Source organism: Arachis hypogaea, chromosome 6 (assembly GCF_003086295.3).
Source record: "Arachis hypogaea cultivar Tifrunner chromosome 6, arahy.Tifrunner.gnm2.J5K5, whole genome shotgun sequence".
NCBI lineage: Eukaryota > Viridiplantae > Streptophyta > Magnoliopsida > Fabales > Fabaceae > Arachis > Arachis hypogaea.
This window is the reverse complement of record NC_092041.1, coordinates 39,338,903-39,407,784: the sequence shown is the minus strand read 5'-3', so window position 1 is coordinate 39,407,784 and position 68,882 is coordinate 39,338,903. Positions and strand designations below refer to the sequence as shown.

Below are 68,882 nucleotides of genomic sequence, written 5' to 3'. Positions count from 1 at the left end.
TGACAACCAAAACGTTTGTACGAAGGGATTTTTGTCGGTTTAGAGACTATTTCTACAACGCGACTGTTTTTATGAAATTCTTTACTGGCAAATAAATTAATTTGAACAGAGAGTTGTGCAGGCGCGAGGCTGCACTCGCGCCAGAAGCATCACATGGGTCACGCGAATGCGTGCCCCACGCGTCCGCGTCGCCTGCGCCGCACAACATATCCCAATTTGCCAAATATCTTATCTCTTCTTCCCCAATCCTAATTTTTCCCTCCCTTCTTTCTTCCTTACTTCTTCTTCCCTTCTTTCCCTTCTAATTCTTCTTATTTTTCTTTTTATTTTTTTTAATTCATTTGCATACTTTCATTCACTGCATTATTTTCATTGGTGTTAGAAATTTATTTGGGTAATTATTTACCATATTTTGCTTGTGGATTATTAAGGGAATTGTTTGACAATTATATTAATTTTTAAAGGGTTGCTTGCATGTTCAATTTAATACTTTCAAATAGATTATTTCCCGTGCATGCTATGTGTTTGTGAAAACGCCCGTATGGCATTGTGCACTATTTTTAAGATTTCTTTTAATCTACTACTATAAATGCCTGCTTTTCACAAATTCCCTTTACTATTTTATTAATTAAATATAATTGTTAATACAAACGTTATTGTTAGTTTCTCACGACTAACAATACATTAAAAGCTTTTGATGCTTGATCTATGCTACTCATGCCCTTGCCGGCATGCTAATAAACATCTTGCATCCAATACTCCCCATGCCTTGCTATATTTCCATTAATGAACTGATCACATGGAATCGCGACCATGTCTTTCATTCACTATTTCTTTTGCTTGGCATGATTATCACTCGTACCGCCCTCCTCTTTGCTCCACCCCTTTGACTTCATGTGCCTTTCTCTTCTCTCTTTTTCAGGCTGGCCACCAAAACGGGTAAAGAGAAAGCCTCTACAAGAGAGCACCAGCTGAGGAACCACAACACCCGCCCACCTGTACTTCTCAGCATGCACTGAGGACGGTGCAATCTTTAAGTGTGGGGAGGTCAATACCGATCTCCACGGGTTAGTTAGCCCCTTCTCAACACCAAATTTTTGTTTTTCATTGTTGCATTTGCATGCTTGTTTCTTTTTGTGCATATTTTACCACTTGGTTAAAGTAATATTCTTCTTTTTCAAGAAATTTTTATAGTATTTCACTAATTTGAATAAAACTTTTTGTTACACTTGTTTGAAGAAATATTATTTTGGAACATAGTTTAAAGCTTGAACACACAAAACCAGTGAGATTTTGAGCCTATTTGATTGGTTGCATTTTATCAACCAATATTTTATTTTTGGTGTGTGTTTTTCTCTCTAAAATTGTGATCTTTGTCTTGCTTGATTCTATATTTCCATTGTTTAATGTATGCATACACTTATATGATTGAGGCCTTATTTCACTGAGCTTACATACCCATATGGCCTTAACCTTTTCATTATCTATCGCAAACCAATTTTGAGCCTATTTTACCCCTTTGTTCTTTATTTTAGCACATCATTAACTCTAAGCGAAAAATAATAATGTCCTTAATTTGAATCCTTGGTTAGCTTAGACTAGTGAGAATGCTTATGAATTAAGTGTGGGGAAGAGTGGGTTTGGAAACATCTGGTTTGAGAATTGAGTATGTTAGAATTTTCTGAAAATGTGAAAGAAATGTTTAGGACATGTTCGTGCATTCAATAAATTAATCATATGCATTGAGAAAAACAAAAGAAAAAAAAATATATATATATATATAAAAAAGAGCAAAATAAGTGAAAGGGGACAAAATGCCCCAAAGTAAGTGAAAGTAATGCATATGAGTTATACTTGAAATTAGAATGCATGAATATGTGGAAAACATGGTTAATGGATGGTTAGATGTTGTATTATGATTACATGGATTGTTTAAGTTAGGTGGGAAATTTTAAGTTAATTAAGGATTCAGATTTTAGTCCACTTGGCCAAATACAATCCTACCTTGACCCTAACCCCATTACAACCCTTAAAAGACCTCTTGACATGTGTATTTATGCATTAAATTTATGTTGATTGTTAGATGAAGAGCAAGCCTTAGAAAGCAAGGTTAGTAGAGAATTGAGAGAATCGAACCTAAAACACTTGAGTGATTAGAGTGATATACACTACTAAGTGAGGGTTCGATGCTCGATTCTTTGTTCCCGGCTTTCATGAGCTATTTTCTTCTACAAGTCTATTTGTACTTCATTTTTATGATTTGAATTAGTGAAATTCAGTTCATATTTATTCTTGTGGATTTATTTCCTTTTAACCAAGTAAGTAGAAACATTTTTTATTTAGTTGCATTCATAGGTTGCATTTCATGCATTCTACCATTCCTCTTCATTCCTTTATAGTTTCTCTTGAGCTTAGCATGAGGACATGCTTTTGTTTAAGTGTGGGGAGGTTGATAAACCACTATTTTATGGTTTATCTTGTGCTCAATTGAGTGGATTTTATCAACTCTTTACCCACTTATTCATACTATTTGCATGTTTTACATTCCCCTTCCTAATTATGTGCTTTGATTGAAAACATGCTTCTTTGATCTTATATTTGCTTATTATCAATCCTCTCTTATTACCATTAGATGCCTTGATATGTGTGTTAAGTTTTTTCAGAGATTATAAGGCAGGAATGGCTCAGAGGATGGAAAGGAAGCATGCAAAAATGGAATGAATACAATAAGTTGGAGAAATTGCTAAGCTGTCCAGCCTGACCTCTTCACACTCAAACGGCTACAACTTTAGCTACAGAGGTCCAAACGACACGGTTCCAGTTGCGTTGGAAAGCTAACGTCCGGGGCTTCGATTTGATATATAATTTGCTATATCTGTCTCGACGCCAGGTGACGCTAACGCTTGGGTCACGCGGACGCGTGACCTGGCAGGAACGGAACCCGCGCGGCCGCGTGAGCCATGCAACCGCGTCACTTTTCCGCGACCTGTACGGACCAGAAAGCGCTGGAAGTGATTTCTGGACTGTTTCTGACCCAGTTTTCGGCCCAGAGGACACAGATTAGAGGCTATAAAGTGGGGGAATGCATCCATTCATAATCATGCACTCATAATTCACTTCTCATGATTTAGATTAGTTTTAAGAGAGGTTCTCTCCTCTCTCCCTTAGGATTAGAAATTAGGATTTTTAGAAACTAGGATTTAGGACTTCTCTTGGTTTTTAAGAGTGACTCTCGATTCAGGTTCAATGTTCCTTTTTATTTATTTTTCCAATTAAATTTATGAACTCTTCCATGTTACAGATTACTCTTTTAAATTGATGCTATTTGAGATATTTCAGATCTATGATTGCTTTCTTTAATTTATGTTGTCGGTACTTATCCAAATTATTTTCATTCGAGTAGATAGTTTTCCTTTTGGCTCTGGTTAAATAACTGGCGACTCTTGAGTTATCAAACTCATTGTTAATTGAAAATTGGAATTCATCCACTTAACTTACCTTCATAGTTAGAGGTTAACAAAGTGGGAGAAAAATCCAATTCTCATTACAATTGATAAGGATAACCAGGATAGGACCTCCAGTTCCCATACCTTGCCAAGAGTTTATTTTACAGTCATTCATTTACTTTTATTGCTTTGAAAATATACCTGTGTCCATTGCCCAACTAACCTTTTACCTTGATCCAAAAACCCCAAACACACTTTTTCATAACCAATAATAAGAACATACCTCCCTGCAATTCCTTGAGAAGACGACCCGAGGTTTGAATACTTCGGTTATCAATTTTAAAGGGGTTTGTTACTTGTGACAACCAAAACGTTTGTACGAAGGGATTTTTGTCGGTTTAGAGACTATATCTACAACGCGACTGTTTTTATGAAATTCTTTACTGGCAAAAATCCTAACATCAGGCACCTTGTGGTGCGTGATTGCAGCATGTTTGATAAGGAATTTTGGGCCTTCCCTGCCTGTGTGGAGACTTTCAAGCATTGCAAGCAGTTTGTCTTCGTCAATAGCACGCATCTGTGTGGCAAATATGGTGGTGTTTTGTTTATTGCAGTGGCATAAGATGGTAACAGCAATATCCTTTCTGTAGTATTTGCAATTGTCGAGTTTGAGACCACCGAGTCCTGGTCTTTCTTTTACCAATCTCAGGCGATACGTGACCCCATAGGAAGGCTTGTTAATTATTTCTAATAGATTCTAGGTGATCAAGGATGCACAGAGAGCTAATGATAGTAGTTGGCAGCCACCTAGATCATTTCATGCTTACTGTGTCCGACACATGGGGGCGAACTTTATGTCTCATTTCAAGTCTGTCAAGGGAAAGCAGTAACTCATAAATGCTGCTTATAGTCCAAGCAACGCTAGATATGAGTGGTACATGGATGCACTTAGGGGATTGTCGCGGGATATGGAGAACTGGGCTGGTAGGTTCAACAAAGAGATTTGGCTACAACACTGCGACGGCGGTTGCCGATTTGGGCACACGACGATGAACTACTATGAGTGCATGAATATTGTGCTTAAGGGTACACGCTACCTACCAATTTCCGCCATCATGCGATGCATGATAAACCACAATTTTATTGTTTATTTTGTATTGAAATGAGTGAATTTTATCAACTTAGGTTGCACTTATTCACTAAAATAGCATGGTTTTGTGATTTCTTCATAAATTGCGCTTAAGAGTAAAAAATGCTTTTTTAAGCTCTTAAAATGCTAAATTTAATTTACTTTAATTCCATTCAATGCCTTGATGTGTTTGTTGAGTGATTTCAGGCTTACAAGCTAAGGATGGATTGAAGAAGTGAAGGAAAAGCATGCAAAAGTGAACAATTCATGAAGAAATGAAGTTTGGAGCATTTCATGGTCATACGTACACATGCCTTGCGTGTATGCATGCTTTGGGAATTCGCCATGTTGCGCGTACGCATGCATCATGTGTACACATGATTGACTGCACGTGGTTCTCTTAAGAAAACACGTGGTTCTCATTTATGGAGTATTACAGGCCAAACTCAAGGAAGAGAAAGGGGGATCAATTAAGATAGATTTTTACCATGTTTTAGGTTAGATTTCTAGAGAGAGAAGCTCTTTCTTCTCTCTAGAATTATGGTCTTAGATTTATGTTTCACTTATTGTTTTAATTTGGTTTTCTTCACAATTTATTGTTATTGCATCTTTGTTCTCTTAGTTTTACTTGTTAATTTACTCTATTTTGCGCCTTTATGTTCATGAACTCTCTTGTTAATTTTGATTTTCTTTGATGCAATTTATGTTTTCATGATTATTGTGGCTTCTTTTAATTGTTGTTATTTTCTCTTGAATTTGGTAGCTTTAGATTTTATTATTGTATCAATTCTATCATACTTTACTTTTATGCCTTTCAAGTATTTGTGAAAATGCTTCTATTAGTTATAGAGTAGATTTTTACACTATTGGCTTGGAATTGAGTAATTGAGGTGCCCTTGATGTCAATAATATCTGAATTAATTGATAATTTAGATTTTAATTAATATCGTTTTCATTAATGAGAAAGACCTATAGATTGAGGTTGATTAAGCCTGGTTGACTTATCTCATAATTTGAGGTTAACTTAGTGGGTTTGCTCTTATAATTGTCAAGTCGTGGTTAGTGAAACAAGAGTCATTGATGTCCAATACTGATTAGTGATTTAAGGTTGTTAGTTGTTTTTGTTTTCATTGACGAGTAAGACCTATGGATTAAGATTGACTATGCCTATTTGACTTTCTCCCGATGTGGAGATGACAAAATAGGATTAACTTTAGACAATCGCCGTGTTTGTGGTCAATGACTTGATTAAGAAGTTTTGATTCTCAATCCTTGCTAGGAGTGCCCTTTAGCATTTATATTTCGTCAATTATCGGCTTTACTTTCTTGTTATTTAAATTCCTGCTTGTTTATCTGCAAACCCCTTATACTCATAACCAATAATATGCACACCTCACTACAGTTCTTTTGAGAGATGGCTCAAGATCTAATACTCTCAGTATTTTTATTGGTTTGCACTTGTGAAAAACAAAATAAACTCTGATTGTAAGTCGTTTGTTGGTTTGGGACTATGCTTGCAACAAAATTCTATTGAGAAAATTCCGCACCAACGTTTGACCCATCATTAATGCACCTACGAGAGGCTACAGTAGTTGTTTGTCAGGAAGTGATGGGAGGTACATGCACAGCTAGTGGCAGGTAATCAATTTCTTCAATGGCTAATAGTTGCCATTGAGAAGAATAGAGAAGGAATCTCGAAGATGCACATCACTCACTACGACAAACGGGCTTCACAGTGTTCCTAGATAAGAAGTTAGATCCTTTCGAGGGTTGGTCACAGTGGTCGTACCGTGTTCGCTTGACGGAGGGCACATGTGACTGTGGCCTTTTTCAATCACTATATTTCCCATGTCGTCATGCGCTAGCTGTCTATACCACCGCGAGTGTCGAATAGGGTTCACACGTCCATCAGGTGCACATGCAACTAGTTGTGTTTAAGGTGTTTGAGGCGGAGTTTCTCCCGATACTAGACAAGAAGCTTTGGCCAGAGTGGTATGGGACACGACTTTGTCCTAATCCTGCCATGCGCAGGAAGTCTACTGGTAAACCTGTTTCAACTAGGTTTTGTAATGAGATGGATGAGGGCGAGCACCAAGAGAAGAGGTGTGGTCTCTACAAGCAAACTGGTTATACTCGAAAAGGCTATCCAAACCAGTCCATGGATGAGGCTTAGTTTAGAGTCCCTACTTTGCATGTGTTAGTTGAGGTTGTTGTTTGTGTAGTTCATGTCACTGTTCACTTTGTTATATTCTTACTTAGCATATTTTGTACTCGAATTTTATGTGATTTAAGTCATCTATGTTGACGGCATTTATGTTGTATTTGAATTCTAAAGCTTAAACTTCAACATATAACTACATTTATATAAAACATCTAAAGAAAAAAACCCAAACTAAATACCATAGATATAAAAAAAATAAAAACAGTGTACCAAAATATAAGTAAAATAATGTACCAAAATATAACATAAATAATGTTTCAAAATACATCAATAGTAACATGTGGAACAACAAAATACAACACCAATAACGATATCATCGGTGGTAATCACCCGGGTAATGCAGCCGATGTCCGGTGCCACATGGCGAAAGGTGTGCCTGTCGCTGAGGTCTACTAAGACGTGGGTCCAGAAGAGGCTGTGGGTGACGAGAGGGATCCTATGGCTGGTGAGGCAAGTGTGATGGCAGTAGATGATGTGGGACAATATAACTCTCCAAGTAGGTCAAACGCTGATACTAAGGCTGGTAAGGTGGAGGAACCGGTGGTGCATGTATTGGCTGGGATGCCATCATCAATAGGCCGTAGTCCACCAAAGGCGGTATCACATACAGAGCACCGGGTCGAACATGTGTGTCGTATGCTCTGCCAGAACCCAGAGAAATGTATGGAATCCAAAGAGTAGTGGGCATAGGGGCAAATGAATGCTGCTGTGGCTGTCCCATGCTTTGCTCCCTACCTGTGCTGAACTACTCTGCGATGCACTACATGGTGGGCTGGTCGGTAGTATGAATATGGATGCCTCTTTGATCTCTATGTCATCGACCATCGATGCCTCCTGATGACTGCTGGAAGCCTGGAGGTCATGCCAACCATCGGGGCAACATCTCAATCGTCTCGAAATGCCTATGAGATTGACCTTGAAGGCGGATGTGGTGGTAGAGGAGGAGGAAGAGGTGGTGGTGGTGGTGGAGGCAGTGAGTCATCCTGGTCATCTGGGATATCACCGTGATCCTCCTGTTAGTGATACTCAGACTTTTTCTCCGACTCCAGATCCAAGCACTCCCTGTGAGGCTTGACCCTGTCCCTCGGTATCCCTCCGCGCTCTCTGGCACCCTTCTTTCTCCTGGTTGGCCTTTGGGGGTTCTCCCGAACCTCCCTGGAATGCTGAGGATGATCAGGCACATCCTGGGGAAGGTGAAGAACGTCCCCCATCTGGCTGGCAGTAGGCTGGACGTCACTTGATAAGTCCAATAGCCTGGGGTCATCAAGAACATGCTGGGCGGATAGGTGTCTAACGCGGCAGGCCTTCTGGTACCAATCCCAATACTCCTGTATAGGCTGATAGTTTGTGAACGGATGAATGGAGACTAATGTCCCTTCTCAAACCAATCCCTAAATTGATCATACCACTCCCGGAGCTTTGTAGGCCACCAAAAGTCCTCGCCCCGTCTTGTGGAGGTTAGAAACCTGTCAACATTGACCGGGACCTCTGGCACTGGCTGCTCATTTCCAAACTACTGTTTCACCCGGTCTTCATGGTGAAACTCAATGATATTAAGGCATACGAGGGGGACAATAGACATCCATGCCCCCCACTCTACCTCATCCTTCAACCACAGCAGGCAAAGGTCCTGCAATACAAGGTCGTCATACGATGTCCACAAGAACTACAACGTAATATGTATGATAATCATCAGTAGCAGGTAGTAACACAGGATACTTAATTCAAAATTTGGTAACTGGACAAAAAAAAAGCTCGCTTGCCTCATCTAACTGTAATTGATCCAACTTCAGACGCCATCAGAAGACTCTTTTCTCGTGTTGGTTCTGACACTGCTGCACCATACCTGTCAACCTATGGACACTCGCAAGAATAAGAAAGACTCAATTTATTTCATATCATATCGAATTACATAAACGAAGATGAAGAAAACTATAAATCACATTTACCTCGCAGGCATGGGATACGTATAAATCTATCGCTTGGGTGGATACCACTGAGGAAATCTTTGGTATATCCAAGAAACTAGCAGCCGAGTGCATCCTGCAATGTCTGTCCTGGCTCGATGTGCTGTAAAGCATAGAAAGTGGTACGTGCATACAAGCACTGCAGAACCTCAAGACAGAAAATGACACCTCTAAAAGTCATCACAGAATGGCAGCCAATAGAGATGGACCTGATTGTTTGACTTGTCAGTCATCAAGTAACCCCCAATCAACAACATAATGTAGCACCTCGTATACTGTTGAAGGGTTTCTGGATCATCAGCAAAGGGCATCTACTAGAGTCGCTTCCGAAGCCATGTCAACTTAAAAAAGGAGAAAGACTTCTTCCTCTGCGCACCCTGCCGCTGAATTACAGGAGGCCTATTACCGGGTAGCCGCTCCACCAACTTCCAGATCTCAATCCCATACCATGTGGGAAATCACAGAAGCACCTACCTATTGGCTCTCCATATGCTCATGACTCGAAGTAGTATGCAGCGTCCTGCAGGATGATGATGCACTCACCCCATGTCTGAAAAGAATACAATACTTGCCTGAGTTAAAATATATGTGAAGGTTGTAGAAGGCTTAGAGAAGGGGGGTTGAATCTATTACCTTCTTTTACTTTAATAAACTTAACCATTTAAAACAAACTTGCAATCTGAATCTGTTTGAACTCAGCAGCGAAAAATTTATGACACAATTTTATTTTGTCTCATGAATATCAGAAAATGGAACAGAGCAGAGAAGAGAAAAGCTGACACCATCATATATCCTGGTTCGGTTGCCTTGTACTATGCAACCTATGTCCAGTCTCCACCACAACAATGGTGGAATTTCCACTACAGTTAAAGTATTACATACACCAATTCCACAGGATTGTCACAATTCTTTTACACTCAAGTTCTAGCCTTACTTGACTTTGGCTATGTTAATACTTAACTCTTCACCCTTAGTGCTAACCCAACTAAGAAAGGGATACCTCACAGGTACAAGATACAAGAGACAGACTTACCAAAAGAAATCTGAAATAACTCTAGGCTTTTCTCTCAAGTGTATCACTCTGCCTCTTTCCATTCATTGGCTTTTACTTGAGCTCTCTCATTATGCATTTTCACTCTAGAAATTACAGAAAGATAAACATTAAAAAGAAAATTACAATATGTAAAACATGAAGGAGATTGACTCTTCAACAACCTCTTTGCTATGTGATAAACTAGATTTGCTAGCCTCTGATTCAGTTCTTCATTCAGCAAAATGTTCCTTTGACTAGGAAACACTGTCCAGTTAGATGAACTTCTTCAAAGAGCTCTTCTCAGAACATACACATCAATAACATTGGTTATCTCTCCTTGGTTTCTGAATAGTGTGAGATCTTCTTTTGTATCTCCTTGCATGTTGCTGAGTTGCTCTCTCCTAGGTCAAATCTCGAGCTTTGTTCTTCACCAACCCACCATCTCACTTTTTCCCATTAATCCTCAAAATAGGAACTTTGGTTCTGACCTTCTCTTGTCGACCGAAAGCCACATATCAGTAGAAACAGACATCTTCAATGGTAAACTCATATCTTGGCCATCAAAAAATAACTTGGTCTCCAAGACATAATTTTAACCGTAGATACACAATAGTGAAGAACAGAAATCATATTTCCTATATATCCCATTTTGGATTGCAGAGAATTGGGAAGAGGAGAAGAAAGCAATATGCATGTAATAGGAAATGTATTACCTTTGACCTTTGCCTTAGCTTGATTTGGTTTGATTTTGCAGATTTGACCTCAGCCTTTCTTTCCTAACCTTCTCTTTCTTTCTTCTTCTTTGAATAGCTTAGGAACTAAGCACTCTCTCTCACTTCTGTGATTTCTGACTGAGACAGGAAAAAGTGAACATTGCTTTATGGTGGACGAAATTGTGATCATTAACAATGGCTCCAAGGACTTGGTGCTCTCAAACGTGAATCACACTTTGTCACAACTCCGCACAACTAACCAGCAAGTGTACTGGGTCGTCCAACTTGCTGTGTTCCTTCTGAATCTCTGCTTTCCTACTGCTTCCTTCCAGTTTTTTTATCACTCCTTTCTATGGCAAGCTGTATGTAGGGCATCACTATTGTCAATGGCTACATCCCATCCTCTCAGTGAAAAAGGTCCAAATGCTCTGTCACGGCACGGCTAATCATCTGTCGGTTCTCGATCATGTTGGAATAGAATCCCTTAATTCTTTTGTGTTTGTCATCACGCCCAGCAGTCACGAGTTTGAAGCTCGTTACAGTCATTCAATCCCAGAATCCTACTCGGAATACCACAGACAAGGTTTAGACTTTCCGGATTCTCATGAATGCCACCATCAATTCTATCTTATACCACGAAGACTCTGATCTCATGGAATGGAAGGCTCGGTTGTCAGGCGAGGGGCAACCATGCATCGTGTATCAAAAATCCAAGAGATACGCACTCTAGCTTTCACTTGTAGAACGGAAGTGGTTGTCAGGCACGCGTTCATAGGGATGAATGATGATGAGTGTCATGGATCATCACATCCATCAGGTTGAAGTACGAATGGTATCTTAGAACAGGAATGAATTGAATTGAATAGAAAATAGTAGTAATTGCATTAAAACTTGAGGTGCAGCAGAGCTCCACACCCTTAATCTATGGTGTGCAGAAACTCCACCGTTGAAAATACATAAGTGATGAAGGTCCAGGTATGGCCGAATGGCCAGCCCCTAAAATGTGACCACAGTATCAAAATACAATTCAGGATCCAGGATGTCTAATATGATAGTAAAAAGTCCTATTTATACTAGACTAGCTACTAGGGTTTACAGAAGTAAGTAATTGATGCATAAGTCCACTTCCGGGGCCCACTTGGTGTATGTTTGGGCTGAGCTTGATCTATCCACGAGCTGAGGCTTCTTTTGGAGTTGAACACCAAGTTGTAACGTGTTTTGGGCGTTCAACTCTAGTTCATGACGTGTTTCTGGCGTTTGACTCCAGAATGCAGCATGGAACTGGCGTTGAGCGCCAGTTTACGTCGTCAAATCCCAAATAAAGTATAGACTATTATATATTGCTGGAAAGCTCTGGATGTCTAATTTCCAACGCCATTGAGAGTGCGCCATTTGGAGTTCTGTAGCTCCAGAAACTTTATTTTGAGTGCAGGGAGGTCAGATTCCAACAGCATCAGTAGTCCTTTGTCAGCCTCCTATCAGAGTTTTGCTCAAGTCCCTCAATTTTAGCCAGAAAATACCTGAAATTACAGAAAAACACACAAACTCATAGTAAAGTCCAGAAATGTGAATTTAGCATAAAAACTAATGAAAACATCCCTAAAAGTAACTAGATCATACTAAAAACTACCTAAAAATAATGCCAAAAAGCGTATAAATTATCCGCTCATCACTTTAGAAGCAAGATGGAGGGATTAGCTTTCTGAAATCAAATCGGGCTTGGGTTGGTTCTAATCAAGTTCATCCCGTTTGATTTCTTTGGCTCAGCTAGTTTCATTACTTTGAATCCTTTTGGGCTGATTTATTTATATGTAGCTGATAATGGGAATTTATCGTCGATCTAGAATGTTCTCTAAATAGAAGAGTTCATTCGTTGTAAGTATAGTCTAGATCAACAACTAACTCCCAATCAAATGTTGATTTAAAAGGGTAATCACAATCAATACACAATTATAACTGAGAGTATTTAGACTCCCTAGTCATTTTTCCTAGGAGTTGCAATTAGATGATCAATTATTGGCTATGGGGGAATGGGAGTTTGATGGCATGAGACAAGGAATGTAAATAGCAAGGAATTAAAAGTCAAAGCAATAAAAGTCAAAGCAAGGAAAATTCAAATGCAAGAAACCTCTTGGCAAGTAATTGAAAGCTAAGGTTACCTATCCTAGCCATTGACCACAAACACATGATGATTATGAAGAGTTAATTCTACTTAGTCCACCTTACATCGAATATAAGTCAAATAGGCATAGTTGATTCCAATCCCTAAGTCTGAGCCAACTCTATTAATGGGAGGCTTAGAGTCAAGGGAAACCAAATCAACTAACTACTCTAATGTATCAAAAAAGAATTGACATCAATGACTCAAGGATTACCAAGTCATCAATTCCAAGCCAAGAGTGAGAAAAAACTAAGTAAAGACTAAGCCAAGCATTTTATCAAACACTTGGTGTGCATAAAAATAAAATAATATTAAATTGCATTAAAAATAAGATCTAACTACCAAAAGCAAGAAAATGAAAATAACAATTAAAGAAAGCAATAATAACATGGAAACATAAATTTGCTTTAATTGAAATTAAATTCAACAAAAGTGTTCATAACATGAAAGTGACAAAATAAAGGAAATAACAAAAGAAATAAAGAAGATCAAGATGAGGGAACATGAAAACATAAAGGAAACTACACTAAAACAAGAATTAAAGACTGAAATTAAAAGGAAATTAACTAAGAAAACCCTAATTCTAGAGAGAGAGGGGGAGCTTCTCTCTCTAGAAACTAAGAGAAAACATGTAAAAGCTAAACCTAATTGTCCCCCCTCTCACATGGAAAGAGGGACCCTTTGATATAGCAAGAATCAGCTTCAGAAAATCCTAAATTTGGGCCTTGGAAGCCCAGAAATCAACCTCAGTGATTTGCATTAAGTGAGTCACGCGCTGGGACTTGCGTACGCACATATGCTGATTTTCTTCTTGTGCGTACGCACAGGATATTGTGCGCACTCACACATGGCTGAGTGGTTCTTGTGCGTATGCATAGTAGGCTGTGCGTACACACAGACCAGTGTGTGCTTCTCCTTTGATTTCTTCATGTTTTTTCCCAATTCCATGCTTTGCTTCCACTCTTATCAAGTCATTCCAACCTATTACACCTAAAATCACTCATCAAAATCATCAAGGCATTGAATGGGATAAAAGTGGGATAAAAGTGATTATATTAAGCACAAAATAGCATGTTTTCACAATTAAGCTCAATTTAGGGAGAAAATACAAAAGCATGCTATTTACATGAATAAATATAGGTTTATATGATGAAATCCACTCAAATCACTCCAAAATATTTCGTCAAATATGGATTCATCAATTCTCCCACACTTAAACAATAGCATGTCCTCATGCTAATCACAATCAAAGGAGAATGATCAAAGGGTAAGCAATTTATTCAATGCAACTATATACATGCAAGAAACAATGCTAAATGATATATATATATATATATATATATATATATATATATATATTTCCTATTGAGTTTGGCTAAAACAAACAAAAGAACTCCAATCAATTCAAAGTAAATCCTTACGGCTAAGGTAAGAAAATATAGCAATATGTCTAATGTCCAAAAATTTGATTTGAACTTTTCAAAAACTAACAAGCAACTTGCAAGAAGATACAGGATAAGAGATGGGAACATAAAATTGAGCAATTGATCCCCTCATCGGATGTGTTTACACTCTAGTCGCTCAGTATTTAGGGCTTAATTACTCAATGCTCCTTTAATCATGTTTCTCAAAGATTTGCAAGTCATCTAACAATCAACTAATATTTTATGTATGAATGCAAATATCATGAGGACTTTTGAGGATTGTAATGGGGCTAGGGTAATGTTAGGATTAATATGGTTAAGTGGGGTAATAGATTGGATCTTTGATTAGCTCAAGTATCCCACCTAATGCTATATCATCCTATATACATAACAAAATAACCTATATACCCATTTATCCTCTTTTTCTCATTCACTCATGCATCCTCTTTCCAATTCATACACATATGCATCCTTTATTTACATTTTTATTTTTATTTTTATTTTTATTTATTTATTTTTTTTAGAAACAAAGTATGTACACCAAAACTTTCTGTTATTATGAAAGAGAGATGCATATGTTTTAAGTAGTAGATGCATGAGTGTTTAGCTATTTTCCAAAATTTCACAATGAAAACCCAAAACACTTCCTACCAATGTTTCCCACAAATTTTCCCCACACTTAAGTAACACACACTCCTCAACCCAAGCTAATCAAAGATACAATTAATAGACATTCATGGTTTCTCGCTTAGGGCAAAAGATATGCTTAAAATTAGAACAAAGGGATATTAAAGCAAATCTAATATCACAATCATAAAAGGAGCATAACACACAAGAACAAAGTGTGGTTAAAAATGTGCAACCACACAATTAAGGCTCAAATCTCACTTGGTATTTGTTCAAGCTCTTTTCTATGTTTCATAAAAAGATACTTCAAGCAAGTTCAAAATAAGTTTTCAAATCCAATCAATGGAACGTCCTAAAAGAGATTTCTTGAAAATTCTTTGTTGTTTTAACCAAACTTATTTACTCTACCATGCAAATACAAATGCAAATATCTATCATAAATAAACTATAAACAAGCTAAGATATATATAAGAAAATCAAGCAAAGTATAATTCAATAAAATAATAAACAAATATTCACAAAAAAGCATAACTACTAAAAACTAGAAAAAAATAGTGCAAAGTGTTGAGATAAGGGAATTTACGCCCCAAATTTGCGGATCTTCCCCCACACTTAAACGTTGCACGGTCCTCCGAGCACGAACACGATCCGGGGAGAATGAAGCTCTAAGTTCCTCCACCTTCAGCTGGTGGATGCAGGGGCTCGGGTTGTATGGAGATTGCTAAGTCCAAAGCATTTTTGGCATCTCCATCCTCGGCGTCCTTCTCCTCTCCCGGCTCTTTGCCTTTATGTCTCATCCTCAAAAAGAATGAATAAGGTATAATTAGGAATAATAGGGCAAGTAGCACAAAAAGGGTAAAGGAGGGAGCAAATACATTGTATGCTTAGAGCAAAAGGAAAACAAACAAACATTTAATTGAGGAAGTTTGTATAGTGGTGTGGCATCATAAAAATTAGCCATGTGTGTATTCTAATTATGCGCGCGGTTAGAACACACACCACGACCGGTTAAAAAGGCATCCACACAATCAAAAAGTAAGCATGAGTTCCTCAATTAAATGGCCTAAGATGCAAGTAATAGATGTGCATCAATTAAGGACAAGCAAACTTAGGTAACTACCACAACTAAAGTGAATTGAGTATTTGACATATTGGATATTGAAATTATGCAAGTGAAAGCTCAAAATTAATAGAAAATGGCACAATTAACAATAACTAATTCAATGATGAAAGAGACTACTTATTTATCCTTAGGAATAATGAAATAATCACATGTATAAGGTGCTTGTTACAAAAAGTGCCAAGTCTTGATAAGAATCAAGTCAAGTCGACTCAAAAAAATGCAAAGCATTAACAAGGAACAAATACCTTGTTATGTGATTATATCCACTTAGAAACCATGATGAATAAGTAGTTCAATTCAATTCACTAAATTAAAAGTGCACAATTCATAACCAAGTTACCAAATAAGGATATAGTTTAACACATATGGTCGCAAGAACATATGCATCAAACTCACAATTCAATTAGGCAATCACACAAGGACTTAATACTCAGTGCACATATTCACCTGGAATGAAACACAAAAGCAGGCAAGAAGCAACCCAACAATCATCAAGCAAACACTTGCAACTTATTAACAAATAACTAACCCAAAACTAATATAGTTACTAAAATCAAAATGAAATGCAAACCAAACTAAGTAAAACAAGGACAGAAGAGGGCAAAAGAAAGAGAAGGGAGGGGTGGAGGGGATGGAAGTATGTTAAGGCTTAATTCAAAGTGCAATAATAAAAAAATTGCCCAAAACAGCACGCGTGTGTACGCACAGGTATGTGTGCGTACGCACACTAGGTGAAACAGGGGAGGTGTGCGCTTGCACAAGGTGTGCGAACACTTTGAACAGAGAGGGGATTAAGAAGTGTGCATGCGCACGCTGATGAGCGGATAATTTATACGCTTTTTGGCATTGTTTTTAGGTAGTTTTTAGTAGGATCTAGCTACTTTTAGGGATGTTTTCATTAGTTTTTATGCTAAATTCACATTTATGGACTTTTGCTGAAGTCTACAGGCTCATGCTTTTCCCTTTTGCTGTAAGAGACAGAGCTAGAACATGGTTGGACTCTCAACCTAAAGATAGTCTGGACTCCTAGGATAAGCTGGTCACGGCCTTCTTGGCTAAGTTCTTTCCTCCTCAAAAGCTGAGCAAGCTTAGAGTGGATGTTCAGACCTTCAAACAAAAAGATGGTGAATCCCTCTATGAAGCTTGGGAAAGATACAAGCAGATGACCAAAAGATGTCCTTCTGACATATTTTCAGAATGGACCATGATAGATATATTATATTATGGTCTATCTGAGTTCTCTAAGATGTCATTGGACCATTCTGCAGGTGGATCCATTCACCTAAAGAAAATGCCTGCAGAAGCTCAATAACTTATTGACATGGTTGCAAATAACCAGTTCATGTACACTTCTGTGAGAAATTCCGTGAATAATGGGACGCCTCAAAGGAAGGGAGTTCTTGAAATTGATGCTCTGAATTCCATATTGGCTCAGAACAAAGTGTTGACTCAGCAAGTCAACATGATTTCTCAAAGTCTGAATGGATGGCAAAATGCATCCAACAGTACTAAAGAGGCATCTTCTGAAGAAGAAGCTTATGATCCTGAGAACCCTGCAATAGCAGAGGTAAATTACATGGGTGAACCTTATGAAAACACCTATAATTCATCATGGAGAAATCATCCAAATTTCTCATGGAAGGATCAACAAAAACCTCAACAAGGCTTTAATAATGGTGGAAGAAATAGGCTCAGCAATATCAAGCCTTATCCATCATCTTCTCAGCAACAGACAGAGAATTATGAACAGAATACCTCTAACTTAGCAAATTTAGTCTCTGATCTGTCTAAAGCCACTTTAAGTTTCATGAATGAAACAAGGTAGTTCATCAGAAATCTTAAGGCACAAGTGGCCAGGTGAGTAAGAAAATCACTGAAATCCCTCCTAGTACTCTCCCAAGCAATACTGAAGAAAATCCAAAAAGAGAGTGCAAGGCCATTGATATAATCAATATGGCTGAACCTAGAGAGGAAGGAGAGGACGTGAATCCTAATGAGGAAGACCTCATGGGACGTCTCTCAAGCAAAAAGGAGTTCCCCATATTACTTGGATGACCCAGTACACTTGCTAGTTAAGTTGAACGGAGTTATGATCACACCAGGGATTATTAAGATCCCAATTTATCACACCATGATCTCTTTGGGGTATTTTTGATTTCATACAAATACAAAGAGACCAACTTTGAGGATCACAATTTCGTCCACCATCTACAACAATGAACTGATCACCTGTGTGGCTCCATGAGAGCCTACTGTCAAGCTATTGACATTAAAGAAGCGATTATTGGGAGGCAACCCAATTTTTATTTATCTAATTTTATTTTTTATTTTATTGTTCTTTTATGTTTAATTAGGTTCATGGTCATGTGGAGTCACAAAATAAATACAAAAATTAAAAACAGAATCAAAAACAGCAGAAGAAAAATCACACCCTGGAGGAAGGACTTACTGGCGTTTAAACGCCAGTAACGAGCATCTGGCTGGCGTTCAACGCTAGAATAGAGCATGGACCTGGCGTTGAACGCCAAAAACAAGCAACACTCTGGCGTTCAAACGCCAGGAATGCACCCTGAGGAGAGCTGGCACTGAACGCCAGAAACAAGCATGGAACTGGCGTTCAACACCAGAAACATGCTGCACATGGGCGTTGAACTCCCAGAACATGCATCACTTCGGCGTTGAAACACCAGAATTGCATGCAAAGGCATTTTACATGCCTAATTGGCACAGGGATGTAAATCCTTGACACCTCAGGATCTGTGGACCCCACAGGATCATCTCAGGATCTGTGGACCCCACAGGATCCCCACCTACCATATTCTCCCCTCTTCTCAACATTCATCCTCTCTTTCCAATAAACACTCTTCCCCAAAACCCTTCACCAATCACCTCAATCTCTCTTCCCAATTACCCCTTCACCACTCACATCCATCCACTCTTCCCCATAAACCCCACCTACCTTCAAAATTCAAATTTCTTTCTCACCCAAACCCACCCTAAATGGCCGAACCTACTCCCTCTCCTCTCCCTATAACAACCCCTCCATTCTCCTTAATTTTCACACAACACAACCCCCTCTTCTACACCTTTGCCAAATACACCTCCCCTACTCTCCTCCATATTTTCTCTTCTTCTTCTTCTTCTTTTCTTTCTTCTCTTGCTTGAGGGCGAGCAATATTTTAATTTGGTGTGGTAAAAGCATAAGCTTTTTGTTTTTCCATTACCATTAATGGCACCTAAGGCCGGAGAAACCTCTAGAAAAGGGAAAGGGAAGACAAAAGCTTCCACCTCCGAGTCATGGGAGATGGAAAGATTCATCTCCAAAGCCCATCAAGACCACTTCTATGATGTTGTGGCCAAGAAGAAGGTGATCCCCGAGGTCCCTTTCAAGCTCAAGAAAAATGAGTATTCGGAGATCCGACATGAGATCCAAAGAAGAGGTTGGGAAGTTCTAACCAACCCCATCCAACAAGTCGAAATCTTAATGGTTCAAGAGTTCTATGTCAATGCATGGATCACTAGGAACCATGATCAAAAAGTAAGAACCCGAACCCAAAGAATTATCTTACAATGGTTCGGGGGAAATACTTAGATTTTAGTCTGGAAAATGTGAGGTTGGCATTCAACTTGCCCATGATGCAAGGAGATGCACGCCCCTACACTAGAAGGGTCAACTTTAATCAAAAGTTGGACCAAGTCCTTATGGACATATGTGTGGAAGGAGCTCAATGGAAAAGAAACTCCAAAGGCAAGCCGGTTCAACTAAGAAGACTGGACCTCAAGCCTGTGGCTAGAGGATGGTTGGAATTCATCCAACGTTCCATCATCCCTACTAGCAACCGATCCAAAGTTACTGTGGATTGGGCCATCATGATCCATAGCATCATGATTGGAGAGGAAGTAGAAATTCATGAAGTTATCTCACTTGAATTCTACAAAATAGCCGATAAGCCCTCTACTTTGGCAAGGCTAGCTTTTTCTCATCTTATTTGCCATCTATGTTACTCAGCTGGAGTTATCATAGAAGGAGACATCCCCATTGAGGAGGACAAGCCCATCACTAAGAAAAGGATGGATCAAACAAGAGAGCTCACTCATGGAACCCAAGAGACGCATGTGGAAGCTAATCACCAAGAAATCCTGGAAATGCCTCAAGGGATGCACTTTCCTATGAGTTTCTGTGTTTTTCTGTTATTTCAGGTATTTTCTGGCTGAAATTGAGAGACCTGAGCAAAACTTTAATAAGAAGGCTGACAAAGGACTGCTGATGCTGTTGGATTCTGACCTCCCTGCACTTGAAATAGATTTTCTGGAGCTACAGAACTTCAAATGGCGCGTTCTTAAGGCATTGGAAAGTAGACATCCAGAGTTTTCTAGCAATATATAATAGTTCATACTTTATTCGAGATTTTACGACGTAAACTGGCGCTCAACGCCAGATCTATGATGCATTCTGGAGTCAAACGCCAGAAACACGTCACAAACCAGAGTTGAACACCAAAAACACGTTACAACTTGGCGTTCAACTCCAAGATAAGCCTCAGCTCGTGTAAAGATCAAGCTCAGCCCAAAAATACACCAAATGGGCCCCGAAAGTGGATTTATGAATCAATTACTTACTTCTGTAAACTCTAGTAGCTAGTTTAGTATAAATAGAACTTTTTACCTTTGTATTAGACGTCTTTGGATTGGTCTTTGATTGTATTATTTGGTCTTCTGACCATGTTTGGGGGCTGGCCATTCGGCCATGCCTGAACCTTCATCACTTTTGTATTTTCAACGGTGGAGTTTCTACACACCATAGATTAAGGGTGTAGAGCTCTGCCGTACCTCAAGTTTCAATGCAATTACTACCATTTTCTATTCAATTCCGCTTGTTCTTATTCTAAGATATTCATTGCACTTCAACATGATGAATGTGATGATCCGTGACACTTACCATCATTCTCACCTATGAACGCATGACTGACAACAACTTCCGTTCTACCTTAGACCGGGCGCATATCTCTTGGATTCCTTAAACAGAATCTTTGTGGTATAAGCTAGAATTGATGGCGGCATTCATGGGAATCCGTAAAGTCTAACATTGTCTGGGGTATTCCGAGTAGGATTCCGGATTGAATGACTGTGACGAGCTTCAAACTCGCGATTGTTGGGCGTGATGACAAACGCAAAAGAATCAAGGGATTCTATTCCAACATGATCGAGAACCGACAGATGATTAGTCGTGCTGTGACAGAGCATTTTGACCATTTTCACTGAGAGGATGGGATGTAGCCATTGACAACGGTGATGCCCTACATACAGCTTACCATGGAAAGGATTAAGAAGGATTGAGGGAAGGCAGTAGGAAAGCAGAGATCCAACAGGGACAATTCATCTCCATACACTTATCCGAAATTTTCACCATTGAATTACATGAGTAACTCTATCTTTATTTTCTGCTTTATTTATTATTCGAAAACTCCATAACATTTATTATCCGCCTAACTGAGATTTACAAGATGACCATAGCTTGCTTCATACCAACAATCTCCATGGGATCGACCCTTACTCACGTAAGGTATTACTTGGACGACCCAGTGCACTTGTTGGTTAGTTATGCGGAGTTTTGACTAAGTGTGATTCACGTTTGAGAGCGCTACCAAGCTTTTTTGGCGCCATTGTTGATGATCACAATTTCGTGCACCAAGTTTTTGGCGCCGTTGCCGGGGATTGTTTGAATCACAATTACGTGCAATAACAGTGCCAAGTTTTTCTGATCCAGCAACAGCACCATATTTTTAGCGCCGTTGACGAGGATTGTTCGAGTTTGGACAACTGACGGTTCATCTTGTTGCTTAGATTAGGTAATTTTCTTTTTATTTTCTTTTCAAAAAGTTTTCAAAAATATTTTTCAAAATTTCTCACCTGTTTTCGAAAATTTTCAGAGTTTTCAAGAATGAATCCTAGAGTTTCATATAACATGTTTTAGCTTGGCTAGCTATTAAGCCATGTCTAACTCATAGGATTTTGATTGAAGACTATGAGTTCATTACTTCCTTTTTCCAAAATATGTTTTCGAAAAATTTAGTAAGAAAATACAAAAGAAATCATAAAATCATAAAAAACCAAAAATATTTTGTGTTTCTTGTTTGAGTCTTGAGTCAATTTTTAAGTTTGGTGTCAATTGCATGTTTTTAAAAATTTATGCATTATTTTTCGAAAATTCATGCATTCATGGTGTTCTTCATGATCTTCAAGTTGTTCTTGGTAAGTCTTCTTGTTTGATCTTGATGTTTTCTTATTTTGTGTCTTTTATTGTTTTTCATATGCATTTTTGCATTCATAGTGTCCATACATTAAAGATTTCTAAGTTTGGTGTCTTGCATGTTTTCTTTGCATAAAAAATTTTTCAAAAGTATGTTCTTGATGTTCATCATGATCTTCAAAGTGTTCTTGGTGTTCATCTTGACATTCATAGTGTTTTTGCATGCATCATTGGTTTTGATCCAAAATTTTCATGTTTTGGGTCATATTTGTGTTTTTCTCTCTCATCATTAAAAATTCAAAAATCAAAAAAGTATCGTTTCCTTTTTTCTCTCAAAATTTCAAAAATTTGAGTTGACTTAGTCAAAAATTTTTAAAATTAGTTGTTTCTTGTAAGTCAAGTCAAATTTTCAAATTTTAAAAATCTTATATTTTCAAAACTTTTTCAAAAATCAAATCTTTTTCATTTTATTTGATTTTCGAAATTTATTTTTTTAAATTATTTTTCAAAAAATCTTTTTCTTAATTTTATCTTTATTTTCGAAAATTATGCTAACAATTAATATGATTGATTCAAAAATTTGAAGTTTGTTACTTTCTTGTTAAAAAAGGTTCAATCTTTAAATTCTAGAATCATATCTTTTAGTTTCTTATTAGTCAAGTAATTAATTTTAATTTTAAAAAATTAAATCTATCTTATCTTATCTTTTATATCATATCTTTTTCAAAATTTGATTTTAAAATATCTTTTCTAACTTCTTATCTTCTCATCTTTTCAAATTTGATTTTCAAATCTTTTTCAACTAACTATTTGACTTTTTGTTTGTTTCTTATCTTTTTTTAAAACCACCTAACAACTTTTCTTTCTTTTATTTTCGAAAATACCTCCCTCTTTTTCAAAAATTCTTTTTAATTAATTAATTATTTTAAATTTTAATTTTAATTTTATTTCTTATCTTAATTTTCGAAAATCATTTAACTCCTTTTCAAAATTTATTTTCGAAAATTTCTCTCTCTCTCTCTCATCTTATTCTATTTATTTATTCATTTACTAACACCTCTCTTCACCTCTCTTCATCTCAAATCACTGCCTCTACCTTTATCCTTTATTTAGACTATTCATTCTTCTTCACTCTTATTCCCTTTCTTCTTCTACTAACAATAAGGAACCTCTTTACTGTGACATAGAGTATTCCTCTTCTTTTTCTGTTCTCTTCTCTTTCATATGAGCAGGAACAAAGAAAAAGGCATTCTTGTTGAAGCTGATCCAGAACCTGAAAGGACTCTGAAGAGGAAACTAAGAGAAGCTAAATTACAACAATCCAGAGACAACCTTGCCGAAATTTTCGAACAAGAAAAATAGATGGCAGCCGAACCCAACAACAATAATGCAAGGAGGATGCTTGGTGATTACACTATACCTACTTCCAAGTTTGACGGAAGAAGCATCTCAATTCCTGCCATTGGAGCCAACAATTTTGAGCTGAAACCTCAATTAGTTGCTCTAATGCAACAGAACTGCAAGTTTCATGGACTTCCATCAGAAGATCCTTACCAGTTCTTAACTGAGTTCTTGAAGATCTATGAGACTGTAAAGACGAATGGAATAGATCCTGAAGTCTACAGGCTCATGCTTTTCCCTTTTGCTGTAAGAGACAGAGCTAGAACATGGTTGGACTCTCAACCTAAAGATAGTCTGGACTCCTGGGATATGCTGGTCATGGCCTTCTTGGCTAAGTTTTTTCCTCCTCAAAAGCTGAGCAAGCTTAGAGTGGATGTTCAGACCTTCAAACAAAAAGATGGTGAATCCCTCTATGAAGCTTGGGAAAGATACAAGCAGATGACCAAAAGATGTCCTTCTGACATATTTTCAGAATGGACCATAATAGATATATTATATTATGGTCTATCTGAATTCTCTAAGATGTCATTGGACAATTCTGCAGGTGGATCCATTCACCTAAAGAAATCGCCTGCAGAAGCTCAAGAACTTATTGACATGGTTGCAAATAACCAGTTCATGTACACTTCTGTGAGGAATTCCGTGAATAATGGGACGCCTCAAAGGAAGGGAGTTCTTGAAATTGATGCTCTGAATTCCATATTGGCTCAGAACAAAGTGTTGACTCAGCAAGTCAACATGATTTCTCAAAGTCTGAATGGATGGCAAAATGCATCCAACAGTACCAAAGAGGCATCTTTTGAAGAAGAAGCTTATGATCCTGAGAACCCTGCAATAGCAGAGGTAAATTACATGGGTGAACCTTATGGAAACACCTATAATTCATCATGGAGAAATCATCCAAATTTCTCATGGAAGGATCAACAAAAACCTCAACGAGGCTTTAATAATGGTAGAAGAAATAGGCTCAGCAATATCAAGCCTTATCCATCATCTTCTCAGCAACAGACAGAGAATTATGAACAGAATACCTCTAACTTAGCAAATTTAGTCTCTGATCTGTCTAAAGCCACTTTAAGTTTCATGAATGAAACAAGGTCCTCCATCAGAAATCTGGAGGCACAAGTGGGCCAGGTGAGTAAGAAAATCACTGAAATCTCTCCTAGAACTCTCCCAAGCAATACTGAAGAAAATCCAAAAAGAGAGTGCAAGGCCATTGATATAATCAATATGGCCGAACCTAGAGAGGAAGGAGAGGACGTGAATCCTAATGAGGAAGACCTCATGGGACGTCTCTCAAGCAAGAAGGAGTTCCCTATTGAGGACCTAAGGGAATCTGAGGCTCATATAGAAACCATAGAGATCCCATTAAACCTCCTTCTGCCATTCATGAGCTCTGAAGACTATTCTTCCTCTGAAGAGGATGAAGATGTAACTAGAGAGCAAGTTGCTCAATATCTAGGAGCTATCATGAAGCTGAATGTCAAATTGTTTGGTAATGAGACTTGGGAAGGTGAACCTCCCTTGCTCATTAGTGAACTTGATACATAGGTTCAGCAAACCTTACCTCAAAAGAGACAAGATCCTGGCAAATTCTTAATACCCTGTACCATAGGCACCATGACCTTTGAAAAGGCTCTGTGTGACCTGGGGTCAAGCATAAATCATATGCCACTCTCTGTAATGGAGAAGCTGGGGATCATTGAGGTACAGCCTGCCTTATTCTCATTACAAATGGCAGACAAGTCAGTAAGACAAGCTTATGGATTGGTAGAGGACGTGTTGGTAAAGTTTAAAGGCCTTTACATCCCTGCTGATTTCATAATCTTAGACACTAGGAAGGAGGAGGATGAATGCATCATCCTTGGAGGACCTTTCCTAGCCACAGCAGGAACAGTGATTGATGTTAACAGAGGAGAATTAGTCCTTCAATTGAATGGGGACGACCTTGTGTTTAAGGAACACGGCCATCCCTCTGTAACAATAGAGAGAAAGCATGAAAAGCTTCTCTCAGTACAGAGTCAAACAGAGCCCCCACAGTCAAACTCTAAGTTTGATGTTGGAAGGCAACAGCCAAACTCTAAGTTTGGTGTTAAAACCCCATATCCAAACTCTAAGTTTGGTGTTGGGAGTTTACAACATTGACCTGATCACCTGTGTGGCTCCATGAGAGCCCACTGTCAAGCTATTGACATTAAAGAATCGATTATTGGGAGGCAACCCAATTTTTATTTATCTAATTTTATTTTTTATTTTATTGTTCTTTTATGTTTTATTAGGTTCATGATCATGTGGTGTCACAAAATAAATACAAAAATTAAAAACAGAATCAAAAACAGCAAAAGAAAAATCACACCCTGGAGGAAAGACTTACTGGCGTTTAAACGCCAGTAAGGAGCATCTGGCTGGTGTTCAACGCTAGAACAGAGCATGGATCTGGCGTTGAACACCAGAAACAAGCAACACTCTAGCGTTCAAATGCCAGGAATGCACCCTGAGGAGAGCTGGCGCTGAACGCCCAAAATAAGCTTGGAACTGGCGTTCAACGCTAGAAACATGCTGCACATGGGCGTTGAATGCCCAGAACATGCATCACTTCGGCATTGAAACACCAGAATTGCATGCAAAGGCATTTTACATGCCTAATTGGCGCAGGGATGTAAATCCTTGACACCTCAGGATCTGTGGACTCCACAAGATCATCTCAGGATCTGTGGACCCTACAAGATCCCCACCTACCATATTCTCCCCTCTTCTCAACATTCATCCTCTCTTTCCAATAAACACTCTTCCCTAAAACCCTTCACCAATCACCTCAATCTCTCTTCCCAATTACGCCTTCACCACTCACATCCATCCACTCTTCCCCATAAACCCCACCTACCTTCAAAATTCAAATTTCTTTCCCACCCAAACCCACCCTAAATGGCCGAACCTACTCCCTCTCCTCTCCCTATAACAACCCATCCATTCTCCTTAATTTTCACACAACACAACCCCCTCTTCTACACCTTTGCCAAATACACCTCCCCTACTCTCCTCCATATTTTCTCTTCTTCTTCTTCTTTTCTTTCTTCTCTTGCTCGAGGGCGAGCAATATTTTAAGTTTGGTGTGGTAAAAGCATAAGCTTTTTGTTTTTCCATTACCATTAATGGCACCTAAGGCCGGAGAAACCTCTAGAAAAGTGAAAGGGAAGACAAAAGCTTCCACCTCTGAGTCATAGGAGATGGAAAGATTCATCTCTAAAGCCCATCAAGACCACTTCTATGATGTTGTGGCCAAGAAGAAGGTGATCCCCGAGGTCCCTTTCAAGCTCAAGAAAAATGAGTATCCGGAGATCCAACATGAGATCCAAAGAAGAGGTTGGGAAGTTCTAACCAACCCCATCCAACAAGTCGGAATCTTAATGGTTCAAGAGTTCTATGTCAATGCATTGATCACTAGGAACCATGATCAAAGTAAGAACCCGAACCCAAAGAATTATCTTACAATGGTTCGGGGGAAATACTTAGATTTTAGACTGGAAAATGTGAGGTTGGCATTCAACTTGCCCATGATGCAAGGAGATGCACGCCCCTACACTAGAAGGGTCAACTTTAATCAAAAGTTGGACCAAGTCCTTATGGACATATGTGTGGAAGGAGCTCAATGGAAAAGAAACTCCAAAGGCAAGCCAGTTCAACTAAGAAGACTGGACCTCAAGCCTGTGGCTAGAGGATGGTTGGAATTCATCCAACGCTCCATCATCCCTACTAGCAACCGATCCAAAGTTACTGTGGATCGGGCCATCATGATCCATAGCATCATGATTGGAGAGAAAGTAGAAATTCATGAAGTTATTGATGAGCGGATAATTTATACACTTTTTGGCATTGTTTTTAGTATGTTTTTGGTATGATATAGTTAGTTTTTAGTATATTTTTATTAGTTTTTAGTTAAAATTCACTTTTCTGGACTTTACTATGAGTTTGTGTGTTTTTTTGTGATTTCAGGTATTTTCTGGCTGAAATTGAGGGACCTGAGCAAAAATCTGATTCAGAGACCAAAAAGGTCTGCAGATGCTGTTGGATTCTGACCTCCCTGCACTCGAAGTGGATTTTCTGGAGCTACAGAAGCCCAATTGGCGCGCTCTCAACGGCGTTGGAAAGTAGACATCCTGGGCTTTCCAGCAATATATGATAGTCCATACTTTGCCCAAGATTTGATGGCCCAAACCGGTGTTCAAAGTTACCCTCAGGAATCCCAGCGTTAAACGCTGGAACTGGCACCCAAATGGGAGTTAAACGCCCAAACTGGCACTAAAGCTGGCGTTTAACTCCAAGAAGAGTCTCTGCACGAAAAATGCTTCATTGCTCAGCCCAAGCACACACCAAGTGGGCCCGGAAGTGGATTTTTATGTCATTTACTCGTGTCTGTACACCTTAGGCTACTAGTTTTTCTATAAGTAGGACCTTTGACTATTGTATTAGAAATCTTTGGATTGTTTTGAGATCCTTTGATCATCTTTGGACGTCTAGTTCTTAGATCATTGGGAGGCTGGCCATTCGGCCATGCATAGACCTTATGCTTATGTATTTTCAACGGTGGAGTTTCTACACACCATAGATTAAGGTGTGGAGCTCTGCTGTACCTCGAGTATTAATGCAATTACTATTGTTCTTCCATTCAATTCCGCTTGTTCTTGTTCTAAGATATCACTTGTTCTTCAACTTGATGAATGTGATGATCCGTGACACTCATCATCATTCTCACCCAAGAACAAGGTGACTGACAACCACTCTTGTTCTACAAGCGATCAAGGCTCTAGTGAATATCTCTTGGATTCCTGATTGCACGATGCATGGTTGATCGCCTGACAACCGAGTGCTCGTCTGACAAACGAGCCAACCATTCCGTGAGATCAGAGTCTTCGTGGTATAGGCGAGAACTGATGGCAGCATTCAAGAGAATCCGGAAGGTCTAACCTTGTCTGTGGTATTCTGAGTAGGATTCAATGATTGAATGACTGTGACGTGCTTCAAACTCCTGAAGGCGGGGCGTTAGTGACAGACGCAAAAGAATCACTGGATTCTATTCCGGCCTGATTGAGAACCGACAGATGAATTCCGCTATGCTGTGACAGAGCATATGCAATCGCTTTCACTGAGAGGATGGGAGGTAGCCACTGACAACGGTGAAACCCTTGCTTAAGCTTGCCATGGAAAGGAGTAAGAAGGACTGGATGAAGACAGTAGGAAAGCAGAGAGACGGAAGGGAAGGCATCTTCATGCGCTTATCTGAAGTTCCTACCAATGAATTACATAAGTATCTCTATCTTTACCTTTGTGTTATTTTCGTTCATCACCATTACAATTTGAGTTTGCCTGACTAAGATTTACAAGATGACCATAGCTTGCTTCAATACTAACAATCTCCATGGGATCGACCCTTACTCGCGTAAGGTTTATTACTTGGACGACCCAGTGCACTTGCTGGTTAGTTGTGCGAAGTTGTGTAATGCCATGGTATTGAGCTACCAAGTTTTTGGGGTTCATGACCGGGGATTATGAGAGTTGTGAAAAAGTATTGTTCACAATTTTGCGCACCAAGTTTTTGGCGCCGTTGCCGGGGATTGTTCAAGTTTTGAGCAAGCTTTTGGTAACATCAGTGCCAAGATCCGGCAACAACACCAAGTTTTTGGCGTTATTGCCCGGGATTGTTCTAGTTTGGACAACTGACGGTTCATCTTGTTGCTTAGATTAGGTATTTATTTTTTTTCAAAATTCTTGAAGATGAATTCTAGAGTTTCATGATGATTTGTTGAAATCTGGCTGGCTGAGAAGCCATGTCTAATTTCATTGGACCGAGGTTTCAACTTATCACCACAAAAGCTTGTTGATTTTTATCAATCTTGCTTTTGGAGCAATGATCTGCTAAGGCTTGGCTGGCCTCTGGCCATGTCTAGTGTTTTGGACCGAAGCTTTCTTTGAAAGCTTGGCTGGCTGTGAAGCCATGTCTAATTCCTGGACCGGAGCCTTAGACTAGCATTGCACTGATTCCTGGAATTCTCATTAAGAATTTTGATACCTTTTTCCACTTAATTTTCGAAAAACACAAAAAAAAAATTTCAGAAAAATCATAAAATCCAAAAATATTTCTTGTTTGAGTCTAGTGTCTCATCATAAGTTTGGTGTCAATTGCATGCATTCATTCATGTATCTTAGTGATCTTCAAGATGTTCTTGATGATTTACTTGCTCTGATCTTTGAATTCAATTGACTTGATTGTTTTGTGTGTCTCATATGCATTTTCATTTTGTTAGTGTCAGTAGTATACAAACTGCTAAGTTTGGTGTCTTGCATGCATTGTTATTTGATTTTAATTGTATTTTGATTATTAAAAATCCAAAAATATTTTTTATTTGTGTCTTTTCAAGTCAATAATACAGAGAATTGAAGATTCAGAACATACAGCAGAGGAATTGCACAGAGAAAGCTGGGCGTTCAAAACGCCCAGTGAAGAAGGACAGACTGGCATTTAAACGCCAGCCAGGGTACCTGGTTGGGCGTTTAACGCCCAAAAGGGTAGCATTTTGGGCGTTAAACGCCAGAATGGATACCATTCTGGGCGTTTAACGCCAGGATGGCTAAAGGGGAAGATTTTGTTTTCAAATCAATTTTTTTTTCTAAGTTTTCAAAATCTTTTCAAAATCAAATCTTTTTCAAATCAATTTTTCAATCAAATCTTTTTCAAAATCAATTTCTTTCCATTTTTTAGATACTTACTATCAATTAATGATTTGATTCAACATTTCAAGTATGTTACCTTTTCTGTTGAGAAAGGTTTAATGTTTGAATCATATCTTTTCTTGTTAGTCAAGTTTTTAATTTTCAAACCAAATCTTTTTAAAATGTTTTTCAAATCATATCTTCTCAATCACATTTTTCTTAACCAATCATATCTTCTTAACCACATCTTTTTCAAAATAGTTTTCAATCAAATCTTTTTGATTTCTAATTTCAAAATCTTTTTCAAAAATCACTTGATTTCTTTTCCATTTTCATTTTCAAAAATTAAGTAATGTTTTTCAAAAATATTTTCAAAATTTTTCACTTAATTTTCAAAAATTACTTCCCTCCTTCTCACATCCTTCTATTTATGGACTAACACTATCCCTTAATGCAAAATTTGAACTTCATCTCCTTTGTTAAGTTCGAATTTTCTACTTCTGTCTTCTATTCTTCTTTTCCTCTGACACTTTAAGGAATCTCTATACTGTGACATAGAGGATTCCACATTTTCTTATTCTCTTCTCTTTCTTATGAGCAGGAGCAAAGACAAAGGCATTCTTGTTGAGGCTGATCCTGAACCTGAAAGGACCTTGAAGAGAAAGCTCAGAGAAGCCAAAGCACAACTCTCTTTAGGGCACCTAACCGAATTCTTCAAAGGAGAAGAACTCATGGCAGCCGAAAACAACAACAATGCCAACAATGCAAGGAAGGTGCTGGGTGACTTTACTGCACCTACTCCCGATTTCTATGGGAGAAGCATCTCTATCCCTGCCATTGGAGCAAACAACTTTGAGCTTAAGCCTCAATTAGTTTCTCTAATGCAACAGAATTGCAAGTTCCATGGACTTCCATTGGAAGATCCTCATCAGTTTTTAGCTGAGTTCTTGCAAATCTGTGACACTGTCAAGACTAATGGGGTTGACCCTGAGGTCTACAGATTAATGCTATTCCCTTTTGCTGTGAGAGACAGAGCTAAAACATGGTTGGACTCTCAACCTAAAGAAAGCCTGGACTCTTGGGAAAAGCTGGTCAATGCCTTCTTGGCAAAGTTCTTTCCACCTCAAAAATTGAGTAAGCTTAGAGTGGAAGTCCAAACCTTCAGACAGAAGGAAGGAGAATCCCTCTATGAAGCTTGGGAAAGATACAAACAATTAATCAGAAAGTGTCCCACTGACATGCTTTCTGAATGGAGCATCATAGGTATTTTCTATGATGGTCTCTCTGAGCTGTCCAAGATGTCCTTGGATAGCTCTTCTGGAGGATCTCTTCATCTGAAGAAGACGCCTACTGAGGCTCAAGAACTGATTGAAATGGTTGCAAATAACCAATTCATGTACACTTCTGAACGAATTCCTGTGAACAATGGGACTAGTCAGAAGAAAGGAATTCTTGAGATTGACACTCTGAATGCCATATTGGCACAGAACAAAATATTGACCCAACAAGTCAATATGATTTCTCAAAGTCTGTCTGGAATGCAAAATGCACCAAGCAGTACTAAGGAAGCTTCATCTGAGGAAGAAGCTTATGATCCTGAGAACCCTTCAATAGAAGAGGTGAATTACATGGGAGAACCCTATGGAAACACCTACAATCCTTCATGGAGGAATCATCCAAATCTTTCATGGAAGGATCAACAGAGACCTCAACAAGGTTTCAATAACAATAATGGTGGAAGAAACAGGTTTAGCAATAGCAAGCCTTTTCCATCATCTTCTCAGCAACAGACAGAGAGTTCTAAGCAGAATACCTCTGACTTAGCAACCATGGTCTCTGATCTAATCAAAACCACTCAAAGTTTCATGACTGAAACTAGGTCCTCCATTAGGAATTTGGAAAGACAAGTGGGTCAGCTGAGCAAGAAAATTACTGAACTCCCTCATAGTACTCTCCCAAGCAATACAGAAGAAAATCCAAAAGGAGAGTGCAAGGCCATCAACATGGCCGAATTCTGGGAGGAAGAAGAGGCAGTGAACGCCACTGAGGAAGACCTCACTGGACGTCCACTGGCCTCCAATGAGTTCCCCAATGAGGAACCATGGGAATCTGAGGCTCAAACTGAGACCATAGAGATTCCATTGGACTTACTTCTGCCATTCATGAGCTCTGATGAGTATTCTTCCTCTGAAGTGGATGAGTATGTCACTGAAGAGCAAGTTGCCAAATACCTTGGAGCAATCATGAAGCTGAATGACAAATTATTTGGAAATGAGACTTGGGAGGATGAATCCCCTTTGCTCACCAAAGAACTGAATGACTTGTCTAGGCAGAAACTGCCTCAAAAGAGGCAGGATCCTGGGAAGTTTTCTATACCTTGTACCATAGGCACCATGACCTTCAAGAAGGCCTTGTGTGACTTAGGGTCAAGTGTAAACCTCATGCCCCTCTCTGTAATAGAGAAATTAGGGATCTTTGAGGTGCAAGCTGCAAAAATCACACTAGAGATGGCAGACAACTCAAGAAAACAAGCCTATGGACTTGTAGAGGATGTTCTGGTAAAGGTTGAAGACCATTACATCCCTACTGATTTCATAGTCCTAGAGACTGGGAAGTGCATGGATGAATCCATCATCCTTGGCAGACCCTTCCTAGCCACAGCAAAGGCTGTGATTGATGTTGATAGAGGAGAGTTGATCATTCAAGTGAATGAAGAATCCTTGGTGTTTAAGGCCCAAGGATATCCCTCTGTCATCATGGAGAGGAAGCATGAAGAGCTTCTCTCAAAACAGAGCCAAAAAGAGCCCCCACAGTCAAACTCTAAGTTTGGTGTTGGGAGGCCACAACCAAACTCTAAGTTTGGTGTTGAACCCCCACATTCAAACTCTAAGTTTGGTGTTGGGAGGTTCCAACACGGTTCTGAGCATTTTTGAGGCTCCATGAGAGTCCTCTGTCAAGCTAATGACATTAAAGAAGTGCTTGTTGGGAGGCAACCCAATGTTTTATAATTAACTATTTTCTTTTGTTATTATATGTCTTTTGTAGGTTGATGATCATAAGAAGTCACAAAATCCATGAAAAAAGCAAAAACAGAATGAAAAACAGGAAGAAAAACAGCACACCCTGGAGGACGCACCCACTGGCGTTTAAACGCCAGTAAGGTTAGCTGTTGGGCGTTTAACGCCCAGTCTGGCACCATTCTGGGCGTTTAACGCCAGAAAGGGGCACCAGACTGGCGTTAAACGCCAGAAAGGGGCAAGATGCTGGCGTTAAACGCCAGAAATGGGCACCAGCCCGGCGTTTAACGCCAGAAATGGCACAAAACGTGATTTTGAATGCCATTTGGTGCAGGGATGACTTTTCCTTGACACCTCAGGATCTGTGGACCCCACAGGATCCCCACCTACCCTACCACTCTCTCTCTTCTTCACCAATCACCTCAACACCTCTTCCCCAAAAACCCTTCACCTATCAAATCCCATCTTTCTCTTCACCACTCACATCCATCCTTCATAAAACCCCACCTACCCCACCATTCAAATTCAAACCACTTTCCCACCCAAACCCACCCTCAAATGGCCGAACCTCTCTCTCCCCCTCTCCTATATAAACCCTCCTTCACTCCTTCATTTTCACACACCTTAAACACTACTTCTTCTCCCTTTTGGCCGAACACAAAGCCCTCTCCATCTCCTCCAATTCTTCTTCTTCTACTCTCTTCTTTCTTCTTTTGCTCGAGGACGAGCAACCATTTTAAGTTTGGTGTGGTAAAAGCATTGCTTTTTGTTTTTCCATAACCATTTATGGCATCCAAGGCCGGAGAAACCTCTAGAAAGAGGAAAGGGAAGGCAAAGGCTTCCACCTCCGAGTCATGGGAGATGGAAAGATTCATCTCAAGGGTGCATCAAGACCATTTCTATGAAGTTGTGGCCTTGAAGAAGGTGATCCCCGAGGTCCCTTTTTCACTCAAAAAGGGTGAATATCCGGAGATCCGACATGAGATCCGAAGAAGAGGTTGGGAAGTTCTTACCAACCCCATTCAACAAGTCGGAATCTTGATGGTTCAAGAGTTCTATGCCAATGCATGGATCACCAAGAACCATGACCAAAGTGTGAACCCGAATCCAAAGAATTATCTTACTATGGTTCGGGGGAAATACTTGGATTTTAGTCCGGAAAGTGTGAGGGTGGCGTTCAACTTGCCTATGATGCAAGGAGATGAACATCCCTACACTAGAAGGGTCAACTTTGATCAAAGGTTGGACCAAGTCCTCACAGTCATATGTGAAGAGGGCGCCCAATGGAAGAGAGATTCAAGAGGAAAGCCGGTTCAATTAAGAAGGCAGGACCTCAAGCCCGTGGCTAGAGGATGGTTAGAGTTCATACAACGCTCAATCATTCCCACTAGCAACCGGTCCGAAGTTACCATAGACCGGGCTATCATGATCCATAGCATCATGATTGGAGAAGAAATAGAGGTTCATGAGGTTATAGCCCAAGAACTCTATAAGGTGGCGGATAAGTCCTCTACCTTGACAAGGTTAGCCTTTCCTCATCTCATTTGTCACCTCTGTTATTCAGTAGGAGTTGACATAGAGGGAGACACCCCCACTGATGAGGACAAGCCCATCACTAAGAAGAGGATGGAGCACACAAGAGATCCCACTCATCATGAGATCCCTGAGATTCCTCAAGGGATGCACTTTCCTCCACAAGACTATTGGGAGCAATTAAACACCTCCCTAGGAGAGTTGAGTTCCAACATGGGACAACTAAGGGTGGAGCATCAAGAACACTCCATCATCCTTCATGAAATTAGGGAAGATCAAAGAATCATGAGGGAGGAGCAACAAAGACAAGGAAGAAACATTGAGGAGCTCAAGCACTCCATAGGATCTTCAAGAGCAAGAAAGAGCCGCCATCACTAAGGTGGACCCGTTCCTTGATTTCCTTGTTCTTTATTCTTCTGTTTTTCGAATTTTATGCTTATGTTTATCCATGTATGTGTCTTGTGATCATTAGTGTCTTAGTGTCTATGCCTTAAAGTTATGAATGTCCTATGAATCCATCACCTTTCTTGAATAAAAACGTGCTTAATTGATAAAAGAAAGAATTGCATGAATTTTGAATTTTATAACAGTTTAATTATTTTGATGTGGTGGCAATATTTTTGTTCTCTGAATGTATGCTTAAACAGTGCATATGTATCTTGAATTTGTGGTTTATGAATGTTGGCTCTTGAAAGAATGATGAAAAAGGAGACATGTTACTGAGGATCAGAAAAATCAATAAAATGATTCTTGAAGCAAGAAAAAGCATTTCTATTCAAAAAAAAAAAAAAGAAAAACCGAAAAAAAAATTATAGAGAAATAAGAGTTGTGATCCAAGGCAAATAAGAGTGTGCTTAAGAACCCTGGACACCTCTAATTGGGGACTTTAGCAAAGCTGAGTCACAATCTGAAAAGGTTCACCCAATTATGTGTCTGTGGCATGTATGTATCCGGTGGTAATACTGGAAGACAGAGTGCTTTGGGCCACAGCCAAGACTCAATAAGTAGCTTTGCTCAAGAATCATCATACTTTACTAGGAGAATCATTAACACTATCTGGATTCTAAGTTCCTAAAGAAGCCAATCGTTCTAAGTTTCAAAGGATAGAGTGAGATGCCAAAACTGTTCAGAGGCAAAAAGCTAAAAGCCCCGCTCATCTAATTAATACTGATCTTCATAGATGTTTTTGGAATTCATTGCATATTCTCTTCTTTTTATCTTATTTGATTTTCAGTTGCTTGAGGACAAGCAACAATTTAAGTTTGGTGTTGTGATGAGCGGATAATTTATACACTTTTTGGCATTGTTTTTAGTATGTTTTTGGTATGATATAGTTAGTTTTTAGTTAAAATTCACTTTTCTGACTTTACTATGAGTTTGTGTGTTTTTCTGTGATTTCAGGTATTTTCTGGCTGAAATTGAGGGACCTGAGCAAAAATCTGATTCAGAGACCAAAAAGGAATGCAGATGCTGTTGGATTCTGACCTCCCTGCACTCGAAGTGGATTTTCTGGAGCTACAGAAGCCCAATTGGCGCGCTCTCAACGGCGTTGGAAAGTAGACATCCTGGGCCTTCCAGCAATATATGATAGTCCATACTTTGCCCAAGATTTGATGGCCCAAACCGGCGTTCAAAGTCACCCTCAGGAAAACGCTGGAACTGGCACCCAAATGGGAGTTAAACGCCCAAACTGGCACTAAAGCTGGCGTTTAACTCCAAGAAGAGTCTCTGCACGAAAAATGCTTCATTGCTCAGCCCAAGCACACACCAAGTGGGCCCGGAAGTGGATTTTTATGTCATTTACTCATGTCTGTACACCTTAGGCTACTAGTTTTTCTATAAGTAGGACCTTTGACTATTGTATTAGAAATCTTTGGATTGTTTTGAGATCCTTTGATCATCTTTGGACGTCTAGTTCTTAGATCATTGGGAGGCTGGCCATTCGGCCATGCATAGACCTTATGCTTATGTATTTTCAACGGTGGAGTTTCTACACACCATAGATTAAGGTGTGGAGCTCTGCTGTACCTCGAGTATTAATGCAATTACTATTGTTCTTCCATTCAATTCCGCTTGTTCTTGTTCTAAGATATCACTTGTTCTTCAACTTGATGAATGTGATGATCCGTGACACTCATCATCATTCTCACCCAAGAACAAGGTGACTGACAACCACTCTTGTTCTACAAGCGATCAAGGCTCTAGTGAATATCTCTTGGATTCCTGATTGCACGATGCATGGTTGATCGCCTGACAACCGAGTGCTCGTCTGACAAACGAGCCAACCATTCCGTGAGATCAGAGTCTTCGTGGTATAGGCGAGAACTGATGGCAGCATTCAAGAGAATCCGGAAGGTCTAACCTTGTCTGTGGTATTCTGAGTAGGATTCAATGATTGAATGACTGTGACGTGCTTCAAACTCCTGAAGGCGGGGCGTTAGTGACAGACGCAAAAGAATCACTGGATTCTATTCCGGCCTGATTGAGAACCGACAGATGAATTCCGCTATGCTGTGACAGAGCATATGCAATCGCTTTCACTGAGAGGATGGGAGGTAGCCACTGACAACGGTGAAACCCTTGCTTAAGCTTGCCATGGAAAGGAGTAAGAAGGACTGGATGAAGACAGTAGGAAAGCAGAGAGACGGAAGGGAAGGCATCTTCATGCGCTTATCTGAAGTTCCTACCAATGAATTACATAAGTATCTCTATCTTTACCTTTGTGTTATTTTCGTTCATCACCATTACAATTTGAGTTTGCCTGACTAAGATTTACAAGATGACCATAGCTTGCTTCAATACTAACAATCTCCGTGGGATCGACCCTTACTCGCGTAAGGTTTATTACTTGGACGACCCAGTGCACTTGCTGGTTAGTTGTGCGAAGTTGTGTAATGCCATGGTATTGAGCTACCAAGTTTTTGGGGTTCATGACCGGGGATTATGAGAGTTGTGAAAAAGTATTGTTCACAATTTCGCGCACCAGTTATCTCCCTTGAATTCTACAAAATAACCGATAAGCCCTCTACTTTGGCAAGGCTAGCTTTTTCTCATCTTATTTGCCATCTATGTTACTCAGCTGGAGTTATCATAGAATGAGACATCCCCATTGAGGAGGACAAGCCCATCACTAAGAAAAGGATGGATCAAACAAGAGAGCCAACTCATGGAACCCAAGAGACGCATGAGGAAGCTCATCACCAAGAAATCCCGAAGATGCCTCAAGGGATGGACTTTTCTCCCAACAACTATTGGGAACAACTCAACACTTCTCTTGAAGATTTGAGTTACAATATGGATCAATTAAGGGTGGAACATCAAGAGCACTCCATCATTCTCCATGAAATTAGAGAAGATCAAAGAGCAATGAGGGAGGAGCAACAAAGGCAAGGAAGAGACATAGAAGAACTCAAGGACATCATTGGTTCTTTAAGAAAAAAGCGCCACCATCACCAAGGTGGATTCATTCCTTGTTCTTATTTTTCTATTTTTTTTCGGTTTTTATGCTTATTATGTCATCTATATTTGTGTCTCTGTTACATGATCATTAGTATTTATGTCTTAAGGCTATAAATAATTCCATGAATCCTTCACCTCTCTTAAATGAAAAATATTTCTAATTCAAAAGAACAAGAAGTACATGAATTTCGAAATTATCCTTGAATTTAGTTTAATTATATTGATGTAGTGACAATACTTTTTGTTTTCTGAATGAATACTTGAACAGTGCATATTTTTTATCTTATTGTTTATGAATGTTAAAATTGTTGGCTCTTGAAAGAATGATGAACAAAGAGAATCTTGTTGACAATCTGAAAAATCATGAAAATTGATTCTTGAAGCAAGAAAAACCAGTGAATAGCAAAAGCTTGTGAAAAAAAATTAGAAAGAAAAGAAAAAGCAAGCAGAAAAAGCCAATAGCCCTTAAAACCAAAAGGCAAGGGTAAAAAGGATCCAAGGCTTTGAGCATCAATGGATAGAAGGGGCCTAAGGAAATAAAATCCAGGCCTAAGCGGCTAAATCAAGCTGTTCCTAACCATGTGCTTGTGGCATGCAGGTCCAAGTGAAAAGCTTGAGACTGAGTAGTTAAAGTCGTGATCCAAAGCAAAAAGAGTGTGCTTAAGAGCTCTGGACACCTCTAACTGGGGACTTTAGCAAAGCTAAGTCACAATCTGAAAAGGTTCAACCAGTCATGTGTCTGTGGCATTTATGTATCCAGTGGTAATACTGGAAAACAAAGTGCTTAGGGCCACGGCCAAGACTCATAAAAGTAGCTTTGTTCAAGAATCAACAAACTTAACTAGGAGAATCAATAGCACTATCTGAAATTCTAAATCCCTAGAGATGCCAATCATTCTAAACTTCAAGGGAAAAAGTGAGATGCCAAAACTGTTCAGAAACAAAAACTACAAGTCCCGCTCATCTAATTAAAACTAATATTCATTGATATTTTGGGATTTATAGTATATTCTCTTCTTTTTATCCTAATTTATTTTCATTTGCTTGGGGACAAGCAACAATTTAAGTTTGGTGTTTTGATGAGCGGATAATTTATATGCTTTTTGGCATTATTTTTAGGTAGTTTTTAGTAGGATCTAGCTACTTTTAGGGATGTTTTCATTAGTTTTTATGCTAAATTCACATTTCTGGACTTTACTATGAGTTTGTGTGTTTTTCTATGATTTTAGGTATTTTCTGGCTGAAATTGAGGGACCTGAGCAAAACTCTAATAAGAAGGCTGACAAAGGACTGCTGATGCTGTTGGATTCTGACCTCCCTGCACTCAAAATGGATTTTCTGGAGCTACAGAACTCCAAATGACGCGCTCTTAACGGCGTTGGAAAGTAGACATCCAGAGCGTTCCAGCAAAATATAATAGTTCATACTTTATTCGAGATTTGACGATGTAAACAGGTGCTCAACGCCAGCTCTATGTTGCATTTTGGAGTCAAACGCCAAAAACACGTCACGAACCAGAGTTGAACGCCAAAAACACGTTACAACTTGGCGTTCAACTCCAAGATAAGCCTCAACTTGTGTAAAGATCAAGCTCAGCCCAAACATACACCAAGTGGGCCCCGGAAGTAGATTTACGCATCAATTACTTACTTCTGTAAATCCTAGTAGCTAGTTTAGTATAAATAGAACTTTTTACCTTTGTATTAGACGTCTTTGGATTGGTCTTTGATTGTATTATTCGGTCTTCTGACCACATTTGGCGGCTGGCCAATCGGCCATGCCTGAACCTTCATCACTTATGTATTTTCAACGGTGGAGTTTCTACACACCATAGATTAAGGGTGTGGAGCTCTGCCGTACCTCAAGTTTCAATGCAATTACTACTATTTTCTATTCAATTCCGCTTGTTCTTATTCTAAGATATTCGTTGCACTTCAACATGATGAATGTGATGATCCGTGACACTCATCATCATTCTCACCTATGAACGCGTGACTGACAACCACTTCCGTTCTACCTTAGATCGGGCGCATATCTGTTGGATTCCTTAATCAGAATCTTCGTGGTATAAGCTAGAATTGATGGCGGCATTCATGGGAATTCGGAAAGTCTAACCTTGTCTGTGGTATTCCGAGTAGGATTCCGGGATTGAATGACTGTGACGAGCTTCAAACTCGCGATTGTTGGGCGTGATGACAAATGCAAAAGAATCAAGGGATTCTATTCCAACATGATCGAGAACCGACAGATGATTAGCCGTGCTGTGACAGAGCATTTGGACCATTTTCACTGAGAGGATGGGATGTAGCCATTGACAACGGTGATGCCCTACATACAGCTTGCCATGGAAAGCAGTAAGAAGGATTGAGGGAAGGCAGTAGGAAAGCAGAGATCCAACAGGGACAATTCATCTCCATACACTTATCCAAAATTCCCACCATTGAATTACATGAGTAACTCTATCTTTATTTTCTGCTTTTTATTATTCGAAAACTCCATAACATTTATTATCCGCCTAACTGAGATTTACAAGATGACCATAGCTTGCTTCATACCAATAATCTCCGTGAGATCGACCCTTACTCACGCAAGGTATTACATGGACGACCCAGTGCACTTGCTGGTTAGTTGTGCAGAATTGTGACTAAGTGTGATTCACGTTTGAGAGCGCTACCAAGTTTTTTGGCGTCATTGTTGATGATCATAATTTCGTGCACCACACGCACAGAAGACTCTTTTTTTAAGAGCAGGATCATGTGTACGCGCACACACAGGTCCGTGCGCACGCACAAGAGCAAAAAAGGCAGGGGTTCACACACACAGGCTGTGCCAACGCTCCCCCCAAAGTGGTTACAAGTTGGCATGCGGACGCACAAGCTTGTGCGCTCGCACAGGATGTGCGAAAATAGGGGTGTGTGCATACGCACAAGCAGGTGCGCACGTACAAGTGAAAGAAAAATAGGAGAGCGCCCACGTACAGGGTGTGCTGGCGCTGTGACCAGAGGGCATGCAAGAGAGTGTATTCGCGCACAGGCTTATGCGCACGCACGGGTGCCTTGTTTTGCAAAAATTTTTCTTCACTTTCTAAGGTACTCAACCTTAGTTCATTCAAAATCTCAACCCCAAAACATTCAAAGACTCACAATTTCATGACCCAAATGCAAATTAACCTATATAACTCAAAATTAAACTAATCCTAAGCTAATTAAGACAAGCAAACATGTAATAAGCCAAAATTATAAACAAGAAAAGGGTAAGAACAATGTTACCATGGTGGGGTGTCTCCCACCTAGCACTTTGGTTTATTATCCTTAAGTTGGACTTTTAGAGAGCTCTCATCAAGGAAATTTGTGCTTCTATTGGATCTTCCAACAATGCTTGAATCTCCATGATCCCCAATTGATTGCACCAAGCTATGATGGAGTTCTCAACAAGCTACGAGCTCCTAAAATCAACCTTCTATACAAACAAAATAAAGAAAACCAACAAAAAGCAAGATATTCACATATTAATATATTCACAATAGCAGAAAATAAGCAAGCAACATATGCACAATCAACCAAAAATAAGCTATTTACATATTCACATATGCACAATAGCCAACAACACCACCATTGCAACTCCCCGGCAATGGCGCCAGGAATTTGATAATGGAAATTTATCGTCGATCTAGAATATTCTCTAAATAGAACAGTTCATTCATTGTAAGTATAGTCTAGATCAACAACTAACTCCCAATCAAATTTAGATTCAAAAGGGTAATCACAATCAATACACAATTATAACCGAGTGTTTAGACTCCCGGGTCATTTTCCCTAAGAGTTACAATTAAATGATCAATTATTGGCTATGGGGAAATGGGGGTTTGATAGCATGAGACAAGGAATGTAAATAGCAAAGAATTAAATGAGCATGCAAGGAATTAAAAGTCAAGGCAATAAAAGTCAAAGCAAGGAAAATTCAAATGCAAGAAACCTCTTGGCAAGTAATTGAGAGCTAAGGTTACATATCCTAGCCATTGACCATAAACACATGATGATTATGAAGAGTTAATCCTACTTAGTCAACCTTACATCAAAGATAAGTCAAATAGGCATAGTTGATTCCAACCCCTAAGTCCTAGCCAACTCTATTAATGGGAGGCTTAGAGTCAAGGGAAACCAAATCAACTAACTATTCTAATGTATCAAATAAGAATGGACATCAATGACTCAAGAATCACCAAAGTCATCAATTCCAAGCCAAGAGTGAGGAAAAACTAAGTAAAGACTAAGCCAAGTATTTTATCAAACACTTGGTTTGCATGAAAATAAAATAATATTAAATTACATTAAAAATAAAATCTAACTACCAAAAGCAAGAAAATGAAAATAACAACTAAAGAAAGCAATAATAACATGGAAACATAAATTTGTTTTAATTGAAATTAAATTCAACAAAAGTGTTCATAACATGAAAGTGACAAAATAAAGGAAATAACAAAAGAAATAAAGAAGATCAAGATAAGGAAACATGAAAACATAAAGGAAACTACACTAAAACAAGAATTAAAGACTGAAATTAAAAGGAAATTAACTAAGAAAACCCTAATTCTAGAGAGAGGGGGAGCTTCTCTCTCTAGAAACTAAGAGAAAACATGTAAAAGCTAAACCTAATCGCCCCCACTCCCTCTCACATGGAAAGAGGGCCCCTTTGATATAGCAAGAATCAGTTTCAGAAAGTCCCAAAATTGGGCCCTAAAGGCCCAGAAATCACCCCCAGCGATTTGCATTAAGTGAGTTACGCGCTAGGACTTGTGCGTACGCACAGGGGTGTGTGTACGCACACATGCTGATTTTCTTCTTGTGCGTGCGCACAACATCTTATGTGTATGCATAGTAGGTTGTGCGTACGCACATGCCAGTGTATGCTTCTCCTTTGATTTCTTCATGTTTTCTCCCAATTCCATGCTTTGCTTCCACTCTTATCAAGCCATTCCAACCTATTACACTTGAAATCACTCATCAAACCATCAAGGTATCGAATGGGATAAAAGTGGGATAAAAGTGATTATATTAAGCACAAAATAGCATGTTTTCATAATTAAGCTCAATTTAGGGAGAAAACACAAAAGCATGCTATTTACATGAATAAATATGGGTTTATATGATGAAATCCACTCAAATCACTCCAAAATATAATAGCCCACCAGCTTTGTTTCTTATGTTCATCCAGTTTGGGCTGCTGTCTTGATTTTTTGGCCTGCAATACTTAATCACAAATAATTAACATTAGTTAGATAATTGCCCAAAAATAATGTTTGTCATTATTAATTAATTTAGTTAATTTCTTAACTCAACAATCTCCCCTTTGATGACAAACATAATTAATCATTAACCAAAAGGAATTGAATTTGAATGAAGTTAAGAAACTTCCTTTTTATTTATGTCATTTGCTTTTATGTTGCTCCCCCTTTCCTTTTTAGAAGTGGCTCCTCCTAGATTTATGCTCTTCCTTTTTTGTTCCTGTTTACATTATACTTATAGAAAGTAAAATAAAGAGTTACACAACAATCAGCACCACAGATCCAGTCCAATGCTAAATATATCATGTCACCAACAAAATAGGCCCCAAGTTTAACAAGGTCAAACTAGCAACATATGAAAGCAAGTTCCAATTCTCATGTCAATACATTCACTGTAGTAGCACAATTTGCAAATCAAATTTTTTATGCCCAAAAATATTAGGAGCAACAATAAAAAAAATAGCAGCAGCAGCAATCAATCAAAATTCACAATTAAAATCACATACTCATGCTACTACTCCCCCTTTTGTCACCAAGGTTGGACAATAGGCAAAATTAAGTAAAATCCGCACCTTAAAACCTGCAAGAGAGTGTTAATGCACAGTCTAAATCATAAATTAATTCAAAGTAAATGCAGCAGTTGTTAAAGTATTACAGTCATCCGAAAAACCAAAGTAGTTCAAAAGTATCAAAAGAAACAATTTTCATGAGACAAAAATGAGCAGACAGCAGCAGCTTCATGAGACAGATCTAGGCATCTGAACCAGTTCCCTCCGAATCAGCTTCTTCTTTAGCATCAGTTGCAGGATCTTCATCATGTTGAAGATTATCAATGAACTTCATAAGTACAGCCACTCTATCCCTTGATTTTCGGAGGAAATTCTTATGCTTGCTTGTTAACTTCCTTTGTTCTTTACTCATGGCAATCAAGTGATTAGATTGGGAGACAAACATCTAGAATATGTCTTTGACAACATTAAGTAGAGCAAATTTTTGTCTAGTGGATATGGAAGTGCCCTCAGTGGAAGGAGGAGAAGATTCCTCATGAATGAACTCATCATCTTCATCATCTAGAACCACTCTCTCAAATCAAGTAGGTCCTTTTTGCTGTTTCACTGCACCACCTCCCTTTAAATATGAATGTCTATTTTCATAATTCTCATTGGACAAATCAACAACAAAATACTCAAAAATACAAGTTAGAAATATGCCATAAGGAAGGGATTTGTCTTTCTCACTTCTAACAGAGTCAAACATGTATCTAACCATCAAATAAGCAAAAGAAATTTCTGTTTTAGTGACCAGGGCATACAACACAAGAGTGTTAGTATAGGATACCCTTTGATAGGAACCACTTTGAGGAAGTATGATGTTGTTGACAATACGGTGCAATTGAGCACGTTCATATCCTAGGGCTTTGTGAGTGGGTGTAATGCCATCAATCAAGGAAAAATGTTCACAAATATGAGCCAAAGCATCATTGAAAGAAATACCAACTCCTTCATCCCACTTAACAGAAGTATAAGCACAAGGCCCAACATCAGTATACTTCAATGAATCACTGATTGTTTTATTATTTAAAAATATGTCTTGGCCCTTAACATAAGAGTGAACAATGCCCTCATGATATGTCATGTTTGCATAAAACTCTTTGACCAACAGAGGATAAATAGGTTTTTTTTTATATCAAAAAGGTGATTCCAATATAAAAAATCCAAATTTTCACCATATGGAAAACCTTTCTTTTTCAGGTTTGGCAAATCAGCAAGAAAAGAGGGACACATGGTACGGTACTTTATAACTCCTTCATAAAAGTCATTGTTCATGACAGACCTAAATCTATAAGGATTATAGTTGGACTGAGACGTCATGAAGTGGGATTTATGAGCAAAAGAATCAATGTCTGGTTCTCTAACAGATTTGAGAGGGAGACGAGGTTTACCTCTTTGTGAACGCAAGGGAATAAACCTTGTCTTAGGTTGAGTGGGCTCAGATGAGGGTTCGGTCGCGGCTGGTCGTTTCCTTTTTGAAGAACTTGGCTTCGACGACCTAGGTTTGGATGGAGGTTCCTTCGGTGGTGGAGGCGTCGGCTTGGCTGAAGGAGGAAACCTAGAAAGCTTTTTAGTGTGAGCCATTGGATCACACCGAGGAGGTGAGGTAGGAGGAGAAGGAGAAGGAGTAAAAGTTCGGTCCTGAGAACGAGTAGAGGGTTTTGGTTTTGCAGGAAGCTTGTGTATCTTTTCTCTAGGAGGCTTTTGTACAACAGTTTTCTTCCTCATTTGGGTGGTTTCTGGCGACGAAGAGAGAAAAGTAATAAAGGTAGTGGAGGAAACCGAAGAGTTTGAGGAGTTATGGAGGGAGAGAAGGAAGTGTTGGTAACCGTATCCAAAAGAAAGTTTCTCAAACCATGCAACTACATCACCTTTTGATTTAACTTGAAGGGACTTGACATCACAAAAAGAAGGATTTTATTTTATTTTTAAAATTAAAAGAGAATCAATTTAAAATCTAAAACATTTTTGGACATATGGACAAAAAGAAATAAACTAAAGTAAACAGGCCAACAAAAACAAAACAAAAATATATCATTCATATTGGGCTCAAAGATGGTTGGATTTAAGGAAACATATTAGACCACTCATGATCTGATTTTTATGGTTGGCTCAGATGACAATATGCTTGCAACACAGCCTGAGAACTCTGATTTAAAAGAACATTCTTCACTTGCCCAGAATTGTCTCATACCTGTTTATGAGACAAAAACTCTAACAAACACATCAGAAATTTTCAAACAATGAATCATGGCTTAAAATCCCTAGACTAGTCCTAAGCATACAAAATCTCTCCTCAGCTAGTGGTTTTGTGAAAATATCTACTAATTGCTCCTCTGATTTAACAAATTGAATGCTAATATCCCTCTTTTGAACATGTTCTCTTATTAAGTGAAATTTCACTTCAATATGCTTAGTCCTAGAGTGCAAAACAGAATTTTTAGAAATATTAATGGCACTCATATTATCACAGAATAAGGAAATATTTTCAGCATTTAATTTATAATCAGCAAGCTGTGTTTTTAACCACATAAGCTGAGAATAACAAAAAGAAGCAGCTATATACTCAGCCTTGATGACAAGTCATCATATACCCCTTTTTCAAGCTAATTTCACTTGTTTTGTTAGTCTTTATGCACTTTCTTGCATCTTAAGTAAGTGATTTGGAGTGAAAATGCACAACTTCTTTAAATCAAGCAACCACCATGAAATTAATGTTAATTCATGAGGTTTAAGCTAATTTTAATTGAATTTTAATTGATTTATAAGCCTTATGAATTTAGTGATACTTGGAGTGGTTGTTTTGGTTTATTTCAGGTGAAGAAAAGAATAAAACAGAAAAGCGTGGCCTAAGAAAGCGTGACCCAAGGAGAAGGAAGCGTGGTCAAAGGAAGGAAAAGTGTGCCGCATGCAATGAGGGAGGCAAGCATTGCCCTCCACAAGGACACACTGCCCTCTAGGAGGGCAACATAAGGGAACAAGGCAAAGAAGGCAACTCTGCCCTGCCCACTACAAGGGCAGAGCACAAATTTGTGCCTAGGAATCAAGAAGAAGAAAATGTTGCCCTGCCCTCCACAAGGGCAGTATCGGGCTCACCAAGGAAGAAAATCAAAGGAAAAATGCCTATGATGCTTGCCACAAGAGTTGAACACGGGACCATGAGGAAGCAAGGAACTAAGTTCCATTACCTTGCCAAGAAACCAAGGAAAATGAATGAGCGTTGTTTCTGCCCGGATTCGAACGCGGGACTTCATTTTGGAAACACTGCCCTGCCCTCCGCGAGGGCAGGGCAGCATTTTGTTGGTGCATGAATCTGGCGCACCAAATCACTATCCTGGCAGCACGAGCGCGCACCACAGCTCGATCCTGGCAGCACCAATTTTTCCTGCCCTGCCCTCCGCGAGGGCAGGGCAGCATCCTGTGCACCAAGGCACCATTCTGGCACATCATGGCATGATTCTGGCAGCATCAGCACACACCGTGGCACATTTCTGGCGCACCAATTTTTCCTGCCCTGCCCTCCGCAAGGGCAGGGCAGCGTTCTGCGCACCAAGACCGCACCAGCCCGCACCAAAACCGCACCAGCCCGCACCAAGCCGCACCACACACCAAATCCTGCCCTGCCCTCCGCAAGGGCAGGGCAGCCTCCTGGGAGTTATTATTTTTGGGCCGAAAATTCAATTAAAATTCTAATTTAATTCATTTCTTCACCAAATCAAAAGCCCATCCAAATCCCAAAATCCAAGAATAGAAAGTGTATAAATAGGAGCTAGTTTGATGTAATTAGGGAGCTGGGGACCTTTTGCTTTGCTTTTGAATTTTGCACTTTCTTTGAGCTTTGAATTTTATTTTTGCACTTTGGAACTTCTCTTGGTGTCTTCACTGAGATTTCAGAGAATTAGGGAGGAGAATTGATCTCTCTTCTTCCTCGTTCTTGCTTGGGTCTTTTTAATTTCTTTGTTTTGATTCTTGGGTGTTAAGAATTGTGGAAATTCTGTCTCAATCTCCACTCAAGAACTCTTTAGTTTCTTTTCTGCATAATTGAATCCATTCACATTCTCTTTACTGTTTCTTCTTCAATTTCTTGTCAATTGCTTTGAGAACTTGGATCTGGGAAGGTAATTGAGATCTAGGCTCTGCTACCTAGTCTCTTGAACCCTGAGATCCCAATTTACTTTTGGTTCTTCTGTGAACCTTTGCTGCACTTTAATTTCAATTTCTGTTTGAACTTTAGTTTATTCCAATTCATCTTCTACTTTATTAATTGTTGCAATCTACTTCCTCTTGCTGGAATTCTGAATTCCCAACCCTTAATTCCCCTTTTATATTCAAGCAATTTATATTTCTTGCCATTTAAGTTACTGCAATTTACATTTCTTGCACTTTAAGTTTCAGTCATTTACTTTCTTGTTCTTTAAGATTCAGCAAGTTTATTTTCCTGTTCTTTAATTTACTGCAAATTCCCCCTCTCCCTTTACATTCCAAGCAATTTATCTTCTGTTAAATACAACCCACTCAACCAAAACTTGATTCGCTTGACTAAATCAACCACTAAACTAAAATTGCTCAATCCTTCAATCCCTGTGGGATCGACCTCACTCATGTGAGTTATTATTACTTGATGCGACCCGGTACACTTGCCGGTGAGTTTTGTGTTAGATCGCTTTCCACACATCAAGTTTTTGGCGCCGCTGCCGGGGATTGAAATAGATTGACAATGATTAAGTGAAGTGGAGGTATAGATCAAGCACTTTTTCTTTATTTTTAAACTAACACACTAACTGTTCGAGACTTTGCCTCTACTAACTCTAACTGCACTCAAGTTACAGAGTGTTCTGTTTTAGTTTCTGGCTCTATTTGTGTTTCTGCTTTTGTGACAGGAGGAAAGAGCAATGAATCCACACCTTTTGAGCCTGAAACACTTTGGAAGTTGAGCAAGAATAAGGAATGTCAAGCTAGTGACATTAAAAGAGCGCTTGTTGGGAGGCAACCCAACCTGATGTAGTTTCTTTTCATAGCTATTTCAATAAAAAGGTTAAATAATTGGTCTGTATTGCAAGGAGCTAAGTTTGGTGTTGCACACCAAAACAATTTAAGGGAGAATGAAGGATTCTAAGTTTGGTGTTCCACCAAAAATCTCACTTAAAAGAACATTCTCACTTCCTGCACAATGCTATCTCCAAGCAATCAGACAAATTATTCAACTATTTAACTGCTTTTTAGCTTTAATTCCATAACCTTTAGCAAGGACACAAGGTTTCACATATGGTTAATTTGTTGCATCAGAGGCTGTGGCAAACAATTAAGTCTGGTGTTCCCACACCAAAATAAATCCAAAAGACACACTCACTTTATGCATACTAACCATTCATCTAAGGGCTTGAGAAGCAAGCAACTTTTGAGAATTATGCAGGAAAGTAGTCAACCATTGAAGATATTGTGCATCTTAACTCAAAAGGGGTACAACAGGAGGAAGAATGAAAAGCTGCGACCCAAAAGGTTGTATCTACACTTAATCCTTGTTGTTGTGAAATGTTTTAATTCAGGAATTCTTGTATGTCTTGCTAAAGTGTTTATTTAGTTGCAAGTGAAGTTGTTTGATTAAGTATGTTGATCTGCATAATGCTTGTCATTCATCACTTAGCTTTAAATTTTGTTTTGTTTCCCATATGCTTAAATAAAAGAAAAATTGTTTGAATTAGAAAGTAAATATCCAATGTTGCATGAGTTAGAATGGAAGTTAATGGTGGTATATGTGTTTGATTAAATGCATAACTCATAAAATAATTGCTGCATAATGTCATTTTCATTGAAGTGTGAGCTAGCTTGCTGTCATAAAGGTTCCTATCAGTAAAGAAAAAGCCCTTGAGAACAAAAATAAAACAGAAAGAAAAGGAAGTAGAAAAAGTCAATGTGGCAAGAAAAACAAAGAATAAAGGCTGGACACCAATAGCTTGGACCCTAGGACACATGCCTGTGGTGTTCTTGTACTAGGATATGCTTGGACAAGTAAATTCTGAGGGGTATTTCAAAACCCGGTCACTTAGATCAACTGATTTGGGATGGCCAATTGAAAGTCCACAATAAAGAGCAACCTAGATACAGAACATTTAGTTATCTAAAGAGATGCTGGGCATCAATGATCCTAGGAGGAAATAGTGAGCCATGTGTCTATGGTGGAAAGATGTTGAGTAAAAATAAAGCCAAAGGCTACTACTGCAACATTTGACACCAAGCCTTCAAAGAATAATAAGATTGTTAAGCAAAATGAGAAAAGAAAAGTTAGCAAGGGAGCAAGTAAAGAGTAAACCTTATAACAGCAAGTTTAGTAAGCCTTTGAGGAAAGATGTATATTATGTAACAGCAACAAAAATTGAGTTATCATTGTCTGCATAAAGACTCCATAAATCAAGTTCTGCTATATGTCTAATAAGGATATGTGTTCTTTTCTTATTCATTTCAATTGCTCTTAATTTTGATGCTTGCTTGGGGACAAGCAAGATTTAAGTTTGGTGTTGTGATGACAAGTCATCATATACCCCTTTTTCAAGCTAATTTCACTTGTTTTGTTAGTCTTTATGCACTTTCTTGCATCTTAAGTAAGTGATTTGGAGTGAAAATGCACAACTTCTTTAAATCAAGCAACCACCATGAAATTAATGTTAATTCATGAGGTTTAAGCTAATTTTAATTGAATTTTAATTGATTTATAAGCCTTATGAATTTAGTGATACTTGGAGTGGTTGTTTTGGTTTATTTCAGGTGAAGAAAAGAATAAAAGAGAAAAGCGTGGCCTAAGAAAGCGTGACCCAAGGAGAAGGAAGCGTGGTCAAAGGAAGGAAAAGTGTGCCGCATGCAATGGGGAGGCAAGCATTGCCCTCCACAAGGGCACACTGCCCTCTAGGAGGGCAACATAAGGGAACAAGGCAAAGAAGGCAACTCTGCCCTGCCCACTACAAGGGCAGAGAACAAATTTGTGCCTAGGAATTAAGAAGAAGAAAATGTTGCCCTGCCCTCCACAAGGGCAGTATCGGGCTCACCAAGGAAGAAAATCAAAGGAAAAATGCCTATGATGATTGCCACAAGAGTTGAACACGGGACCATGAGGAAGCAAGGAACTAAGTTCTATTACCGTGCCAAGAAACCAAGGAAAATGAATGAGCGTGTGTTTCTGCCCGGATTCGAACGCGGGACTTCATTTTGGAAACACTGCCCTGCCCTCCGCGAGGGCAGGGCAGCATTTTGTTGGTGCATGAATCTGGCGCACCAAGGGACATTTCTGGCGCACCAAATCACTATCCTGGCAGCACCAGCGCGCACCACAGCTCGATCCTGGCAGCACCAATTTTTCCTGCCCTGCCCTCCGCGAGGGCAGGGCAGCATCCTGTGCACCAAGGCACCATTCTGGCGCATCATGGCATGATTCTGGCAGCATCAGCACGCACCGTGGCACATTTCTGACGCACCAATTTTTCCTGCCCTGCCCTCCGCAAGGGCAGGGCAGCGTTCTGCGCACCAAGACCGCACCAGCCCGCACCAAAACCACACCAGCCCGCACCAAGCCGCACCACACACCAAATCCTGCCCTGCCCTCCGCAAGGGCAGGGCAGCCTCCTGGGAGTTATTATTTTTGGGCCGAAAATTCAATTAAAATTCTAATTTAATTCATTTCTTCACCAAATCAAAAGCCCATCCAAATCCCAAAATCCAAGAATAGAAAGTGTATAAATAGGAGCTAGTTTGATGTAATTAGGGAGCTGGGGACCTTTTGCTTTGCTTTTGAATTTTGAACTTTCTTTGAGCTTTGAATTTTATTTTTGCACTTTAGAACTTCTCTTGGTGTCTTCACTGAGATTTCAGAGAATTAGGGAGGAGAATTGATCTCTCTTCTTCCTCGTTCTTGCTTGGGTCTTTTTAATTTCTTTGTTTTGATTCTTGGGTGTTAAGAATTGAGGAAATTCTGTCTCAATCTCCACTCAAGAACTCTTTAGTTTCTTTTCTGCATAATTGAATCCATTCACATTCTCTTTACTGTTTCTTCTTCAATTTCTTGTCAATTGCTTTGAGAACTTGGATCTGGAAGGTAATTGAGATCTAGGCTCTGCTACCTAGTCTCTTGAACCCTGAGATCCCAATTTACTTTTGGTTCTTCTGTGAACCTTTGCTGCACTTTAATTTCAATTTCTGTTTGAACTTTAGTTTATTCCAATTCATCTTCTACTTTATTAATTGTTGCAATCTACTTCCTTTTGCTGGAATTCTGAATTCCCAACCCTTAATTCCCCTTTTATATTCAAGCAATTTATATTTCTTGCCATTTAAGTTACTGCAATTTACATTTCTTGCACTTTAAGTTTCAGTCATTTACTTTCTTGTTCTTTAAGATTCAGCAAGTTTATTTTCCTGTTCTTTAATTTAGTGCAAATTCCCCCTCTCCCTTTACATTCCAAGCAATTTATCTTCTGTTAAATACAACCCACTCAACCAAAACTTGATTCACTTGACTAAATCAACCACTAAACTAAAATTGCTCAATCCTTCAATCCCTGTGGGATCGACCTCACTCATGTGAGTTATTATTACTTGATGCGACCCGGTACACTTGCCGGTGAGTTTTGTGTTGGATCGCTTTCCACACATCAAGCCTCTGCAGTGGATAAAGTCACTGTTGGCTGCTTCTTACTAGACCAAACATTTAGGGACTTTCCAAGAAAGCAACATAAGCCTGATGTGCTCCTTCTATTAACTCTATCACTGGCAAAATCTGCATCACAATAACCAACTGCAGAAAAATCATCAATCTTAGGATACCAAAAACCAAAATTGGATGTGCCATGAATATATCTAATGATCCTCTTAACTGTAGAAAGATGAGACTCTTTTGGTTTAGATTGGAATCTTGAACACATTCCAATACTTTACACAATATCGGGTCTAGAGGAAGTTAAGTACATGAGAGAACCAATCATTCCTCTATACCTAGTCTCATCTACATCTTTCTCAGTTTCTCCCTTGTCTAATTTTGAATTAGGGTGCATGAGGGTTTCCATGGGTTTGGCATTATCTATACCAAATTTCTTAACTAGTTCCTTGGCATACTTTTCTTGATGAATGAAAATACCATTTTCAGTTTGTTTAATTTGTAGTCCAAGGAAAAAATTAAGTTCACCCATCATACTCATGTCAAATTTCCCTGTCATGAGTTTTCCAAATTCAGTACAAAGGGATTCATTGGCTGATCTAAAAATAATATCATCAACATATATTTGGACTAGAATAAAAGAATCATTAGAATTCTTGATAAATAGAGTAGTGTCTATGGTGCCTCTTTGAAAACCATTTTTCCAAAGAAAAGAGCTAAGTCTATCATACCAAGCTCTAGGAGCTTATCTCAAACCATAGAAAGCTTTTGATCATTTGAAACCATGGTTAGGAAGCTCTTTATTTTCAAAATCAGGTGACTGCACCACATACACTTCTCTATCTATCACACCATTCAAAATGCACATTTCACATCCATTTAATATAATTTAAAACCACAAAAGGCAGCATAGGCTAACAGAAGTCTTATGGCTTCCATTCGGGCAACAGGAACAAAGAATTCATCAAAGTCTATTCCTTCTTCTTGGTCATATCCTTGTGCCACTAGCCTTGCTTTGTTTCTTGCAATGCTACCATCCTCTCCTAGCTTGTTCTGAAATATCCACTTGGTGCCGATCACTTTCTTTCCATTCGGCCTTGGAACCAACGTCCACACTTGGGCTGCTGTATTGATTTTTTGGCCTGCAATACGTAATCACAAATAATTAACATTAGTTAGATAATTGCCGAAAAATAATGTTAGTCATCATTAATTAATTTAGTTAATTTCTTAACTCAACAATATGGCACTAAGGTAGGCATGGCAACGAGTACCCACAGGGGCGGGGACATCCCTCCCCCCTCCGCCTCCATATCGAGTCCCTGTCCCCGTCCCATCCCCGCAATGGTAACGGGAATCCCGTATCTGTCGGGGACCGAGAACTCTATGGATATTCGCAAATTTTTAAAAAATTAAAAAAATCGGAAAAAAATGAAAAAACCATATCAAACATCGTGTTCCATGTCTCTAAAGACTTTAACAACAACAAAGACATTAACATGTTCATATTCTCCAAAGACATTTACAACAACAAATATTTAATATCAAACATATCCATAAAACAACCAAAATATCAAACATATCCAAAAATTACAGAGCATAATTCATCACATTGTAGAATTCTCAAGCCTTTTTTTCAAGATGTAATGGTAGTGATGGTAGATTCAGATTTGTTTGAATCCTACACCAAAAAGAAGAATACAATTAAAAGTTAAAATCGTAAAATAAATCAAGAATATGTCAATAATATGAAAAGAAAAACAGTATTGTATATAATTTAGTAATTTTCTTACATCAACATTTGCTTCAATACTATTAATTGTGTAGCACTCAAATCCTATGTTAGCTGTGGTTCCAAGCTCATTCCAAAACCAATCTTGATTACACATTAAAGCCTCTAATGTATCTGGACATAACCTACTATGATGTGGCGTAATAAATCGACCACCAGTACTAAATGAAGACTCAGAGGCAACTGTAGATATAGGAATCACCAAAAAATCCCTAACAATCACTTGCAAAGTGGAAAATTTCATGCCATTCGATTTTCACCATTTTAAGATATCAAAGTCATCTTCAGTTTGTGACACTAATCTCTCTTCAAGATAATAATCCAACTCGCTTTTTGTATTAATAAATGCAGATTCCTCACTTACATGGGCAGCAAAGTCAGCTTGCCAAGATTCGTGACTAAACTTCTTCCCACTTGAATCTGAAGGCATTGGTGGTGGCGGTGGCATATTTAACTGAGCAGCTTGGTCTCTCTCTCTTCCCTTGGTTGCATATTCTAAAACTAAATCTTGTACTAACCTTTTCACTTGACCAGTTACAACACATGCCTTCGTCTCACCATGTATTTTACAAAAAAAGAAATTTAACAAATACATCTTGTACCTAGGATCCAAGAGAGTCCCAATAGCCATAACAGTATTAATCACACCCCAATACTTTCCAAATTTAGCTATCATGCTAGTAGCCATCAATTCAATTTCCTCTTTTCCACAATGTTGCCACTCTATCAAAGCCAACTTAATCACACAAATTTTAGAAAAATAATAATTTGATGTAGGATAACTTGTTCTAGAAAATAATTCAGTCACATCATAAGACACCCTCAATCTTTGAAAAATTTCATCCGCCATATCCCAGTCCTTATTATTAGGCAAAGATTTATATTGACTCTCATGCATTGACAATCTTCAAAAACATCTCTATACATAATTGCAACTTCAAGCATAAAAAAGGTTGAATTCTACTTAGTTTTCCAATCAAGACAGAGATTTTTTGTGTAGGGGTATTTTAATTGAGCACATGTTTCCTTAAATTTTTCTTCTCTCTTAGGTGTTGCTGTCCAATAATGAAAACTATCCCTCACTCTTTCTATAGCATGTGAAATAAGTTGTAACCCATCTTTAACAATCAAATTTAATATATGCGCACAACATCATATGTGAAACAATTTACCACCGAATATGAAGTTTCTAGATGACATTTTAGTCAAAATATTATGAACCATAACATCATTAGTACTGCAATTATCAACAGTCAAGGTGGATACCTTCCTATCAAGATTTTAATCCATCAAACAATCTACAAGTACATCCGAAAGTACATCAGTTGTGTGGGGAGCAGGCACATATATAAATCTACAATGACAATTTAGTATAAAAAGAATATTAAAAGTATTACAGTTATACATATTTCACAAATTAAGTCATAACAAAACTAAATATTCAATATTGTTACCTCACAAGAAGACTTTGCAATTTTCAAGAATCATCAATATAAAGGACTGTGATAGCCATATAACCTTTATTTTGGTTACTTGCTGTCCACATATTAGTGGTAATTGCAACTCGACTTTTATTCCTCTCAAGAATATTCATTGTCTTCATCCTCTCATCATTGTAGAGCTTCAAGATGTCACTTTTCAAAGTGTTGCGAGTAATCACCTTAAATAGAGCTTGTAGAGCATTGCAAAATCTTCTAAAGCCAATGTGATCCACAATAGATAATAGATACTCATGCAAACAAACCATAACTGATAGCTCTTTCCTTGCATTTTCTTTGTCGAAGATATATGCACCAACCACAACTATTTTTCCACTAATTGTTGGAGTTGTCTTCATCATACATTGTCTTATATCTCTAGTGGTGCGGAGCTTGTAGCTTTTGAAGTGATCACGTAAGTATAAAGTGCCTTGTTTTGGGTCACCAAGTAGCTTCGATTTGCAATAATTGCATTCAGCCTTTAATTTTCCCTTGATTTCCACAATCTTAAAGTGATTCCACACTTTGGAGGTTAACTTCCTCTTTCGAACACCACTTGTAGAGTTTGTCGTTCTTTAATTATTAGTTGTCGTATCCGTTGGGGGTTTTTGAGGTTGAGATTGAGGAAGCTCTTGAGTAATTTGAACATTAGTGGCTATAGGTTCTTCCGATAAAGTATTTTTTCTCAAGAGTATTACTCAATGCATCCGAATAAGACATTCTATAAAATTACAGAACAACAAAACTATAATCACATACACACAACAGACTAAGTTAGAAATATAAAGTATAATTAAATTAGAAATATGAATCAGAATCACATTAACCCAAGATTGAATCACAAATATAAATTATAATTGAATTAGAAATCAGAATCAGAATCTCGTTAACCTAACTCCAGATTAACCCAAAATTAACTCAGAAATATAAATTAGAAATCAGAATCACATCAACCTAACTTAGAAATATAAATTAGAAATCAGAATCAGAAATTCAGAAATCAAAATCATATCAACCTAACTCAGAAATATAAATTATAACTAAATTAGAAATCATAATTAGAATCTCATTAACCTAACTCCAGATTAAGCCAAAATTAACTCAGAAATACAAATCAGAATCAGAAATCAAAATCACATCAACCTAACTCAGAAATGTAAATTAGAAATCAGAATCACATCAACCTAACTCAGAAATCAGATTCAGAAATCAGAATCACATCAACCTAACTCAAAAAGCTTACTTACCCGACGGAGAAGAGGGGTAGACCAGCGAAGACAGACGATTTAGCGGACGAACAGTGAAGATGCGACGAGGAAAAGACACTTCTCTGCCGCGATGAGGAGAAGATGATGACCAGCGACGACGCAACGAGGAGACACTACTAGAAAACAGCAGATTACAGACGGATTTTTCCGACAGAATTTTACTGTCGAAAATACCGACGGATTTTCGATAGATTTTTCATCGGTAAAAAATAAAAAAAAATTTCACAAAATTTACCGACAGATTTTAACATCCCTCGGTAACACTGTCGATAAAATTGAAAATGAAATTTGAAACTATCACCAATAACAAAATCCCTCTGTAACATCTAATAAATCCCTCGCTAATTTAAAATAAGTTAAACCCTTATGAACACACCATGATGAAACTTCATTCAACACAAATCACCGTTCATCTTCTCCTATCCTTCCTTTAAGCTTGCTCTTCTCCTCTCTCTTTGATTCCAGTTGAAAATAGGGCAAGTGTGACTTCTCCGTCGTTTCTGCTTTGTCGCCACACGCGTCGCACGAGCTCCTTCTATCACTGCTCGCTTGCACGAGCTCCCTCCGCCGCCGCTCGCTCGCATAAGCTCCCTCCTCTGCTGCTCGCGTTGCACGAGCTTCCTCTGCCGCCTCTCAGCTTATGTCTCTCTCTGTCTCGTGTCATCCATCCTCGCCGTTCACAGCCTCGTCGAGTCATCGTGTCACCAGATCTGAAACCTACATGTACCTCTTTATCTATTTTAGATTCTGGAATTGCTATTAAGCTATATTTTTTTGTTGAATTCAAATGTTCATACGTTATTGTTGCATCTAAAACTCGATCTGTTCCACTTTTGTTTTATGGTTTATATTTTTGTTCTTGAATCTTCTTCAAGGTTCGAATTTGGTTTTGAAAGTAGCTCCATTAATTGTTATGGCTAAAAGTTTTGCATTGAAGATAATGTATTGTGCCTTCTGCAGTTCTGCTTATGAGGTAAGATGGAGAGATTACCATAGTCTTAAATTGGAAAAAGGAATTGGAAGATTTGTTGTTTGAATTTTACATTTGAAGGAACTATAAATACCAGTTCATGAAATGCAATATGCTAAGTACATAGATTGAAATTACTCTGTGACTAATTAGAATGAGATTAACAGCAATAATTTTGTGCCCTATCAATATCGTAAACCATCTCATAAATCTGATTACTCTGGCAAATATCAGTTGATGTTAATAAACAGTGTTCTTTGTTTCAGCTTGCTCTAGGTGCTGTAAATTCAGAGGTTCTTCTTGGAAGGTATTAGCTTTAAAATATTTACATGATTTTCATATGCAGTAATGTGCTGTTTTTCAGGCCTGTTTGTTAATTAGTCTCAATGGATAATTAGATAGATATATGTGCTCAATGTTGTGTTTGTGCAGACGAGGTGTTTGATCTAATGACTGAACTACTTTTTGAAATAGGTGTTTGATCTAATGACTGAACTGATTTCATTATCCCTAGCCCTAGCCTTGTCCCTTCCCTGTTGTTGCTGCAGAGAACTGAGTTTCTAAATTCTAAGGTATGAATTTTGTATATTCCTATATTTGTGAAATCTGAAACATAACAATTTCTATGATTGTGATATAGAATAAATTCATTTATGAACTATATATCTGAATTGCTGAGATTTTTTATCTGGAATTTGCATGCATGTTCTTGTTCCTTCCTGTTCTTTTTATGACTGGTGATTTAGGTCATAAACACACTAAAGAGGGATCAAACAAACCACCATGACTTAACCTCACCCATTCACAGGTGTGAGGGAGCGGAAAACAAAAATCAGCTTCTTATTGTTCTCAACATGAACAAGGTTAGTATATTAGTTATGAGTAATGAGCAGCTTAGAATAGATTAGATTAGTAGTAAGTGGTGATGCAATGAATGCAGATTAATTAATTAATTACAATGCATTTGTACAGGAGAAGGTGCACTTTTTGGCTTGCTAAGAGGCATCTTTCAGAACTCATTACTAACTGGTCTATATATGATAATAAGGTGCTTATATTGAATGTATCAAATTTGAACTAAGTTTTATGATCTTACATTCTTCAGTGCTTAGTAAACAGTTTTACAATTATTTATTTCTTACCAAAGTTTCTTTTTCGGCTATTAATAAGATATATGTCTACATGTGTTGAAGAATAGCTAAATTGATTTAGTGTTCAATAAGAACAGCTACTGTGACTATTTGAGCCTCAGAGGGTCGAAGAGGACCCAATTTGATTGAGGTAATGCAAGAGAGAAACTTTTGGATTCTATTGAAGATCTGAAACTGGACTCAATTGTACTGGGAAGCAGGGGACTTAGCACAATCCGAAGGTGTGTATTTATTTATTTATTTATTTATTTTTGGGTACAATTCCCTATTTTGAGTACAATTCCCTGTTTCTGATTTATGCCATATATACAGTTATGTCGTGGAGTAGTTATCCCACCTTAGGTTGAAGTTGAGTAATTTTTATATGGTACACCTTTCAACAGCTATTGGTTTTAGCATTGGATTCAAATGGATTGATTCAACAATGGGGGTTTATACTTAATCAAATCTGTTTTGCACATCATTGCTATTTATTACTGTTGTAGAAGTGTTTGATTTGCTTTTGCCCCAAAATTTAAATTCTCTTGTTTTGCTGTTGCCCGTGAGATGAACTGAATGAAAATCTTGGTGCAGGTTTAGCATTTTCTACCACGAAAGAGAAATTAGCTGAAGCCTTTTTAGAATATGGCAATGTCCTAAATGGTATGTTCTTCATTTCAGTTTCTATATCCCGGTGTGAAGAGTGTTCCATAATGTCACCAGCTGAGAAAGGGAGGATAGTTGATCCTGTACTGTATTCAGAACTGGCTGGAGAGTCTTCATACAGATCCATTTGCCTGAATCATATTAAAAAAATATTAGTCTTCTTGTTAAGCATACAGGAAATTATATTTTTGAAGTACCTCCAACATGGCTGGCCTCCCTCATTACTACTCAAGTCTTCAACCATATTTTTAAGATCAGCAAGCTTTAAACCATTCAATTGCTTTTGTACTTACAATGTTAAATAACTGTCTTAGGTTCTTGGATCTTAAATTACGTTAGTTTAACACGGGTGAATATTTTATTAGATGGCAAGGCTGCTGCAGCAGAGAATAAAAATTCCAAGGATGAAACATCTTCGAAAGATTCACAGGGGCTGCTGCATGCCCCATTTTCCACTTCTTTCTAATTGTGGCACTTGAAAGTGCTTGGAATTGGAACTAGCTGTGTGAGATCTTGTATTTCGCTGACAAGTCAGAGGTACCGTTTTGTTTTTTCACAAGTTTCCTTCTTCAAATTGAACTCAAGGTTTGGTTTTATTGGTGTTTCGCTGACAACTTGCCAGATCTAACTTGCCAACTTTTTCTATTTCTTTCAGCCTATGATGCCACCTTATGCAGCACTTTATTCACCTGGAAGGGTTTATACTCATCCTGCCATTCCTATTGTAAGTCTAGTTACTTTCATGTAATTTATTTCATGGTTTATAAAAAATTGGAGCTTGTTTTGTTCATTGCCCATGAATGTTTGGCTTCTACTGTAATGATATCAATCAATAGTTCACAATAGGATAAGAGAAACTAATATACTGAAATGTCAAATGTGTTTCCTTTGATCCTGTTTGTGTACCTAGATAATTCAAATATTTATATTCATTTATTTTATTATCATAAAAGCTTTTCAGGGGCTTAATTACATATGCTTTTTTTTTTTGGTGTTGTAATTATTTAGGCTTTATTGGTTGGAATTATGTCTTATGTTCTTGTGAATTATATATTTCTAAAACATAGGGGTCATATCCACACGGACAAGGAGTTCCATCTTCACCTGCTATAAGCTATGATGTTGGTTGGCCTTCCTAAATTATTAGTCTGATACTCTGATTCAATTCTATGAATCTTCACTAAATGATTATTCATTTTGTTGTGTAACTTAAATATTCTTGTTAAATGGATGTGCAGATTCGAATTCTTGCTGCTCAGGCTCTTACAACAATGGCAATCAGATCTGGTGAACCTTTCAGGTTATAGATTTATGAGTTTCTGCACACTTTGGCACAAGGTGGTCTGCAGTCACAGTTCTCAGACATACATCTCAGCAATGGAGCAGATAAAGGAGATAGCGGTACAAGCCTTGGAGTTTTATTAAGTCCAATGATAAAAGTTTTGGATGAGATGTACAGAGTGCAAGATGATTTGATCAAGTGAGAACCATATCTTAATTTTGTGCTTGCTTCAGTTTTACTGATGCTGATTAATAATGCTTTTGAACTGTGGTTTTGAATAGGAAAATATGCAATCATGACAATGCTAAGAAAGAATGGACTGATGATGAATTGAAGAAACTATATGAAACCCACGAAAGGTTGCTGGACCTTGTTTCATAGTTTTGCTATGTTCCAAGAACAAAGTAAGTATCTTCCTTTGGGTCCAATAAGATATCAATTTTCATTTTGTTGATCACTTATCTGAGTTTATTAATGATAGGGTCTATATTCTCACTTTGGGCATTTTTATTGAGGAACAAAAAAGCAAAATTTTCTTGTGAGGAAAGCAGTGATGAAGAAGAATAAGCAGCAGCAGAAAGAGCAAGTGAAGTGAATTTTCCAGATGAGATAAGTGGAATTAACACAAGACCTCCTTCACCAACTTCATCTATTGATTATTAGAGCAGCGAAAATTGTTCAAATAAGTTAGGAAATTGAATAGGAGTTGCTTGCAATATAGGTCTTTTAATTTACTAGTATGAGGAAATCATTTAGAGTCCTTTGGATACTCATTAACAACTTTTAATTTACTCAATAGACTTTGTTGATGTATGTTTGTTACTTATTATTATAGTTGATGTATCAATACACTTTGTTTATATTTTTAATTATATTGACTTGCTTGTTTATAGTAATTTTTTTTAGTTTGATAATACGTTGAATTTATTTACTTTTGAAATATTATAAATATTTGAATACAAATTAGATAAAAATTTGTATTAAATTTATATTTATTTTGTATGAAAACAAGTTTATTTTGTAATTGGAAAAATAAAAAAATTTTATTTTACCTTACTGACGGATTTACAGACGGATTTTTTGTCTGTAATAAGAGTATGAGATGATTTTTCAAAGTTCAAATTACAGACAGAAAATCTGTCAGAAAATCTATCTGTAATTACAGACGAAAAATCCGTCTGAAAATCCGTCTGTAATTACAGACGGAAAATCTGTCGGAAAATCCGTCTGTAATTACAGACAGAAAATCCGTCGGAAAATTCGTCTGTAATTACAGACGGAAAATCCGTCGGAACATTCGTCGTTTTCGGGAAATGGATGGAGAATTTACAGAGGGAAAATCCGTCGGTAACTGGTAAAAATCTGTCTGTAATTTTCCGACGGAAAAAAAATCCGTCGGTAAATAATTTCCGACGAGGCTTTTACAGAGGGACAAAATCCGTCGGTAATTTCGTCGGTAACCAAAAATCCGTCTGTAATAAAGGTTAAATCTGTCTGTAAATCTGTCTGTATTAATCCATTTTCTAGTTGTGAAAAGATGACAACCGACGAGGAGAAGAAGACGAGGTGAGCGTGATGGTGAGCTCGAGAGGTGCGGTGAGCGACTGAGCCACTCGGGGGGTGAGAGGTGGTGCTGAGGGACCGAGGGAGTGGGAGGTGGCAGTCGGCGGTGTTCAGGAATTAAATGTTTCTCCACGGGGCGGGCACCTCTATGCTCTCCCCCGCCCCGTTTATTATACGGGATCCTGTCTTCCGTCCCTGTAGATAGAAATCAGCCCCATACCTATCTCCCGGCGGATAAAACCCCGCAGGTACCCGCCCCGCTAGAAATTTTTGCTATGCCTACACTAAAAAAGATAATTATTAGTTTTAAGCTGTAACGTGCACAAAATATATAAGTATTTATATACTCTTAAATTTTTTTATATAAGTAATTTCATAATAAATATATTTGATATTGTATAATTAAAAAAATTAGAGTTCGATAATTATTATTGACTTTTCAAAAATGAATCATTTCAACATAGAATAAAATAAAAAAGAAGAAAAACCTTACACAAATCCATGCAAATCGAATAACAAAATAATTTTTTTTTTTGTGAAAGAACGTCTAACATATATAATTATTTATACACTTTTATTTATTAGTTTAAATTTTTATGATAAATGGACATATGAATTTCTTGATTTTACGTTGCTTATTGTCTTGTTTGCAATTATATGGAATATAGTTTTTTGTATAGTTATTATACAATTCAAAGAAAGTAAACCGAGATAACTGTAAGTTTCCTAGAAATATATAAATGTATAAAGTATATATATCATTGTCACAAGGTTGTCCCTGCATGTCTGTTGGTAGGAATTTGGCAACAAAATCCAATCTTTGTGATAAGATTTGCCACTCACATACATACATATGCTTGGAAATTTGATATTATTTGCCATTATTAGGTCGCGCTGATCAAAGAAAGGGCTAATAATGAATTATTAAAGCCAAAAGTTGCCTCTGATTTGAGAGATAATGTTTAAATTAGTCGCTAAATTACCAAAAGGAGAGGTTTAGAAAGTCATGGTTTGGTAGTTGAGATTTTGGACAATATATTATATATATTCTCTCTATCTTGTGAAACGGGCAGGTTGTGGCATTGAACTTAAATTAGAATTTTTAAACATCTCTATTTAATTTGTCAACTCTCATGAAACTGTTGGATGCGAACTCACTTGATGCCAATATTTATATAATCATTTAAGTACTTTTGTCATCATAATATATTTATATATTACGCCAAGAACTAGGTTCATGTCACAATTTTAACCTCCTTGTTAAGTGTAACAATTATGTATTAGCTAGGTTCTATGTATATATGAGAATGAGTTCATGATTTGTGTTAATTAGGGGTACTTATTAATTAGTTATTACGCTTACATATATGTGTGTTTAATCGTTAGTTCCTATATATAATTTTATTAACTTTTTTATTTATTAGGTCTTTATATTTTTAAAATTTGTAATTGAATTAAGATGAAAAATTATAACTAGATCTTTATATAGATGTTATTTTTCAGAAAAAAAAGATATTAATATTAAAATATTTTAATTTTAAATTATTTCATAATTAATCTTACATCAAATACAAAATCAAATATTTTAAAAGAAAATTGTATAAGAGTTAGAAAAACCCTAACTGAAGGGTTTTTTCTAATATAGAGGCTCTATCAGTGGTGGAACCAAGAAGACCTAAGGTGGCCATGTTCCTCCCTCTCCCTCTCTATTTTTTTTAAATTTATTTTTTATATAATATGTATATCATTGATTAATTATATGTTAATATATTATCATAAAAAAATTATAGGCAAATAATTCAATATGTATAACATGTAGTGCAATATAACAATATCAAGTAGTGTTTAAAAAATTAAATTAAATAAAATAGTATAAGTGTATTATGTATGAATATGTAACAAATTTATAATAAATATAAGTTAAAAATAATTAACTAGTCTATTTCAAGATTAAAATGGTCCAAACATAATAAAAAATGTAATTTTTTTTAATAAATTTCATTCTTTCATATTTTTATGGGTTCTCCATGAAGAAAGATTTAAAATTTTCTATCTTTCTTTGATAATAGCAATAATTGAATGAACTTATTTAGTTATGAAGAATATGTAAATAAAATTTTGATAGTAGATAAAAGATGATTTTTGGTAGATTATTATATGATCGTATATATTAAAAATAAAGATTGCTTCAAAATTTCATAAAGCATGGCAAACAAATTTAAACGTATTAAAATCTTAAAATATGTTGTTTAATATTGATTTTTATATAATGTAATAATTAATTTGACATATATATTATAAATTATATTTTATTATTTTTTATTATATTATATTTTAATTTATTTAATTTGATCATGTTCTTATAAAATTTCTAATTCTACCATGGGCTCAACTACAATTTTTTAAACAATTAAAACCTAATTAAAAAATTAATAAAATTATAAAACAAATTAATTAAACCTATATATCTTGTTCGTTTATATTCCATCTAATATTAGACAGATATATATAAATATATTCTAAATAATATTTATATTTGAATTTTATTACTATTTTTGGGTCAATAACCTGGATGTAAGTCGATCCCTAAGAGTCGATGCTGAGTTGTTGTCCTCAACACCAAGCCACAGGTTTCGAAGGTCCGAACTCTTCGTCCAGGGATATATCACGTCGTGGAGAATGTGAACAAAGGGGGAGTGTACCTGCGAAAGACACTCATATGCTTAAGTTAGCATTGTGTATTCGATGTGTCTTCCGAAGTTAAAACATCATACCTTTATAGGTGAGGGAGAATAAATCAGTTATGCTTCCGTCGGTTATCCGTATTAAAAAGCAGTTACTATGGATGAGTAGGTTACAGTATCTGGTCAGACATTTTTATTCTGGGTTATAATCCGTTAAGCCGAATTATAACGCGCACCGTCGAGTAATGGCACATAATGCCGAGTTATGGCTTTTGATTTGTAACAGCCATATCATCGCCCTCAAGGTTGGCCTGGAAATATATTTTAATGAAGCATGTTGAGATTTTGATAAGCCATAATTCGGCCATTGAGTTATCCCTAGAACTCCCAGTTCAAGATAGTTTATTAAAATATTAATTAATTAAGATTGTGAATGGCAGTGGCTGGAGAGAGAAAAATTAATTGTTCATTAAGGAATGTGCTTGTTCCAATGTTCTGCGCTCCGTTTGATGTAACTGATGGGACGGTTAGGGTGGATTCCAAACAGTTTTGTTATAGTTAATTAAAAGCATTTGGAATCCAAATGGTTGTGTTGGTTTGTATTATTGTTGTTTGTTATCAAAAATGTTTTTGAAGAAAGATGAGCAAAAGAGGTACATTGTTCTTTCTCTCTTTGGAATTTCATTTCTTCTTCTTCCTTTCTTGAGTCGGTTCGATGGGTTTTTGAGAAGGAGAACAAAGGGGAAATCAATTGGTCATATGACTGGGTGAATGATTATGTCAGGAAGCATTCTTCGCTATTTCTGGATGAAGAAGATGTGAAGGAGATAGATAAGAATAAAGTTGTTAGACATGGTTCTAGGGTTTGTTTTTAGAGTTATTGCCATGTTTCCTTAGTGATCGTGTGTTCATAGGGGTGAATGTTTTGAGTTTTTCTATATGTCAAGTCTAGAAAATTTGAGGGTGAAGCTCTCCTTCATAGATTTTAAATGCCAGGTCTTGAAGCAATTGAACTGTGCCCCTTCACAACTCCATCCCAATAGTAAGGCTTTTCTGTGAAATTTTGAAGTGTTAATGGAGTTTCTGGAGGAGGCTCCTTGTTCGGAATTATTTTTTACATTATTCCAAGTCAAGGGTGTCTGGAAGGGTGGCTGGGTGAACCTGAATAGTTTCCCGAGATTTGCTATCTTCAAACTCTATAAGTCTTCATTTAAAGATTTTAAAGAAATATTTTTGAAGGTTAGGAATGTTGAGGGTGATTTCCCCTTTTATTTGGACGAACATTTGGGGGAAAAATTCCCCTTGTGGTGGTGTTCCGAACCTCAGAATATTCTGGGGCCTGAAATCATTAGTCCAAGGAATAAATGTATTATTGAATATTTAGTAGAGTTTGTTGATCGAAAAGAGTTGATTTCGGTGTTTGATTTGCTTCAGTGGAAAGAAAATATAGAAGCTGTTGTAGAATATTTGGGTGAGATTCTGAAATATAGCTTTGTAGGTTTTGAGTTGATATGTTACTAACTGTTTGTTTTGTTTTAGGAGGGAAGTATCCTAGCGTATTTGCTGTTATCCTAAGAGCTCAGGTGAAAAGTAAGAAACTCGAAAAGGAAGGTTCGACCCCAAAGCTAGATAAAATGGTTGATGATGGTGAGGTTAATCAGCCTCAGCCGAAAAGGAAAAAGGTTATACTGAAGAAAAGAAAAACTGATGTGGTGGACTTATTTGAGGGTTCTCAAGAAGATAGAGATGAGGTTCCTATTGAGGAGATACATGCATTTATGGATAATCAGAAGAGGTTCCATGATACTACCGACCAAAGTGACGGCTTGTCTGTTTGAGGGAAAGATTTTCCCTATATGGTTGTTGCTGACGAGGTTTGCCCATCGTCGGCAGATGTCTCATTGGCGAATGAGGTCGGTGACGTCGCCATTGGTCAATTTATGTAGGTATGTCTCTTTGTGATTTGGTTTGTTCCTGTTTTTTTTTCCCGTGTTTTTGCCAGGTTCTTGTGTTTTGGCTGGCTAGTTTGGTTTATAGTCAAGAGAATAAGCATAAGAAGCTTATTAGGCAGAAATAGGATCCGGGTTTGAAAGAGGAGTTGGCATTAAAAAATACTGCTATAGTGGAGTTGGAGTCTAAATTATCTAATTAGGAGAAAGAGTTGAAGTTGATGAAAGAGAATTATGCCAAGGAGGTTGTAGATTTGAAGAAAAAGAAAGCTGACCTCTCTAGTATGAGTGCCCAAATGATTGAAGTGATTGCAAAGTTAAAGAAATGGAGAAAAATAAACAGGCAAAAATATTGGATTCGTTTGTTGAGGGTTTTGAACGGGCTTCATTACAGGCAAAGTTTTTTGTTCTGGACATTTATTTCTCTCCAATAGATCCGAAAAAGATCATTCGAGATAGAGCTATGGTGGATGATCATGGTGCAGTCAAAGAGGAAGACAAGAATTTGGAGTAATTTGTGTTGGTGAATTATGTTTGTTTAATTTGAAACTTGTTTTAGTCTTTTTGTGCTCTTTATAGAGGGTTTTGACTTTTAAGCCGTTTGGCTTCTGGACAAATGATTTTTGATGCGATTTGTTGCATGGTCTGCGTTACATTGATATTTGTTTGAGTAGATATTCGAATTGTTTGCCTGATAGAAGTAGGAATACGCTGATGGTATTAAGATTTGGTTGACTTTTAGTCAATACTTTGATTGATTGTAATATCTTTGAGAGATATAATTTGGTAGTATTATCGAGCATCGTTAGTTAGGTTGTGCTCCAAAATCCGATGATGTCCTTTATGAACTATAAGTCGGGAATATATAGTACTAGGTGCAATTTGAATGTAAAGTGATTTGAGCAATATAAATTGGATTGGGTGCAATTTGTATGTAACACCCTAATTACCCTAATTTCCTTGCCTTCTCGATTTTCTGAAGAACCAAGTCATACGTTTGGAATGATCGGGGGTGGACCTTGGCGTTGTGGCGCCAAGCTATGATATGTTGTGCTGCTCGGTGTCGGAGAGTTGCGATATCCCTGATTTCTTTAAGTGTATCGAGGTCTATCTGTCGAGCTCCATGTTGGTTGTCTATTTGAGTTCTGATTGATGATTGAGATACCTCTAAGGGTATCATAGCTTCATATCCGTATACCGACCGAAAGGGTGTTTCATTTGTTTTTGAGTGGATTATGGTGTTGTATCCCCAGACTACTTCAGTATTAATTCGGCCCATAGTCCTTTTGCATCATCAAGTTTCTTTCGCGAAGCATGTAAGATAACTTTGTTGGTGGCTTCTGCTAAGCCGTTTATTTGTGGATGCTCTACCGATGAGAAGTGATGTTTGAGTTTAAGATTCTGCAAAAAAA

The 68,882-nt window shown here is 37.8% G+C and overlaps 2 long non-coding RNA genes and 2 other non-coding genes across 7 annotated transcripts; 2 read left to right on the top strand and 2 right to left on the bottom strand.

The window, feature by feature from the left end:
- Positions 1-16,928: 16,928 nt before the first annotated feature.
- LOC112699923 (small nucleolar RNA R71) lies at positions 16,929-17,032 on the bottom strand. Its single transcript, XR_003152854.1, has one exon. It is a non-coding gene; the product is annotated as a small nucleolar RNA R71 (small nucleolar RNA).
- Positions 17,033-23,855: 6,823 nt separating this feature from the next.
- LOC112699922 (small nucleolar RNA R71) lies at positions 23,856-23,959 on the bottom strand. Its single transcript, XR_003152853.1, has one exon. It is a non-coding gene; the product is annotated as a small nucleolar RNA R71 (small nucleolar RNA).
- A 33,639-nt stretch (positions 23,960-57,598) lies between these two features.
- LOC112696558 (uncharacterized) lies at positions 57,599-61,116 on the top strand. Of its 4 annotated transcripts, XR_003150768.3 has the most exons (9): positions 57,602-57,949; positions 58,463-58,503; positions 58,671-58,768; positions 58,943-59,059; positions 59,169-59,568; positions 59,921-59,989; positions 60,358-60,529; positions 60,648-60,716; positions 61,060-61,109. It is a non-coding gene; the product is annotated as an uncharacterized lncRNA (long non-coding RNA). The 4 variants fall into 4 exon arrangements; XR_011862292.1 differs by having other exon boundaries at positions 57,599-57,949; positions 59,921-60,529; positions 61,060-61,116; XR_011862293.1 differs by lacking the exon at positions 59,921-59,989 and having other exon boundaries at positions 57,603-57,949; positions 59,005-59,059; positions 60,008-60,529; positions 61,060-61,106.
- A 112-nt stretch (positions 61,117-61,228) lies between these two features.
- On the top strand, positions 61,229-62,166 carry LOC140173444 (uncharacterized). Its single transcript, XR_011862291.1, has 3 exons — positions 61,229-61,472; positions 61,556-61,678; positions 61,756-62,166. It is a non-coding gene; the product is annotated as an uncharacterized lncRNA (long non-coding RNA).
- Positions 62,167-68,882: the final 6,716 nt, after the last annotated feature.